Source organism: Bidens hawaiensis, unplaced genomic scaffold (assembly GCF_021521415.1).
Source record: "Bidens hawaiensis isolate Kalapana, Puna unplaced genomic scaffold, B.hawaiensis_p1.1 tig00006258_1, whole genome shotgun sequence".
In the NCBI taxonomy this organism is placed as follows: Eukaryota; Viridiplantae; Streptophyta; class Magnoliopsida; order Asterales; family Asteraceae; genus Bidens; species Bidens hawaiensis.
In genome coordinates this window covers 161,842-233,544 of record NW_027491415.1, presented here as the reverse complement: position 1 = coordinate 233,544, position 71,703 = coordinate 161,842, and the positions used below count along the sequence as shown (strand labels likewise).

The following is a 71,703-nucleotide window of genomic DNA, read 5'->3' as shown; positions in this document are numbered from 1 at the left end:
TAACGCATCCGCAGATTTGTTTTCACTTCGCTTGACGTGTGACTTTGCAGTCATTGAAATCGCGCATAAGGGATTTTGCTTGTGCGAGGTACAGGGCCATTGTGTCGTTCACGGCCGTGTACGTCCCGTTGATTTGATTGGCTACTAACATGGAATCCACGTGGGCTTCCAAGTTTTTCACTTCCATCTTACGCGCAATTCTCAGCCCAGCCAAGAATGCCTCATACTCGGCTTCGTTATTCGTACTTGGAAAATCCAGTCGAATAGCGTAAGTGTATTCTTGGCCCGCTGGGTTGGTTAGTTTCAGCCCTGCGCCTGAACCCTCGTTATTGGCTGCCCCATCAGTGTAGAGTCGCCAGACATCATTGATGTCTTGTGCTGGAGAGGGTTGAGCCTCTTCCTGGCACTCTTTTTCCCGCGATGCAGGCACTTCTGCAATAAAGTCGGCCAGAACCTGGCCTTTTATGGCTGGTCTTGGCTTATACTTTATCGCGTATTCTCCCAACTCAATTGCCCATTTGGCTAGGCGTCCCGATAACTCGGGTTTGCCTAGAACGTTTGCAAGTTTGAAGTTGGAGAGAATGGTGATTGGGTGACCCTGGAAATATCGTCTTAACCTGCGTGAAGCGTGTATAAGTGCTAAGACTAATTTTTCGAAGGTAGAGTACCGGGTTTCTACGTCTGTTAGGATACGGCTGACATAATAGATTGGCATCTGGATGCCTTTTCGCTCTACTAGCAGGACTGCCCCGGTTGCTCTATCTGTTGCGGAAAGGTATAGGATTAACTCCTCTCCCGCTTCTGGTGCTGTGAGCGTTGGGAGTTCGATCAAGCGTGACCGAATCTCCTGAAAAGCTGCTTCCGCTTCTGGTGTCCAGCGGAAGTGCGTTTTCTTTAAACAGTTTCTCAACGTTGACACGAAGGGAAACGACTTATCCGCGTGGTTTGCCAAAAAGCGATTAAGTGTCACTAGTCGTCCATTCAGTGTCTGAGCCTGTTTGATGGTAGTAGGTGATTCCATTTTGATAATGGCTTCGACCTTTTCAGGGTTCGCTCTGAAGCCATCTTTAGTGACGATGACCCCCAAGAACTTCCCTTCTTCCATTCCAAAGGCACATTTGCTCGGGTTGAGCTTCATGTTTATCTTCCTGAGCGTGTTGAAAGTCTCTTCGATGTCTTTCAACATCGCTTCTGGGTCACGGCTTTTGATGACCAAGTCATCCATGTAGACTTCCAAGTTCCTCCCAATTTGGGCATGAAACTGGTTGTCCATCAGGCGTTGGTATGTGGACCCGGCATTCTTAAGTCCGAATGGCATCATTTGGTAACAAAATGTGCCATCGGGCGTCCGAAAAGCGGTTTTGTCCTGATCATCAACGGCCATGTCCCACGGATGGCGCCAATGAAGAAACACTAAGTGAACCCTGGGCAGATTATAGATAATCTGGGGTTTAAGTAATGTTTCCCACGAGGATGAGGTCCAGCAGAGAAGGTTGTTCTTCAAGGGACCTGCAAAACAGACACCGTAAGCTCGTCACTGAGAAGGGGGGGTTCCTCCTTGTGACCACCCTCCGGCGTGAGAATCAGACTAGATTGCTCTGAATATAAGTGTATATTAAGAGATTGCTAGATAAGATTGAGATATCAGATAATGTCCTTACCATTCCAAGGTGTTGGAGTATTTATAGCCGAATGTAGGTTTCCTGGAAGGTACAGCCGGCTGAATAGTATTCCTGTTCTACCAACAGTGGACTACGCACAGGCCATGCTGGTTGGTGGATAGGCTACGGCCAACAGTAACAAGGTCGGCTGTATACTGTTCCTTTACTGCCGGCTACGCACTGTTCCACCAACTGTAGGCTGCGCACGTCCCATCGTAAGGGTTGGTGAGTAGGCAGCGGCTAATAGTGACAAACAGTACTAGAGGGTGCTCCTCATCGTATTGTTGTCGGTGAGCTGTCACCCTTTAATTGGTTCATGGGCTGCTCTGGTCAAATTGTCTGTTCCGCCCATACCTTAGTAGGTATAGTACGAAAGATCTTCCAGAAGCATACGGACTGGCTCATTTAGGCGGGAGTATTCCCGCTTTGCTCATTCCTTCATGTGACTACTGAAGTAGCGAATGCCTTGTGCGTGTAGCCTTGCTGTTAGTGCGGGTAGCCTTCCCTGATGGCTTGTATCCGCAGCTGCGGGAACAGGCGGGGTACTTCACCATTGGGAGGCTTTCCCTGCGGGTACAGCTGGCGTACTGCGCGTAAGGTTCTCTGAGCATGGTGGGTCCTGATGGAGCAGTTGGTCATTGCGCAGACGTCCCTATTCAAGGTGAGTCTTGCGGGTCCAACTGGACTCTGCTGGGACCTACCTCTTCAACCCATGTGAACAGAATGGAGAAAAATGAAAAGTGGTCCTCATAAAATGGGAAGAATAAGGAAAATGGGGAAAATGAGGTTGATGGTGGCGTGTTGGTGATGTAGAAATATTTAAAAATATTTAAGTTCATTTATAAAATGATACGAAAATAATATTTATGGTAAATATGTTTTAAACAAAAAAATTAAAAATAAAAAGATTTTGAATACGCCAATTTTTTATTTTTTGTTTTAGTTACGTGTCGTAACGATTGTGACGGAAACTGATCGAATTCGCGTAAACTTAACACGTTTTGTTTTAGCTCAAATTCCGTAACGAGCGTAACGAAAACCGACCGAATGCTAATTTTGTTTCAGTTCTGGTATCATAACAAACATGACGAAAACCGACCGAATTCGCATAGACCAACCACCTAAACGCCAGGATTGACAACAGTTGAGTTTTCCCGATGATCGAGTTTTATCGACTGACGCCACCCCATTGGTCCACCTCACTTTTATAGTATTTTTTGATTTACTTCCAGTATAATAATGCACGTAACCAAAACCAACTGCCTCAACACTGTGGATCGATAGCGCTTGAATTTACCGCCGACTAGGTTTTACCGAACTTTCCCAATGCAATAGTATTTGTTTGAAAAGAAAAAAAATAGATATTTAGCTTTAAATGTTATACAACTCGGATTTGAAAGCGAATAACATTGACAACCAATCAACGGATCCGTATTTACCACAATTATTCAAACCCAAACCCTAACTTGCTTTCGTCAATCACCGATCCCGAAAGCCCTAATTGTTCTCTCGATTACGTTACAATCAAATCATTACAGGTTTAAAATCGAGAGGACAATTAATTAATTAGGGCAAAATGACGATTGTGTACACGCTGGTGGCCAGAGGATCCGTGGTGCTATCGGAATTCAGCTGCACGCAGACGAATGCGAGTCAAATTGCAAGGCAAATTATCGAGAAAGTTAATGGAGGTAACGATGTGAACGTTTCGTACTCGCATGATCGGTATATCTTTCATGTTAAGCGGATGGATGGGCTCACGGTTCTCTGTATGGCAGATGATGTATCCGGAAGTAAGCGAAACGCCTTTCCTGTTATTATTACTGTTAATTGAACTAGTGAAGTTACTTGCAACGCGTTGGAGACGTAGATAAAAAAAAGCACGTGGTGTGCTTAGATTACTTGTACATTACTATTTACAACTCGGTTTTGAATAAAATATGTATTGGCATGTTGCAAGGGTATACTTGGAATCTTATAGTAGATGTTGTTTTAAAAGGTACATGAGAAAATAAAATATGTTAAAAAATAAAATATGTTAAAAATTAATTATATTTAAAATACTTAAAAATAATTGAAAAAATCTTTCTTACAAAGTTTGTAATGTATGGTTTCATGAGTTGTAAAACACAAAATTAATAAAATAAAAATAAAAGAAAAGAAAAGAGAACTCTTGCTTTCAAAGTTTGTAGTAGGCCTGTAAACGAGCAGAAAGTTCAGTGAAGCGTTGTGTTTGGCGGGAAGTTTGTATATGTTCGTTTATTTAATAAGCAGACGAACATAAACAAAAATCTTTTGTTCATTTTGTTAAATGAACAAACATGAAGACATGGTTCGATCGGTTATATATTAATAGAAAAGAATTAAATATTATATGTATTTTATATATTATATAAGGTATTTGATGTTTTGTATTTGTTTCTTTGAGCTCATTTATGTTTGTTTGTGTTCGTTCACGTTCGTTCATGTATTGATAGTTCATTATTGTATGTTTGTGAACTGTTGCGTTCGCTTACTTGTCTGTGTTCTTGTTCCTTTATAGTTAAATGAACGAACCGTGTTCGTCCGTTGGTTCATTTACAGGTGTAGTTTGTAGTTTGTACCATATGCTTTAATGAGTAATAATGTGATTTGAATATTTGCAAAACTTGGGGAAAGTAGATAACAGTTAAATATTATTCAGGAAGGATTCCATTTGCTTTTCTTGAAGACATACATCAAAGATTTGTGAGGACTTATGGTCGAGCAATATTATCAGCTCAAGCTTATGGCATGAATGATGAATTTTCAAGGGTTTTGAGCCAACAAATGCAGTATTACTCAAATGACCCTAATGCAGATAGAATTAACCGTTTAAAAGGCGAAATGAACCAGGTCAGCATATTAATCTTTAATGAATAAACCGGATAGATGTTTTTCATATCATGTAAAATTTGTGAAATATTTTTGTTTTAGGTGCAAAACGTCATGATACAAAATATTGACAAAGTTTTAGAACGGGGTGACCGATTAGAGATACTTGTAGATAAAACTTCGACTATGCAAAGCAATACGTTTCGGTTTAGAAAACAGTCACGCAGATACAGGAATTTAATCTGGTGGAGAAATGTTAAGCTCATGTATTGCTCTAATCTCTTCTTTTACTTTGTGATTTTATTTCTTTAAACTGGTTTTACCATTATACCCTTTTCTGATGTTTGGTTTTGAATGCAGGTTTGCTTTTATATTTCTTTTGCTGGTGCTAGTGTATGTCGTTGTATCGTTTGCTTGCAATGGGTTTACTCTTACAACTTGTCTAGCTTAACGAGCGGATAGATTTCTTGCTTTTGTGTCATTATTTGTAACTTCAATTGTTTTAAGTTCAAAACAATCTTGTTGCCGGTTAGCCATTTTGGGATTGGTTAAATGATAAAAAAAAATCTTAATATTTTTGAGTAAAGATTTGTTTAATATTATTAGTATTATTATTACTACTACTTTTAGTCCGAGGCCCCCCTCTTGCCCCCTTCCGCTTCCATCTCATCGCCCCAAACTGGTCACTAACGCGTCAAACAGGGCAGGTGCCAGGTCAAAACGGGCTAAGGTCAAAACAGGTTCACGGTTAATTTTAGTAAAGGAATGCTAGAAGGAAATCAACCAATGGGATCAAATTCATGCTAGCTCTAAGGACGGGAATGCTAGAAATAACTTTGGTGTTCGTGGTAATTTAAGGATTCGGATACTGAGAGAAACATGAATGCTTTGTATTATGGTGTGAGGAAACTCTTTCTATCTGTCATATTTGTTAGTCTAAGTTTATAATACTAAGTACATCAGTTGGCGATAATTTTAAAAGGATTTTGGACTTAACCTGATTATTGGATTCGTGGAGTTGGATTTGTAATCTGACCGCGAATTTGTTTCTGAATGGAAGCAACAGTTTTTAAGTGATTTAAAAAAATGTGATTTTTATGTATTACAGGTAACGCTATATCTCTAATCGGTGACAGTTATGTTAATCTCTAATGGGTCCAACGGGTAAAACAGGTAAAAGTTTTAAAATCAGATTAAAAGGACAATTATGAATGTGTTTGGTATGTATAACAGTACACCTCACTAAAGTGAAATGAACGATAATTATGATACAAAATAACAATATAAGTTACAATTATGTTTTATGTACATGCAGGAACACGAATGGTGGGTATATGGACGAATACAATGGAGAAAGGAGCAACCATTATTGGGCTCGAGAAGTTGCATCTGATTGGTTCTAACGAAGGTATGACACCCCAAGAATTAACAAGTAATTCGTTTCCGTTTAGTAATACTATCTGGCTATGCAAGTCCCCGTCTTTAGCGGTTAGGTGATATTCATCTCTTGACGCCTCATAAATTTTAGGATCTCTCAGCATCTTAGAGAAATTTGTTCTTTGCTTTTGTTTTTGTTTCGGGTTTTGTTGTGTTGATGTGATTATTGTGGTTGCGTTTTCAATATAAATGCCAACATTAGTTTTGTTAAAACCGTCTAGGTTGATTAGTAGCAACGTGATCCCTCCCTGTAAAGTTGAAGAATTTTTTTAAAAGTTAGTTATATGAACAAGCGATAAAAGTTTGGATTTTTGTGTGTTTACTTACTGATGTTTTTGAACAATGAGCGTAGGAACGTATTTTGTTTGTGCTCGTGAAATTCGTTGATAAAACTTGTCTTCCCATTAGCCGGTGCCAAAGAAGTGCACTGCATTGTAAAGTATGCAAATTCAAAATTCGTCGCTATGCTCATATATACCAGGCTAAACAGTGTATTCTATGGCCTTATACAGTGTGACCATTGAAGGGGTACATTCAGTAAAACTCATGTAAACAGGTGTCTCCATAACATCACCTCAAGAAAAGTTCATTTTCTAAAATAAATTTGAAACTTAAATGTAACATCGATAAGATTGATTTGGCTTAGTGACGGAGAACACTGTCGAAAATCTATCACTATACTTAATTATCCAGCAATAAGCTGATAGAATTACCTGTAGTAATCAGGATTTGGAACAAAAGTGGCAGTGTTAAGAAGTCCATAGTTTCCTCCTATTAACGTCTGTCTACAATACGTTTTCGTGTCATACATAGATGCCATCCCGAGTTGATCCAAGTACCTATTCGATCCATACCGAATGCCTATAAAGAAAACACACACTATATATATATATATAGTGACCATAAACTAATATGACTAGAAAGTTTTTAGACAGTAGTCATATTGTATAACATTTAAGGCAAAGACATCTTATGAAAAATGACCTACCAAAAGCCAAACACGAAGGCGTTGGAGACAAGATTGCGACCGCTGTTATAAGCACCGCCAGCTTCACCCACCCAAGCCACCGTACAATTCCCAGACTTCTTCAAAATGTTTTGAAGGTCTCTAAACGGTTGTGCCCCTCCATCAAGATACGACGGATCAAGTATCTTTTCAACCAGATGATCGTCGACACCTAATCATATCATATTTCAAATGTTCAAACATAAATATTTGATGATTTTTCATTAGAATGTTATAGTTTTACCTGGACCGAGGTTATAAATGTGTTGAGTTATCACTTGAAGTGCATTCGATGATTCGTTTACATACTCGGTGAACCAATCTGCATCATAAAATCCTCCTGGTCCAAGAACAATAGGCTTTTCTTGGAATCCAGTGTATATCTTTTGTACTAGATTTTGGAGGGAAATTGTATCCGATGCGTATTGTTTTGCCGTGACACTTGTTCCGATCCCGTTTGCACTCAGTTCATTTCCTGATCATCAATATATGTGACATTATCAGATCTTATATAAAGGTTTAGATGATCAAATTAATTACACCTTATTCAGTTATTCATTAAATATTTAAAATATAGGAAGAAAATTTACCAAGTTCCCAACCGCTAATAATGTACCCCTTGTTGACGGTGTACCTTATCAGAGCTTCTGCTTTGCTCGAGTCCCATGATCCTATCGCAGTACCATCAAGTCCGATTGTTCGGCCACTTAGTGCATTCAGTCCGAACACAACCTTTGCACTGCAAAAATTTAGAAAAAATATTTAATGTATAAAAATTAATCAAAAATCGGAAGTCATAGTTTAAACATGCCAAGATTATACAAATAAAGTTATAGATAATATAAATAAAGTTACCCAGAATTTCTAAAGAAAATATTGAGTTGATCCCATCTTGACATGGTCAAACAACCATTGGTGAACCCAAACATCAAACTAGTGTTTTTGGTGAAATCAGGACATGTTTCTTGATTATTAATCTTTTGGTATATCACTTTGTCTTGTAAAGTGCCACCCAATCTAATTTTCAAGGGAGAAAAGGCTGCATTTCACACTCAAATCGTTAAAACTTTGTTTGATTCGTTATAAACTAGTCCGTTTTTACATGTAACACAGTCTGCTTAATTAAGATATTGTCGTTGATAGAAACAAAAGGAGTTTTTCGGTATGTACCTTTGATTGCATTAAATAAGATTTTGTTATCGAGATCCTGTCAAATAATAAAACGAACATATATTTATAAGACAAAATGTTACCGAGAAAAATATATAGGTTGGATGCACGAGAAACAAATTGAGACATAGAAATAAAGATTAAAAAGAAGAATGACATATGAATGCAACTTATTAAGATACAAGTGACTACTAGAGAGGGTTAATTACCAATGTTACCATCGAAAATCAACCGTAAGAATGTGTTACTAACAGTTGGTACCGACAAGTTACTGACTATTTATAAATAATTTTTAAAAATATATATTTAAACGAACGTATAAACTCACCAGATTGAGAAGAGAAGCATTTCCCCAGCTACAACTTCCATAATCACACTTTTCTGGTGGCCACCAATCTAAAGTGGCACATATGAAATCTTCATCTATAAAACTAATAGAAGCCGAACCGTTCACGTATAAGCTACCCTCCATAACATTAACGCTTAACGAATCAATCGTTTTTGAGCTAAAAGAAAGCACGAGTAGCAAATATAACGAAACCGATATACCAAAGAATAAACCCATCTGAAAATGCTAATTTCTCTTTTGTAACATTTAACTGAAACAAACAGTTATTTAAAAAGAATAGTAAAATTGTAAAATGTGAAGCTGTTGGTTTGATATCATTGTTGAAATGATTGTAATCCTATATTTATATAACAAGGTTGAGAGTTGGTGGTGTGTTAAGTCAAAAATCATTTACAATGTATAAGTCAATGGTTGTATATCGGGTACATTTTTTCATTGATAATCTTGAGAATATTTTATACTATATATATATAATGATCATATAAAACTATGATATAAATGAGTAATTACAATAGAAACAATATTTAATTATATCTTTGTATAGTGTTATCTAATATAATAAATCAATACAAGAATCTTTTCAATATTTTCAGTTTTTATCTAATATAGAGTTTAGTATATTATATGTTAAACATGTATATTAGTAGGGGCAATTTTTATCTGTATTTCACTTAAAAGTTGTATTGCTTTAAATTGGTTTCTGTTTTCTGTTCATTTTGGAATAAATTGACTTTTTGAAAGTATTAAAACATTTATTTACAATAGTGACACTTCATGTATCGGACTCATCAAAGTCCCGTTTTATACTTTTTAGAAAATTAAAATAAATAATTAATAGAAAAATTACTTTATGAAGTGAAAGTCATATGCGAGTATATAAACTAAATGAACACAACATTTACAAATACATAAGTATATAATATATTCTTTTTAACCACGGTGTTATATTGAAAACCAAAACAAAACATTTAAGCACTAGTAAGTAACTAGAAGCCCAAAGCAAGTTAATATTTGCAATATAATATATGATTGCAAATTTTCTTTTCTAAATAAGAACAATGATTGGTAATGTATTAAGAAGTGAGAAAGGATTAAGGTGCCCTAGAATGGTAGGTTACCAAATTAATATATTAATCGTTCAGTTAGCAAATAATACACGACTACTAGTATATTGTACATATTATTAAAACCTATGTATGCGAATAAAATATACATGCATCAAACGCTAAATATAGAGTATCATATAAAACTAAAACAATGTAACTATCGGGTATTTTAGAGACCATGCATAGTACTACACAAATTTTCATAGTTTAACTTATAAGAGACTTTCATTAATGAAAGTGTAACAAATATGCGTGTTAATTAGTAATTATTCATTTATTTTATTTCAATAAACTCCGTCACATTTGTTTTCATAAGGGAATGTTTTTATGATAAGTTGTGGTTTATTTTAAATTTAGATGCTAATGTAAACAAAGTGTTAATAAATGTTCCGTTGCTTTACTTTATTTGATTTAAAAATTGGGATGAACATAACATTAAAAAAAAAAGATATGTAAAATACATAACTTAAAAAGTCACTAAAAGTTAATTTGATTTGTTATGATTAAAGTACAATGCAAATTAATATTAATTGATTTAAAGTTTACTAGGGGTGGTTTAAAGGTTTGCATTGCCTTCACTAGATAAACTTAAGACTCTCGTGACAATGATAACAAATAACTAATGGATATTATTTTTAATGGTTTTTATCAATAAACCTTTTTTTTAATGTATTATGAATAAATATAAAATGTGGTAGTTTGCTGATCAGTTTCAAATGTTATGTTGAGAGAGCCCCAAGTTTATTTAAATAATAATAATAAAGATTCTAGACAAAAATTCAATAACATTATGAATTTATGATAGTCATTGAATTTGATAGATATATTTTTGAAGCCCAAAGTACCTCGGGATACTAAGTCTCACAAAGCCCAATCATTTTTGCTATAACCGACCCGGGCTTGACAAGCAAGTGGCCTTTTCAGGTGGTAGTTGTTGTTTGTTCTGTTTTTTTTTTCTTTTGTGTGTGTGTGTGGTTTTGTTTTGTTTCTTTTGTTTTTGTATTATTTTTTTCTTTCATATCGGTTACTATTTGGTTTAACAAAAGTGTAAACTGGTTTTGCCCAAAACGCTTTCCAAATGAAAAAGATTGGGTTCTTTTTTAAACCGATTTATGTTTTTAATTTGTTTATGCTTCACCTTTAACAAGTTTTAATGGAGTGGTTCCAAAACCATTTTTGGGTACCCTTTTATGTTCTAAGCTAAGTGTTCCTCCAATTTAGCATATATAATATTTACCCGGTCGAATGCTAAAGTGAGTTTTAATGACAAAATTCCCATCAACCATTGTTTTTGGGACTGAATTACATGAAATACATTATACATCGAGTTCAAATAATTTATTGGCGTGTTAAGATGTGTTTTGCGAGATACACTATATCTTGTTTAAATTTTGCATCTGCTAATTGTTAAGTTGTTTAACTAAAGTTACATACAAAAATACTCTTTTTATTGATTAAAAAAAACCTTACAATTCAACACATGGTTGCTAGTCAACAGAAGTGACCGGACACACACAACAAATTTACAATTGCATCGACTTAATTAGCACACTCATAATGTAATGCAAACTTACACTCCAAGCACTTAAAAATCATATTACACCACAACTGCTTGTGACACTTGATGCAGTCGCCATCTCTCTCTATCCCTTGAACAAAGGCCAACTGGTGTGCGTGGCCTTCGATTTTAAGTGTCCCTCCAAATTTGACATTGAGAAACTTGTACACACCGCCGTGATACCTAGCTTGCTCATATTGAAGTTTTATGGGCACACAAGAGGTATGCAAAGACTGAGCACATGCAGTGCAATGATAGAACCACCACCACGGATTTAATATATCCTCACATATTTCACAGAAGTATTCGCTAATATGGTTCTCCACTGGTTCGTATCTTAGGCTCAAAGGATGTTTATCACACTTGTGCTTAATCACTCTAGGCAATAACAAAGCACGCACTATATGGATGTAGAAATCACAGGAGAGACACTCAAATCCCCACCTATCATGCATCCAATATCTACATGCTTTGCACTCCCAAATTGATTTCTTATATGAAGGTCTTAGTTTCGATAAGAGATGACCCGGATGAGCCTCGTGTGTGATTTCTTCGGGTATGAATGCACAATTGATATCAACATAATCTTCACACATTGTACATCCATACGCGAAACCGTTGGATGGTAACCGGCAAATATTACATGTAAACACACCAAAAAACTTTCCAAGGACTTTTGGTAGGAGAATAGGAGTATGCTTACGGTGGCACACATAGTCTTGCATTTCAGGTGGTAGCTTCGCGCACCACAAGTGAAGAACAAAACAACATTGTTCATCAACATATTGACAACACATGTAAAATGGTACTGTCATGATTGGTTTCACACACCCGTCACATAACAGTTGAACTATTTTCATGGGGTCGTGCAGTTTTATACCAACTGGTGTTTGTTTGTCGAATAAAATGAGTTGGTGTTCATGAATAGAATGGTTGAGCATTTCACCAACATGTTGTTTACCACAAAACTCTTTTTGATTAGACATATGACGCTTCAAAAGGCTGTCACCTTCGTCTTGAAATGGACAGTGGAGAAGGTTCGGATGTTCATCTTCATTAAAGTTTTTATAAGTTTTGCCAATGCCTGATGAATGATATACTTGAAATTAGACTTCGATAATCAAATTTCAGTTGGTTGGTTTCTAAATTTTAAGTCGTAATGAACGGTTTGGCTTGCAGTTTATACCAAAACTCGGCCGTAGAAAACTGTTCCGGACCATAACTTGTCAACTGGGCTTTGTTTAATTTACATTTTCTGAGCCTGTTGTTAGTATTTTAGAATTAAGTGTGTAATTGGGCATTGCCATTTCCCAGCCCGAATTCGTGAGCCTAAAAAATTCAGGTTGTCGTGGAATCTTTTTTTCGGTGATTAGATAGCATTTAAAGTTTGGTTGGACTGGTTGTTGACTTGTTGTGGACTATTTGGAAGAGCATGCATGTTTCCATACAGTTTGGAATAACAGACTCTTTGTTTTAGAAAAATTATTTAGGACTACATAATAGACACATTGTTACAACAGTCAACTTGTTTTTACAACTTATTTTAAAACTCTTGACAGATTTTTGCAGCAATTTGTTGGTACTTTAACAGGTGTTACAGCTTATTTTACCACAGCCTTTTATCCTTTATAATTGATTTATTTTAAAGTTTGAACAACTTATAAAAGGAATAAAGCCGAAACCGTGAAACCACACCGGATGAAACCTTTAGTAACAGTTTGGTTTGGTTTTTAAACTTCAATGGTGAACACCCTTAAACAGAATGAATAAAGAATAATAGATTTTCTTACTTGCAGGTTGGAAGATGGACATAAATGGCTCTCTCTTTGAAGTTGCACAATCGACGTGCACGTAATATTGGCATTTATCACATTTGTAAATCCATAAATGACTATGGAAAAAGCCACCACAGACTCTACAATTGGGATAGAATTTTGCTCTTCTTTCAGAATCCGGAAAGGAAAAGGCAAGGGTAAGTGGAAGTGAATGAGTGAAAGACTGATTAGTATGAATTTGGATTAGTAACTTGGCAGGCACCAACGCGCATTCCAGGTTGATCCAAAACCAAGGACAAGCGACACACTGAAAGAAAATCCCTTCGTGTTTTTTACCACAAGCTACACAACTGGACACTATTGGCCTTAACATGCGTTCTAGTTGGTGAGAGTGACTAGGGTGGCTTTGTTGGAGTTAATTCCCGAACCGAGTTATGGGTCGGGAAGGTGGGGCCGGTTCGAGCCAATGGATCGATCTCATTAATTATTTAATTATTGCAATTAGAGATAATTATCTATTTTATTTATTAGATAGAGATGAAATTTTATTTAATAGATAAATAGGAGTTTGTGTTTTACTCTAATTGTAATCGAGCCTCTATATAACCCCAAAGAATTCATGTAAGGGTTAAGAGAGAATTGATCAAGTTTTGAGTTATTTTCTTAATTAATAAAATTGGTAAGTTGTGCCAAATATATTCGCGTGTTTAATTCGATTTGGGCCTTTAGGCTTATCTTTTTCTCCGCCATAGTGGCACAGATTATGTCGATGATGTAATAGTCGCATTCATCACAACGATAATAATATGAATTAGCCTGCTCAAGATTGCAGACGCTACACTCAACCTCCTGCTCCTGATCAGGATACTGAAGCAAAAGCTTATGGCCAGGATGTAATGGGTTATTCGATTGGGACTCGGGTAGTTCTGCACAGAATTTGTGCAATGAGTAGTCTCAAGACTTACAGTAGTAGTAACACAAATGAAACGACCAGATCTGTTCCTTACACATGTGGCATTGACCACCATGATGGACTTCCTCCACAATATCATCTTTATCGTCATCGTCATCACTTTCATCTCTGTGATTCGGTTGCTGAAGAAACACAAGGCTGAGTGAGTAAAGTGATCAAGCTGGTCCGTAGCAACTACATCATTGAAATACAAAGTTTGATAATTAACTAAAAAGCATGCATGCATGCATATATAATGAAAGAAAAAGTGACATACTTACCAACTATAGCGGTGTCCATGAAAGTTGATATGAATACACTACAAATTAATTACAAAGAGACTAATAAAAATAAAATGATAATGTCTGGGAACCCAAATGCTCCAATAAATAGGAATGAAAAGGAATATCTTTGGTTACACGAAATGAATTAACCGTTTCATACATTTCCTTTATTATATTCCTTCCTCTTTCAACACGCGTATATAGACCTTTATTATATTCCATTCTTAGGTTGAATAGAAAGAAAATTATATTCCATTCCATTCTTAGATTAAATGGAAAGAAAACTTAACTTTACAATTAAATGCATTTGCATATTAGTCTTTTCTTCATTCTGTTTTTTAAAGGCCAAATTTATTAAGAAAAACTTACAAAGAGCAAGAAGTCCGAAGATACTAACGGAGGAAAGTAAACTAAAAGAACAAGAAAGAAAAAAAAAAGCAAACTACAAAGGAAAATTCACAAAGTTGAACCTGCACAATTCATCCCAATCAAGGCATGTTCTCTTGCTCCCATTTTTTACCCATAAGAAAGATATATGTGGATTTTATATCGTTCAATCAGAACGGCACGTTATTAAAGATTAGGCTATTTCTAGATTTTTAAATCAAGCAACATGTTACCGCTGAGATAGTGTTGTTAAAGATGAGGTCATTAAAGATTTTTAACCCAAAAGTTCCTCCACCGAACTAATTAGTCTTCCCTTTTTGTTTTACAATAAAAAGTACCCCATTCAATAACAATTTTACTAAATGTACTTCCCCGTAACTTTTCAAATCAATTACTATTTTCGTTTAAACATATTTTTTTATTACATATTAGTTCTTCCAGCATTTTTCACTATATAAAAAAATATTAAATACTTATTTCTTTATTTTTGTCTTTTATTATTAGTAATCATAATATTTATATTTTCAACATTATCAATAATATTAGTACCAATATTAACATTATTATATTAGTATTTACACACACATAATATATTTAACAAATCATTTAGATACATATCCACACACGCACACCCATCTATTGGTTTAGTGGCATGACTTTCTCCCTTACAAGTGTAATGTCGTGGGTTCAAATCCTTTCAATGCGAGGTAAATTTGGAATTTTCCTATTAGGAAAAAAAATCATTTTTTAATACTCGCAAGTTGATAAAGTAATAAAATAATAAAATCAATTACAAAAGAAAATGTATAAAAAGATCGAAAACAAGATAAGAACTTAAAATATATTTTTTGGCATATTGATGAAATTATAAAATAAAAAAATGTTAAAAAGACTAATATGCAATTAATAATGTTAAAGGAAATGGAAGTTTAGGAGATGTTTAACCTAACTCTATAAATATGTAAGGTAAAATTAAAATATAAATGGAGACAAGAATAAGAAGTATAAGAAGGATTTTGACCATAAAAAAAACCCTTTAAAAATAAATTTAAAAAATAATAAAAAATCATAACTCAAAATATAAATAAAAAACGAAAAAATAAAAAAAAAATTGACGAAAAAACACAATGGTGAGATTAAAGGCACAATGACGAAAATGAACAAAAAACACAATTATAACTAAAAAAAGACACAATAGATCGCTAAATATAACACAATGACGAACAAAATAAAGCACAATGTTGAGTAACATAAGACAATATAAACACAATGTCAAGAAAAGAAAGAATCCTTAATTAATGAAGAAAATATAAACGAACACAATGATAAACAAAAAGACACACCGACTTTTTTCATCTACGATTGTGTTTTATTTTTTATTGAGAACGAGAAAGACGATGAAATCATTTTTGTGTTTTTACTTTTTTTGTTCTTTTATTATATTTTGAGTTATGATTTATTTATTTTACGTGTTTTTTTATGTAGCTACAAATTCTTCTAATCATTCTCATTTTTGAATTCTTTTGTATAATAACTTGACACTAAATATGTATATATCTCATAATCTCTTCTATTAATATGGTTAAAGTATTTATATTAAATAGTTATAGAGATATCATATTCAAGTGGCTAGAATTTGATTTTTCTTTTTTTTTTTTACATTTCAAATCAAGATAAATATATAAGTTGTCGATTGGTTGAATGGAGGTAGTTGATTGGTTTTCTCACGTTGAGTATTTTTAATTGGAAAGGGTAAAAGCGTAATTAAATATTAGATGCTCATGCTAACTTTGGGTGTTTTTAATTGAAAAGGGTAAAAGAGTAATTAAATATTAGATGTAAATAGAAGGCTTAAAAAAGAATATATATAAAAGTCTCTTATTTTTATTATTAAAAGTGATATAACAACGTGTTTTATACTTTTATTATGTTATTGTATTAATAAATGATTTTCTTTATGTATAATACAAAGCATGTATATTTGTAAGGTCAAATACTTGCGATATTAAATTACGAAACTCGTTAAATATATTATGGTCAAGTTCATAAGTGAAGTGGCGCGAAATCCGGATACGAGACGAGAGTTTCGGTGCATGAGTTTAGCTTCAATGGGAGATCTTCTAGTCTATTTGTATTGTGTTAGACTATAAATATAGACTTGTTGTCATGTTTATGGTGTGTGTTTGTAAGATGTAAATCAACCATCCAAGTGGAGCTCACATTGGGTGGGATCGTATTATCAATCTTTTAACCGATTACGGAGTCATTCACTATACTTATTATCTCTATGTTTTTGCGTTCGATCGTTTGATTTACCGCACCCGTCTCGACATGTTTATCAAGTGCAAAATCCGTTCGATGGTCGTTTTGGGACCTACAATATCTTCGTATCTAAATAACAAACAAGAATACGGTAAAAAATATCTAAATTGTCTAAGCCCGGGTTCGAACCGGGGGCCTATAGTGTGTGAGATCGACTAGCGTGATAATAACGTATTTTATACTCGGATCTAAATAACAAAAAAGAATATGGTAAAAAATATCTAAATTGTCTGAGCTTGGGTTCGAAGCGGGGACCTCTAGTGGTTCGAACCGGGGACCTCTAGTGTGTGAGACTAGCGTATTACTGAACGTGTTTAAATTTATAAGATCAAATTATTAATACGATCATAAAAATAATGGTCCACAAAAGTGAACTTCAACATTTTGAACGTCTTATTTCGTCAAAATAATCAAAACATTATCTGTGTGTTATTTTCTAGATAAAAATTGATTTTGTTATATTTTCTTTTAAAAAGATGGCATTTTATTAAAAACCATACTAGTTAGACGCTAAGACTATAAAAACAACATTACAAAAGATTGAATTTGTTATATAATTAGTAAATTATGTATGTATGTATGTATGTATTGTTTGTTTTTTAATCGTTTTTGGAGTCAACTTCCATTGTTTAAAGCAAAATTTACTATGATCATACACGAATTTTGATTTCGAGTAATTCATGATTGGATAACGCCCGAGGATTGGATGCATCAGTTTTTTTTTTCTTCTAATTAATATTGTGACACTTTGGAAATTTCAAACATTAAAGAGCATCGTTTACATACATTGAGATTGAAAGCAAACAAGCAACAAGATGCATCTTAATATCTTATACATTCTTTTTTGTTCTTAATCATATCTTACACGCCACATATTGTAGAAAGAATATGCTTGCTGTAAACAATAAAATCAGACATCCATGTTCTTTTGTCTATACACATCATTGTTCATTTCATAGCATGATCTATAAGGCAATTTCGGGTGATTACAGGAACTTCAAATAACTTTACGGCCCTAAACAATCAATCAACATGCTTCAAAGTTCTAAAGTAACAAAACTGTAATTCTTTAATTTTACCACCCTAACTTTTCTTGATCGCCGAAGCTTAAAGGATTATCCAACTTGATTATTTGTACAGATCCTCTATACCTAGAACTTTTAGGTACAGAAGTTCCTGTAAAGTTCCTCTATACCTAAAGTACTTCCGGATACTTTTCTTGATCGCCGAAGCTTAAAGTTCCTCTATACCTAAAGTACTTCCGGATACTAGGCCTCACAAAGCCCAGTCATTTTGATATAACCGACCCGGGCTTGACAAGAAAGTGGCCTTTTCAGGTGGTGGTTGTTTTTTTTTTGTTTGTTTCTTTTGTTTTTTTTTTGTTTTTATGTTTTTTTGCATTTTTTTCTTCATATCGGTTACTATTTGGGTTAACAAAAGTCTGAACTGGTTTAGTCCAAAACGCTTTCCAAATGAAAAAGATTGGTTTCATTTTTAAACCGATTTATTTTTTTAATCTGTTTATGTTTCGCCTTTAACCAGTTTTAATGGAGTGGTTCCCAAACCATTTTTGGGTACACTTCTATGTTCTAAGCTAAGTCGGGCTGCCTTTCTTTGCTATTTATATTTTGTTCCAATTTAGCTATTTGAAATTATACTCTCTATTAAAGGCATATATAATATTTACCCGGTTGAATGGTTGAATGCTAAGGTGAGTTTTAATGACAAAATTCCCGTTAACCACTGCTTTTGGGACTGAATTACATGCAATACATTATACATCGAGTTCAAATAATTTATCGCCGTGTTAAGATGTGTTTTGCGAGATACACTATATCTTGTATAAATTGTGCATCTGCTAACTGTTAAGTTGTTTAACTAAAGTTGCATACAAAAATAGACTCTTTTTATTGATTTAAAAAAAAAAAAAAAAACTTTACAATTCAACACATGGTTGCTAGTCAACAGAAGTGACTGGACACACACAACAAATTTACAATTGCATCGAGTTAGCACACTTATAATGTAATGCAAACTTACACTCCAAGCACTTAAAGATCATTCGATACCACAACTCCTTGTAACACTTGTTGCAGTCGCCATCTCTCTCCATCCCTTGAAAAAAGGCCAACTGGTGTGCGTGGCCTTCGATTTTAAGTGTTCCTTCAAATTTGACATTGAGAAAACTGTACACAGAGCTGTAGAAATGCCTAGCTTGCTCATATTGAAGTTTTATGGGCACACAAGTAGCATGCATAGACTGAGCACATGTAGTGCAATGATAGAACCACTTCCACGGATTAAGTTCCCCCTCACATATTTCACAAATATATCCGCTAATATGGTTCTCCACCGGTTCGTATCTTAGGCTCAAAGGATGTTTATCACACTTGTGCTTAATCACTCTAGGCAATAACAAAGCACACGTTATATGGATGTAGAAATCACAAGAGAGACATTGAAATCCCCAACTCCGATTCATCGACATGCTACATGCTTTGCAACTATTGTATGTCTTAGGCTTTACCTTTGATAGAAGATGATTTGGATGAGCCTCGTGTGTGATTTCTTCGGGTATGAATGCACAATTGATATCGACATAATCTTCACACATTGTGCAACCATAAGCAAAGCCGTTGGATGGTAACTTGCAAATCTTACACGTGAACACACCAAAAAACTTATGAGGGACTTTTGGTAGGAGAATAGGAGTATGCTGACAGTCGCACACATAGTCTTGCATTTCAGGTGGTAACCTGGTGCACCATTCATGAAGAACAAAACAACATTGTTCATCAACGTATTGACAACATATGTAAAATGGTACTACCATGATTGGTTTCACACATGCGTCACATAATAGTTGAATTTTTTTCATTGGGTCGTGTAGTTTTATACCAACTGATGCTTGTTTGTCGAATAGGATGAGTTGGTGTTCATGAATAGAACGGTTGACCATTTCACCAACATGTTGTTTACCACAAAACTCCTTTTCATTAGACATATGACGCTTCAGAAGGTTGTCACCTTCGTCTTGAAATGGACAGTGGAGAAGATTCGGATGTACATCGTCTTTAAAGTTTTTATAAGTTTTTCCAATGCCTGATGAATGATATACTTGAAATTAGACGTCGATAATCTTTGCACAAACTAACAAAATTAAAGGTGTTCGCGGTTTAGTGTAAAACCGTGAAATTGTCCAACTAGTCATCGATTTGCTTCGCAGTCGCTTTTTTCTTGTTTTCAGTTGGTCGGTTTCAAAATATTTAAGTCGTAATGAACGGTTAGGCTTGCAGTCTATACCAAAAGTGGGCAGTACAAAACCGTTCCAGACCATAACTTGTCAACTGGGCTTTGTTTAATTTACATTTTCTGAGCCTATTGTTAGTATTTTAGTAATTAAGTGTGTAATTGGGCGTTGCCATTTCCCAGCCCGAATTCGTGAGCCTAAAAAATTCAGGTTGTTGTGAAATGTTTCTTTAAGGTTGGACATGTTGTTGACTTCTTGTGGACTATTTGGAACAGAAGGCGCGCTATTATGTTTACATACAGTTTGGAATAACGGACGGTTTGTTTTAAAGAGATTATTTTGGACTATATAATGGACACATTATTAGTACAACAGTCACCTTGTTTTTACAGCTTATTATGAATCTTGACAGATTATTACAGCAATTTGTTGGTGATTTAATAGTTTTTACAGCTTGTTTTACAACAGTCTTTTTTCTATTGTAATTCTTTTGTAATTGATTTATTTTAAAGTTTGAACAAGTTCTAAAACAAGCCCAATAAAGCTCAAACCGTGAAACCAAACCGGGCCAAATCGTTAGCAACGGTTCGCTTCGGTTTGGTTTTTAAACTTCAATGTTGAACGACCTTAAACAGAATAAATAAAGAAGAAGATATTTTCTTACTTGCAAGTTGGATGATGGACATAAATGGTTCTCTTTTTGATGTTGCATAGTCAACATGGACGTATTATATGCATTTTTCACATTTGTAAATCCACAAATGAGGATATAAGTATCCACCACAGACTCTGCAACCGGGATGGAATTTAGCCTTTTGTTCAGAAGCTGGAAAGGAATAGGCAAGAGTAAGTGGATGTGAATGAGAGTAAGACTCATTGGTATGAATCTGTATTAGTAACTTGGCAGGCAACAAAGCACAGTCCAGGTTGATCAAAAACCAAGGACAGGTGATACAGTGAAAGAAGACCCCTTCATGTTTGTTACCACAAGCTACACAAGTGGACACTATGGGTGTGAACATTCGTTCCAGTTGGTGTGGATGACAAGGGTGGTTTATCTTATGTTGAGACATAGTGGCACAAATTATGTCCAATTCATAGGTGCAGTCACAACAGTAATAATAGAAATTAGTCTGCTTAATATTGCAGACTCTACACTTAGTTTTTCTATTAGGAGATTGAAGTGTGAGCCTGTGGCCAGGATGAAATGGGTGATTCGATTGAGTCTTGGGTAGCTCTGCACAAAATTTGTGCAATGAGTAGTCACAATACTTACAGTAGTAGTAACACAAATGAACTTCCTCCACAATATCATCTTTATCTTCATCATCATCGTCATCGCCATCACTTTCATCTCTGTGATTCAGCTGCTGAAGATACACAAGGCTGAGCGGATGCTCGTGAGTAAAGTGATGAAGCTGGTCCGTATTAGCAACTACATCAATAAAACACAATTGTTGATAAACTGAAAAGCATGCATGTGTATATTTTATTATTTGTAATGAAAGAAAGAAGTGGCATACTTACCAACTATGGCGGTGTCCACGAAAGTTGTTTCTTAGATTGATATGAATACACTTCAAATTAATTACAAAGAGGCTAATAAAATAATAATGTTTTGGGTGCCCAAATGCGCCAATAAATAGGAATGAAAAGGAATATCTTTGGTTACAAGAAATGAATTATTAACCCTTTAATAAGAAAGCTCAAACATTCTTTCCAAACTCCCAACTTGATTCCTCCCTCCTTCAACACGCTGCATATATAGACCTTTATTATATTTCATTCTTAGATTGAATGAAAAGAAAACTATATTCCATTATTAATTGTATTTGCTATGTTTTCTTCTAAAACGATGGCATTGTATGTATGTATGTATGTATGTGTGTTTTGTTTTTTTAACCGTTTTTGGAGTCAACTTCTATTGCTTAAAGTAAAATCTACTACGATCAAACACGAATTCAAATTTCTAGGTACATATATAAAAGAGATTTTTTGAATGCATACGAACAAACGAGCTTAGGTGCGACATGTCAATTTTATAGGGGGTATTTGTGTCAATTTAATTACCCAGTTTTAATCATGTATACATAAAATTGGATGCACCAGATTTTTTTTTCTTCTAATTATAACACTTGGAAATTTCAAACATTAAAGAGTGTTGTTTACAGTGAAATGGAAAGCAAACGAGCAATTCGGGTGAGCATTTTGGGTGTTGCCTTAACAAGGGTTTGACATAAAGGTAGAATTGTAGTCATTACTCGTATTTCTGTTTTGAACATATTAGAAATATTGCTCCATCTCCAACTGAACTAATCAAATTAACTAGAATATTTACTAAGAAATGCTTATTCCACTGAAATAAGTAGTTTAAAGAAGTAATCTCGTAGTCAACTTGCAAATGAAAAAACACTGATTAACAAATTTGACCAACAAATCTAAAACACCCCATAGATATGTAACAGATGGTCATGCTAGACAATACATGCTTATGCTTCAGAAGAATCAAATCTACTAAACAGATTTGGCAAGCGTGAGTGACAAATTAGATAAATGTGATAGAAGTCAAATTAAGTGAAGTGCTTAAATGTTAAAATCGTAGATTAAGCTTAACTACATTAGATCATGAAACGTAACAGTTTGAACTACTTCATATCCCATGTTTGTTTTTATGGTGCCAAGTTCGTACATTACAAAAACAATGCATCAATTTGATTGGTGTAAGTAGCGTGGAGTTAAATTTCACATTGAGTAACAAAGATGACAAAAATAGTATCAACCCCAGCCAAAATCAAATAACATAACGACCAAACGACAATACAATAGAAATAAAATATCCAAAAAAAACTTGAGAACTCGACAAAGGAGTCCTATAAAATGTTCAAAATTTGATTAAAACAGCAAGATAGATCGACTCACTACCTAATTATCACCCTCTTCAATCTTCGCCTTGTCGCTCACATAAATACCATCAAGAAACTTTCTGATATCTTTGTTTTTCACATGACATTTCTGCGAATACAAGCATCTCAATCAGCTATTCGACTCGATATGGGTAAAAACTTGGCTTAAATCAATTAAACATGAAGTAACTTAAAAAAAATTTATACCTGGTTAATCAAAGCACAAGATCTTGAAACAAGCTCAATGTCATTTCCATCCAAAACAAGTTCATCCTTAACCTTTTCGGATCTAACCACGGTGACACCTTCAAGCATATCAACTTTCCTCACCTATTTAACAGATAGAACAGTACAAAAATCCATAATAGTTACAATGTGTTGGATAAATATACAGCCCCAAGAGTAATCAACAAAAAACATAAAATAAAGTCCTTTAAACAAATATTGCCATATGAACACTGACTTATAATCCTAAACTTAATCAACCAAAATATTTTTTTGATGTTTAAAACTAAATTTGCTTAAGAAGTTACAAGTCATGATAACATTTGAAGTCAACATCTAAAATTATATCTCTAGACATACAGAAAAAGCATCATTTATACAGCTTCAGAGAGTGTTTGGCGTATATTTTAATATTTTGCTTATGCGTTTATTTTAAAGTAGCTTATAGCCTACTTTCTATAATTTGTAAAGCTACTTTAAGTGTTTGAATTAGCTTATATACTACAAATTTATTATGTGTCTTAATAAGTCGTTAAATCAACCATTCTTTAATTTGTTAAGAGTAATAAGTTGCTTCAATAATTACTAATCCACCACCATTTGATGGCAAACGAGTAACTTACACCCTTACACTAATAGGCTTCTTCAAACTAGCTTACATAAGCCAATATGTATAAAATGGTGAATCAAACTAAATTGATGTGACACAAACAAAATCAAAACTAAACCTAATTAACTAACATATCTAAAAATCTTATCAAAATGTTCATAGCTTAATTAGATCATTTTACAATACCCTAACTAAACTAACTTACACAGCTTAAACTAAACTCAAATCAATTACTGCAAATATTATAAAAAACCTAAAATCATATCAAAAGATTATATATTGCAACAATAAACAACAAATTATTAAACATATACCTTCTTTTCACCGAGAAAGTTACGGATCTCAATAGCAGTATTACTATTAGTAATACTCGCATTAATCGGAAAATGCGCATACACAAACCGCATCTTGTACCTAAACCCTTGAGTCACACCAATAATCAGATTGCTGACGTGGCTAAGCGCCGTACGGATAGCCGCAGTGGTTTTACGAGATCCGAACCACGCGTCGACTTTGAGCTTGCGTTTGCCGGTCTCGGCGTCGGTGATGAGCATGAAATCGAGGTTCAAGTGCTTGAAGTTGCGAGTGAGTGTGCCACGTGGACCGGTGACTTGGATGATTTTGGCGTTTACTTTGATTTCGATGCCGTCTGGGATGTCCATTGTTTCGGATGATAGGATGGTCTTCATGGTTGTGGTTACGGCGGCCGGAAGTTAGGATATTAGGGTTTGGAGGTTGCAGTGGTGGATAATTAGGGGTTGGGAGTATTTATATGGGTGTGTTGTGAGTGGAAATGAAGATGGGCTTGTAGTTGTGTGTGTGTCTTAATGGGCCGAGATTTTTCTTTACAAAAATAATAAGCCCATTTTACGGCTTATTTTATTTTTATTATTATTATTATTATTATTATTATTATTATTATTATTATTATTATTATTATTATTATATAATAAAAGAAACTTTGGTGCCGCAAGTGACTGACGACACCTTCTTGGTCGACGACATTTTTTGTTGTTTTCTAGTTTCGGCATCGTTAAGAACATAACGTAAATCGATCAAATGTCAATTTTTTTTTGTTTTAGTTCCGGTACCATAACAAACGTAACAAAAACCTATCGAATGTCAAATTTATTTTTGTTTTTTTTTGTTTTAGTTTGATACCATAACGAATGTAACTGAGACCGACCGAATTTACGTAGACTCACCACTTCAACACCCAGGATTGACAACGTTCAGGTTTCACCGGAGCTCGAGTTTTAGTTCCGATACCATAACGCACGTAACCGAAACCGACTGAATTCGTGTCGACTTACCACCTCAATGTCCGGGGACCGACAACTCTTGGGTTTTACCACCGCCCGTGTTTTATCGATTTGTCTCGGCGCAACGCACCGGGTGTAACACTAGTTTTAGCTTATTTATTTTTTTTATTGATCCGACACACCAAAAGGGCACATTGTGTGGTCTAATGAACACATTTTTACAACGTTTTTTTCGAGTCTATTCGTGACGCGATTTCAACAGTCTCCACTTATTTACACTTCAGGTCCGACTCGAAAGTTGAAACCCCCGACCCTACAAAATCAATTTTTATTTGTAATGTTGTCATTGATAGAGCATGACATCCTATAAAACCACATGCTTATGTCTACTAAACAAGACTGGTTTTGGCTAATAAACTTAGTAACAATGATGATACTCCACCAGCTAAATGTCCATATAACTATTTTCGACAATTGGACACTCTAGCATCGCATCCTATTGTTGTTGGGCCGCTGAAAACGGTTTCTTGAATGTTAAGGTAAATGAATAATTAAATTTACGTAGACATATTCAAAATCAACAAACAGATTTATAAGGTTGAGTCAACCATACAAGTCAAACTATTCGTACCACAACATTTGGGTATGCGCTACAAACATGTCTAGTGGCATTACGCGTTAGTTATAGAGGACGTTACCACAGGTACAAATGTTGTCACAAAAGAGGTTCCAAACATAGAAATTAACTTACAAGTGCAGCAAAAGAAGAGAGACGAACTAAATTCATGGAGGAACGCCGACATCAACATGTCCTGTTTCCAGTTGTTCCAAAAACGTATCCACATCAGAGACAAGATTCACAAAGTTAGGAAACTTGTCGCTAGCTGTGGTTTCAGATTTATTCTTCATAAGCATATTAGTCTTCAGACCACGAATAACACGAAGAGGCTGATCCACCATACTAGAAAGTTTTTCCACATATGGAAACGTAAGATCATCCAACCGCTTAACTGCCAAATCAAACTTATCTTTAATTCCAGGGCGATAAAATTCCAACTTTTCGATTGGAATACCTTGATTAGAGCACTGATAACCCGCCCTAAGCCCGTCTTGAACCCCGACAAAATAGCAAACCAGATGAAATCTGCTAAAGGGTCCAAGAACTCGAGACTTTTATGAACATTGTCAACAACGTGCTGAAAACCTTCACTGATGAGCCATTTTCGGTCATACTCCAACCTCCAGTTATCTGTCAACAACTCTTCCACACGGGATTGCAAAGAGTGAATCGTGTGATTCAAAGTCTGCTTCTCTTTAACCCCTTCGGCTAGAAGTCGATCCTTATACTCCAACTGCGCTTTGACGTCTTGCAAACACATTTTCAAAAAAGTCACTTCCCTTAGATCCTCATCATCCTTTTTGGGTTTCTTCTTCAAGTTGTTAACTTCATCTTTAAACGACGAATCTCCTCGTCCTTATCAGCTATCGTCTGTTTGAACCGTTCAACCTGGTCTGACTCTCTCTGAGCCGCTTGCAAGCTACACTCGACACGGTTCAACAGTTCTGGAGTTAAACACGAGAGTTTAACCAACAACAGACTAACCCGAGAGCATAAATCCTCATCCGACATCCCTCGGTTAGCTGACACCTCAGCTGGGGTCGGACAATGATCCAACATGTTACGACACAATTCCGCATCATCTAAAAGATCCTTATTCCGTACCACCCATCGAGGGGAATACCTAAAGTCGGCTGTAACCGGCTTCAACTCCTCCAACTGATTCAAAATCAAGTTTAAATTAAATATTTTCTTTTACCAAACTTTCATTTTACCTCGAAAATTTACAATTTTTGTCATTTTGAATATCCCAAATTATAAAATAACCTTTTATAGAAAAATAAAAATAATGATTACCATTATTATTATAGAAAAAGAAAAATAACCTTTCTTTTTCTTGATATAGAAGTGGTGGAACCGGACCCTAGAAGCTGCAAAATTTATTGTAACAACCGATCAAATACAGTGGCGGATCCAGGAAATTTTCTCATAGGGGTCGGAAATTTTTTTTTACACGATTAACCATCGCTATGTAAAAATTTTTTTGGTTCGGTTCGACCATCGGGTCAGGTCGAATTGCGTCGGTCACATATATAGAAAAAAATGATAATCAAACAAAGCATTATATAACCAAAAAAAAGTACGAGAAACTTTATTATAAATGCATAATTATTGAACAATATATTTAGCTTTGTTATATACGGGCTTTCATTTTCTGAAATCTAACCAAAACATCATCTAGTTTGACATATATAAGCTGGTTGTTTCTTAATGAAATAAATAAAATCATTGTCTAAACTCTCATCACCCATATGATTACACAAATTGGACTTCACGTACTCCATCGCCAAAAAGCAAATTTCAACGCATACGGTTGCAATGAGTAATATGATATGAGAGGTAACTTCAATTAACGAATAAACAACACACCAATGCAAATGAATTAAGTAACAAAAATAACGTATAGCCGAAACACTTTATTAGATTAAAACACTTAATCCATTAAATTTACCTGATCTATTACTTCCACCATCATACTCCTTTTTTTTAATTAGCTTAAATGTAGATTAATTTGGGAGTTTGAGACTTGTTCTTAAAAATTGAGCATAGATTAATTGAACATTTGAAATTAAACTTGTATTTAAATTGTTTCATATTAAACCCAAATTTAGTTGTTATATTATTTATATGCATTTATATAATTAAAGTTGTAAATATGTAAAAAAAAATAAAAATTTAGGGCCGGTCTCAAATTTCATGAGGTTGTTCTCGACATCCCAACAAGGTCGTTGTGCCGTCCTCGAAATCACACAGGGGTCGTGGTCCAAATTATACAGGGGTCGGTCGAGATTTTAACACATACATACTAGAAAAAAAAATTCATAGGGGACGGGGGACCCCCACCTCAAAGGGTGGCTACGCCACTGATCAAATACATATATACTTGTTGATTACACATTTAATAACTAAGTGAGCCAATGTAGCAAGTACCTTGATGGGAAGTTGTGTGGTAGTTGATGGTTTGGAGCGAGACTTAGTGGTTGTGGCCATTGAAGCTTGTTGTTTCAGATGTAATAAAAGATGAGAAAATTCCCAAAATAGCCCATTTATAGAATGTGATTCCAAGTTTGTCCCCCTAAATTCAAGTTTCTAATTTTGTCCCTTTGGTATCTCGTCGCCGACGCCATGTTAGAGAACACCGACGATGTGTTAACATAACATAGGGTTGACGATGCGTTATGTTACTAACATAGGGTAGCAGCGATGCGTTAGTGGCTAACGCATCGCTGCTACCCTATGTTAGCAATATAACGCATCGTCAACCCTATGTTATGTTAACACATCGTCGGTGTTCTCTAACATGTCGCCGGCGACAAGATACGTTTATGTTGCTAACATAGGGTAGCAGCGATGCGTTATCAGCTAACGCATCGTGGAACCCCTACTTTAAACATTAACGCATCGCTGTCACCCTATGTTAACAACATAACGCATCGCTGCCACCCTATGTTAACAACATAACGCATCGTCAACCCTATGTTATGTCAACACATCGTCGGTGTTCGCTAACATGTCGCCAGCGATGAAAAGTTGGAAACTTAAATTTAAAGGGACAAAATTGGACCACATTATATAAATGGGCTATTTTAGGAATTTTCCTATAAAAGATCCTCCACTCGAGCATTCATCAGGTCAATCTGTTTAGTTCTTCTACTTCACAAGTGATAAGGAGGGTGGCATTGGAAAAGGTTCTTCAAAGGCCTTCCAGAAACCCGTAATGGATTAGCTGGACTGAGAAACCACAGCCTAGCGTTTAATTGGAATCGTTAACTTCATTGTTGCCTTCGACCAAGGGATAGTTTTGGATTTGGCAGAAATATGTAAAATTGTCCCTCCTAAAAAGATTATTCCAGAATAAATGGGAAGCCAAAAAACGTGAGCGCCTAGCGCGAGCCTTATTGAAAAGGCCCTTTACTAAAAACATAGAAGGTATGGCCGGCTTTCGAGCTGTAGCTTTACAACCATAGGGCTTAAGCGCTAGCGCCCAACCGGGCTTTGAAGGGATAGGGAAAGGGAAGAAAAGAAAGAGGGTCACTCCTTTTAGGAACATGGCTCGTTCATTCACTTGCTCATGAACTCGCAGCTTCGCCAGAAGCTACTAAGGGGGGCCTCGGCCCGGGAAGGGGAGAGTGGCCGAGTCGCGGATCGAAGGGAGAAGACCTATTCAATAAAAAAGTGCAAGCAAAAAGCATTCTATGAACGAATTCCTTCATAGCCTTCATAGATAGAGTAGAGAGAAAAGGGAGTAAGCCTTTGGTATTTTTGAATTAGATCGTGCTACTTTAAAATCTGATGGTGTTTTTCGTAGCAGTCCAAGGGGTTGGTTTACTTTTGGACATGCTTTATTTGCTTTGCTCTTCTTCTTCGGTCGTCGAGCCTGATCGACTCGACTCTTTTCCCTGCCCCCCGGCCTCTCACTTCGTTTCGTTCTTTTTCTGTACCGTCGCTTGAATGAAGACACCCGATCGGCCCGACTTTACCAAATGCCCCATAACCAACTAAGAGTTCCTTTGCCTTGTAAGTCATAAACCTGACTAAGGTACTGAAATATTATCCATTTACTGCCCGAACAAGGTCCGGCATGGACCATTCGGTAGGTAATTGCCTTTCTTTTGATTCCCGTGTTTGATCTCTTCCATCGCGGCCTCGCTCCTTGTCACCTATGTTGAAGAAAGGTTTGGGACCCTGTAGAGAATGAAGAGGGGCCAAAGATCTTCCTCTCAACCCTCAGCAGTGAGCGCTACTAGATCTTATTCAACTGAATAGGGGACTTGGATATGCTCTTGCTCCCGGCAGATATGCTGGGCGAGATAGTGAAAAAGGGGGAAAGATGACTCTATGGCCGGAGATTGATTGAAAAGGCGCAGCCCTGCCGCCCCCCCTAGCCGCCTACCTACTCGTGTTCGTAGCTCGATCGGAGGTCAAGTCTGTCATTGTCTGATTTTTGGTTGTCTGATCACACTCGAAATTATGTATCTACTTATCATATTTTTGCCCCTGCTCGGTAGTTCCGTAGCAAGATCTTGAGGTTATTAACATTCTCCTCCTCAATAACTTGGACTGTTAATTCGTGGATGTTCCAATTAGGGCCTAGTAGGCAATTCTGCCGATTTAATAAAGCCAGCGTCAAAGTGTCGATAGCTTTTTTGGCATCAACAAGGGCTCTTGTCTTAGTGACTCTTCCTCTTTTCTAGGTTTTTCTGAGGGTAGATTTTTCATTTGCCAATGAATTGGATCCGACCAACGGGAGAGACCCGATTCAGCCCAATAGTGGCAGGTAATTATGGGTTCTGCGATTCCCGATAAACGAGAAAACATTACATCAATGAAGGAATGCAAGTGTAGTTTTCACCAGATCGTCTGTCCCTTGATTTGAAACCTACGTAAAATAAAAAGAAAGACTGTCTGGCTGCTTAATTCCCCATTCATCCGAAATAGTATTTTAGTATAGAACAGAGGCATTGTGGGCCGACTACTATGACTACATGCGCATCTAGTGCAGTGACTTAGAAGCCAGCTACCTTGACCATCTTCCGAAGTTCTAAATAATCTTCAGGTATTAGTTGGTTCTCGCCTTCTTGAATCGAGTCGAGTGGGATGATGACTCTATTTCTTCTCCTCTTTGCCAATAAATCAGAATTTCCCTCGAGAATGCCCGGATATTTGAGATTACAACGACCAGTACATGTCATTCGATTCAGTTCTGAATAATAAGGAATCCTATCTCCTTTTTTATTTTTACCATATGTAAATTCAGGGGCATGGTACACATCGGTATTCCAGTGCATTTCGCCCTCTAAGTCAGAATAAATATGTTTTCGAACCTTCTCTTTCAAATTCAAAGTGGATGTTCTCGTGCGAATCTCAGTAAAGAAATGAATCACCTTCAGACTAAGAGTGAGATTCATAGTGAAAAACTCTCTCAAAGGGATAGAGAGATGATCAGCATCATTTCAGAGAAGGATAGAGAGATCTCCGAGATGCGAATTGGGGGAAGGCCTTCCCACCACGCGAAGTTCAAACCTCGCCGGAGAGGAATTGAAAACCGGGAAAAAAGCCCTTCGCAATCGAAGGTGAAAGCGGGAAAAAGACAAGGTGCTGAAGTTCCAGTTCCGCAAAACTAGACTTTCCAGGTTTGCTGGAGAGGGTGAGATTCACCTTTTCTCATCTCAAAGTATACAACACTTCCCGCAAGGTTAAGAAAGGTGCTTGCTGAGTAAGGCCGGCTTTCTTCGAAAGCTTGAGCGCTTCTTTCTCATATCGTTCATTCAATATCCTTGACTTTTCAATAAGGGCAGGTTCCATAATCAAAATTCCCTTTTTAGTTAATTGTGTAAGATTTAAACGTCTCCTCATTCTTCTTGTTCCGCTGTGAATGTATCGTTATCGTATTCAGTAGTTTTCCCTGCTCGCTAAAACCCTTCTTCTAGTCTTTATCTTGAATATTTCTTATTGTCTTTCCCTTTCATCTTGATATCAACTCTGACATTAACCGTCCAAAACAGGCCGTATGGAGTATAGCCAAGTGGTAAGGCATCGGTTTTTGGTACCGGCATGCAAAGTTTCGAATCCTTTTACTCCAGATTATGAACACCCGATCGGATATGTCAAAAACGAGCTGACAACTACAGGGGAAGCGGCTGACTGCAGTCCCTGAGCCCAGCTTGTAGCAAGCCAAAAGTTTGACTCGGGGAAGTGAAAGGTGGCATGAAAGTAGAATCAGATCTCCGAAGCAGACTGGCTTGAATTCATGTCATGCTTGAAGACTGCTTGAAAGCTAATCCTTCCAATCAGAATAAACAGAATAAAAAAATGATTAAATCAAACCATAAATCTACGTAATCTACGAAAAAATTTCCCGAAAAAAGAAATAAATCAAAAGTAAAGAAATGTAAAAAATGCTGGACTATCCCCTATTTCTAGGTTATCCGCTTTTTCAACCAAAAATCCGAGTAGCAAAGCTAATCCAACGAACCCACCTGATGGGCAAGTATAAATAGAAGAAGCAGCTCCTCTCACTGCCCTGTATAAGGTTCTGGGCCTCGTATTTCAAAAAAGTACTATTACCCAACTATTACCCTTTCTGAAAAGAAAGAAGGTCCATTTTCCCACGTAGTTCGTCGGTCAAACCAACAATTCTCTTCTCAAAGTAATAGGGAGATCCTTTTCTAGTTAGACTTCTTGCAATGAAAGAACCATCCCTTCCTTTTTGTTTGTCCTGTCAGATAGAAAGAGGGACCCCAAAGAGCCTTCTTTACCACTTTAAGAGAGCTGATTGAATTGATTGATTCTTTTGAACAGCTACCGAAAGGCTTCGCTCCTCGCTCACAGAACTCCCCCAAGTCTCAGGTCAAGAGAGAAGAGCGATGGCCTTTTATCGCTTGAGCGTAGACAGTGGAGGCCATACGTATAAGGTCATCGTCACCTCCGAGATTGAGCACCGAGTACCAATGACTCTTCAGGTTAGGTTCTCTTTCAACATAGACATCCCGATGACCATGGATCAACTTCGTTCCACGAAACAGAAAGCAAATGAAATCTTCCTCTTAGGGCGTTCGATTCCGCGAAATGGCGGCCCGTTTTGCCGGAGTTCGCCGCGGTTCATTGCTGTGCTTACACACTAGGCTACCCTTTTCCGAAAGCTCCGCGGGACCACCTACCACTAGTCTTCGGCCGGAGGGGTTTATTGCGCAAAAACGCCGGGACGCAGGCTCTCGAAGAGGGAAGCCCAACGAATGTCAGATGCAAAGCCCCGCACCTCATTAAGATCATATTGGCATACTCTCCCAAAAAAGAAAGAGCAGACCCCATTGAAGACGAGAGTGAGGTACAACAAGGCCATTTCTTTCCTCCGTGAGAAGTGCAAGAAGGAAGTTTGAGCTTGATGCAAATGGCTAAAATCTCTTCTGCTTTATATGATTATCAATCCAATAAAAAGTTATTCTATGTACCAAACCGATCGATCTAGCCATGAGCAGGTTGAAGAGAGCTCTAACAGGCCTTGGAGGACCGAACCCACGTATGTGGCAATATACGGGGATGACTTGTGGCTAGGGGTGAAAGGCCAACCAAGATCGGATATAGCTGGTTTTCCGCGAAATCTATTTCAGTAGAGCGTATGATGTCGATGGCCCGAGGTAGAGCACTCAATGGGCTAGACGCGCTCATTTGGGGGAAATTTTTGAATTAGATCGTGCTACTTTGAAATCTGATGGTGTTTTTCGTAGCAGTCCAAGGGGTTGGTTTACTTTTGGACATGCTTCATTTGCTTTGCTCTTCTTCTTCGGACACATTTGGCCCTTCTCCGTCTTTAAGGCTTTAAGGCGAACCGTTTGGCGGCTGGAAATAAAGACGACCTCACCTTCTCGTAGATGGTGTCAGTGAGAGCCATTTAGTAACCCCCCCCCCTCGACCTTTTTTTGTCGGAGTTTCCTTGGGGTTGGTAAGGCGAAATGGGGCCACCCTAGCCCATTGAGTGCTCTACCTCGGGCCATCGACATCATACGCTCTACTGAAATAGATTTCGCGGAAACTTCCATCGAAGAGAAGCAAATGAAAGGCTTTTATATAAATTCTCGTAGAATCGAGAATGAAGTTTTCATTCTGTACATGCCAGATCATGAATTAGTAACTGCATCCAAGTTCTTCAGAAGGGGTAGAAAGCCTGTTCTTTTGGTACAAATCCTCTTTATTGAATGAAACTAGCTAGCTGTCTTTGAAGTCAAGTACTAAGCCGGAAAGGCAGGTCTATCGCGGGCACTACCCGACTTATTTCGGTATTGCATATAAGTACAAGTTTAGATGTGGCCATCTAGACAAGTGAAACGGTCCTTGCTGCCGAAGTTTACTACTGGAAATTGGGAAGGGCTATAAGTAGGCCGTTTGCTATTGCTATAAGGGGGGAGAGATTCCTGCTTGCCTACTTCGCGGATCGAAGGGAGAAGACCTATTCAATAAAAAAGTGCAAGCAAAAAGCATTCTATGAACGAATTCCTTCATAGCCTTCATAGATAGAGTAGAGAGAAAAGGGAGTGAGCCAAAAATCTTGATCAATTTCCCTTCCATAGGGATCGTTGTGGCATGAACTCATTTCTGCCTTTCCTCACCCCCGCCCTACCTTGTAACGGAGACTAATGGGTTGAAGGCGGTGAGGCATGGTCAGAGTGTAGGTTCGAATCCTGCCACCTTTCTTGTGGATCATCCTGAAACCACAGGTGGTTCCTCGAGTGCCAGCCGCAGAGAGGAATGCCATCAACTAGGGCGCTATTGGCCACTAACCACTCGCTCGTCGGACGCTCGGGCTCCGCGTTTCAAGTTCGTTATCCTAACCGTATCCTCTGCTCCACCGGGAGCCTGACCCCTTCTTCTATCTTATCTACTGCCTTGCTCCTCGGCTCCATACTGCTCCAGCCGCTCGCTGTAATAGCTTGCTTCTCGGGTGGTCGCTCGGGCCGTTGTACCTTTTGATTATGGTATGGTATTGTCAGATCCGAACATAGGGCTACTTTATTTGTTTGCCATATCTTCGCTAGGTGTTTATGGAATTATTATAGCAGGTCGGTCTAGTAATTAGGGGGCGGCCGTTCGGTCGTGAAGATCTAGGATTGTGAGCAATACGAGCTGAAAGGCTCCCATACTGTTTGGAGGGTAGGAGTTCCAGGCAGGCGATAGGGGCTTCGGGGGGATAACATGAATCGTATAAGCCTGGACCCTATTAGTTATGTGCTTCCCCCTTCAAGAGCTGGGCTACTACCCTAATAAAGTTCTTCCTAGCGTATAGTATTGGGCAGATTGAGTCTTTCTCTAATATAGTACCTAATAGTTAGATTAAGCATTAGGCGCAACTTCGACTATAAAGCATGTTTTACTCTCTTTCAAACAGTAGACTTTTCCACCATTTTTGCTTGTGCTAGTGTCCCCAGAAATTCTTGGATTTCTCGCAATATGAGATTGAATGCCATAACTCTTATTTGTATTTTACTTCTTATTGGTGCTGCTGGGAAATCTGCACAGATAAGATCGCATACTTGGTCACCTCATCTGCTAGCGCTTCTTCGTTGCTTGGTCGGGACACATTCATCGATTTCTTTTCATTCTTCCTGGGCTTGCAAGTGACTTACTTCTTTTGGCCGTTCTTGTTGTTCAAAAGTTCGAATGAAGAGAAAAAAGTGGAGGCTGTACACCTCCTTTTCCTGGGATTGTAGTTCAATCGGTTAGAGCACCGCCCTGTCAAGGCGGAAGCTGCGGGTTTGAGCCCCGTCAGTCCCGACGCTGGATTCAAAAAATACATCAAATCATCTCTCCATTTTCTGTGAAAAAAGAGGGGAGATTTGCTCCTCATCCGGGGGTTCATTTCATTCATTATGCACTCAAAAGTGAAGGTCTTAAAAACTTCATAGAATTCATGATCGGCCATTCCATTTTCCTTTCTTATCTATTTTCATATATAATATAAAGAGAATAGAAAGCGTACTGACTCTGACTGCTATCTACGATGCGATCAGGGGGGAATAGCGCAAGGGCTTAAGTGAAATCATTGACCTTGCGCCTGGTTTGATTAGGACATTGCCGCATTTCATCTCAAAGAGGATCTAACTCTTTCTTTCCGGCTTAGCCAAACTACTTCGGATCAATTCACTCTTTCTTTATCGCAAGCAAATAGCCAAAGAGCTGATGAAAGAGCACCGTCTTCTCTTATTCCTGAAAACACGTAATTATCTTGAATAGATTAACCATTTCTTTATTTTCCGATCGCCTGAGAAAAGAAAGATCTTGTTGTTTCTTCAACAATTTCTGATCTCTAGTGGACCTCTCAGTAGGATTCGAACCCAGATGAAATTCTGACCATCTGTCAGAGAGAAAAAAGAACGAACGAGGGATTTCCGGGCCTTCCCCAACCACTAACTTCCCAAGCCCCACCCACTATGTTCTAAAAAGCGGATGGTGCTAATGAAGAATTCACTAGTCACCCCATATGTAGCAAGATCATTTACAGTATCCAGCAAGATCGTGAGGTTATTAACATTCTCCTCCTCAATACTCAAAGTCTTTGATAGATATCAGGAACTGCTCTCATTTTATCAGATTGAATTGGGTGAGATCGAAGCAATCCTTCTTTCCTTGCTGTTTTCGTGCGCTCTTTCTTTATTCAAGTGTCGTTCTTATTTATGGGTTTACTCTGGCTCTCGTTTCCTGCTTTGTTTATTTTTGTTGATATTGATAATAGCGGGAGGCGTTTTAATTCCTGTCATAGCCTGGTGTGACGCGGGGAACCCCTCCCCCCCCCCCCCACTTAGTCCACCAGGGCAGCCTCTTCCTCTTCCTCAACCCGAGATGGGAGGGGGTAAGGTAAAGTTGAGATAGAATCGTAAGAAAGGTATAGGCTCTCCCTTTTTGGTTAGGGATAGCTCGCGCGTAAGGAAGACTACCCTTTGGAGCTAAATATTCCTTAATTCTTATAGAAGTCTTCTCAATTGACCATGGGGGCTCCACTTTTCCTTACTGAATTCATTCTATGCGAAAGAGTCTCGCGGCAAGAGCGCTGCTGTAGCCAGTTCTGATCTCAAGCACCTAACCTTTACTTTGGCACATGAGGTGGCGGGTTTGGCTAGGTAACATAATGGAAATGTATCGGACTGCAAATCCTGGAATGACGGTTCGACCCCGTCCTTGGCCTCGAGGAGTGGTGAGCAGCGCGGAACTTGGATTTATTTCGTACCCTTCGCTCAATGAGAAAATGAGTCCAATTCTAAGGGATCAAACCTATGGGACTTAAGGAATAATATAAAAAAAGAGACAGGAAAATATTCATATTAAATAAATCAAAATCAATCAAATAAGTAAATAAAAATGAGATTATTCAGGAATACACATTAAATGCTGAGATTACGCATTGAATTTCTGGTAGTAGATCCATAATAAAAGAAGTTTTTGTGATTATTGCAGAAGAAATGAAACATAAAGCAAGCACCTCTTTCCAGCCTTAGTCAAATAGCCACCGGAGGCAAGGGGCGCAGTTCTTAAACAGAAGAATGGCGAGAAAGAGGAAATGATTCAAATTTTCGTACTGGCTCTAAGAAGGCAATTGCGCCTTAGCCCATGGACTGATACGGAGACTACTCTACAGGGGAAATCTCTTACTCGACTAGAGCGGATCCCGAGACTTCACCCATTCCAACATAGCACCCATAGGTACATAAGAAATGTATTGAATCGATTCTTTTTAATGAATAGATCCGTTCGCAACTTCGAATATGGAATTCAAAGGGATCAAATAAGAAAGGATACTCTGAATCATAGAACTCTAATGAAATATACGATCAACCAACATTTATCGATTTTGAAAAAGAGTCAGAAGAGATGGTTCGAAGTCGCGGTATTTATTTCACCTAAGATTGGGTCTCTCTACCAGGTGTTCTGCCTGTAGCTTCGGGAGGTATTCACGTTTGGCATATGCCTGCTTTGACCGAGATATTTGGGGATGATTCCGTACTACAGTTCGGTGGAGGAACTTTAGGGCACCCTTGGGGAAATGCACCTGGTGCTGTAGCTAATCGAGTAGCTCTAGAAGCATAGTTACGATTCTACCATATATGTCTTTTTCATTCCGTCGAAAATCTATTTTACGGTATAGACGCTTATGACCTCCCCCTCTATGCCCTGCGGTAATGATTCCTCTGGCACCCTCATTTCCAGAGAGAGAATCAGGCTGCATAGAAGGGGGAAAGCCCTCCTACTGAGCAAGATCATTCATTAATATTAATAAGGAAGCACTTAACTTAGGGCAGCCAGTCTCACTTCACACAGCAAAAATATGATAAGTAGATACATAATTTCGAGTGTGATCAGACAACCAAAAATCAGACAATGACAGAGCGGCATGTGATTCAGGATTGATCGACGCCCGAGGAACGCTCTGCCAAATGAATGAGTCACAAGGTGTAAGCCCCAACGACAAAAGAACCTAGGCGCGGAGCATCTTAGTAGGAGCTTTCCAATGAAATAGCTTAGTAGCCACATTAGCGGCGCTTGGGATGATTTTAGGCGCGGCGTATTCCCTTTGGCTATATGATCGTGTGGTTTCTGGGAATTTAAAACCGGATTTCCTCCATAAATTCTCCGATCTAAATGGTAGAGAAGTTTTCATCTTTTTACCTTTTCAAAAAAAAGAATTCATTAAACTTATCCAATTAACTTCTCATTGATGGATTGTTTCATCGAGATCCAATCCAAATCACGATGTCATTTTCTTGTTCTTAAATGGGCCTCTTTAATCTTTTTAGGTTTATGCTCTACTCCGGGTAAAGATCCGCCCGATTTTGATTTGCACATATAGTACAAATGCTCTTTTGACTGGACCCCCTTACTTTTCTTTGTATTTCCTGCTGAAACCAACCTAAGAGAAAGAGACCCTAGTGATATGGATTCGCTAGGACGGAGTTGCTGTCGATTGAGATCTTTTTTTGGGTGGTAAAAGTTGTGTTGCCAGCTAGCTAATGTTCGGATGGTGAACTGTTCAGTATCAAGTCTGTAACGAAGCTAGTACGGTTGCTTGTAGAATAATAGTTCAAATTCCGGGTAACTGGATCGCCCCGGTGGGGTTGCTCTGACTCAGACGGCCCTTTTCTTAATACTCTTATTCCCTTTTCATCCGGAGCTGCCGTAACTTGGGCTCATCATGCTATATTCGCGGGGAAGGAAAAACGAGCAGTTTACGCTTTAGTAGCTACTGTTTCACTGGCTCTAGTATTCATCAATTTATCGTAACAGAAAATCAACTCGTATAAATCAATCAAATTTATTGAATAAGTAATATTATAATATAAATTATCACATTATCATTTTCATAAATTAATTTAAATTAGCATGTCTGCCATGTAAGATATGATCATGTTATCACAAAGATAAGAGATATTCTTTCTATCCATAAACAGAAAGGGGGAGAGATTCCTGCTTGCCTACTTCGCGGATCGAAGGGAGAAGACCTATTCAATAAAAAAGTGCAAGCAAAAAGCATTCTATGAACGAATTCCTTCATAGCCTTCATAGATAGAGTAGAGAGAAAAGGGAGTAAGCCTTAGAGGAATTCGCTTTTTCTTTTCAGCAATAACATGAGAAGAGCATCCCTTTCACAAAAACCTACAGACCCCCCTATCTTGTTCAGCACCTTGTGATCTTCTCAAAGATCAAAGCGGGCCGAACTTCTAACAGCCCGCCTGCTTCCATAGAACAATATCGTGGCAACGTAGACCTAAGTGAAGTGGTCATATTGGATCCTTGGGAACCATCACAAGTATGGCCGACATCTATTTATTTAAACGAGAATGTCGTGTCGTCCAGCGGAGCCTAGAAGAAGATGACTCGCGCAGACAGCTGACTCCAACCTTCTTTCTTTGATTCTTTGATCGGAATACGGATGAGATCAGAAAGGCCATCATTGGGGCAAACGATGCAATAGCTTCGGTTAGAGGCTTACTCCCTTTTCTCTCTACTCTATCTATGAAGGCTATGAAGGAATTCGTTCATAGAATGCTTTTTGCTTGCACTTTTTTATTGAATAGGTCTTCTCCCTTCGATCCGCGAAGTAACTTAGTGCAACATGGAAAATTTCATTGAGAGGAATCAGCAAAGAAAAGAAAAGAAGGGTGTCAAGACATCTATATGACCAAGATGGCCATCTCTCGAAGTGGATTCGAACCAGCGGTAATGGGCGGAAAGAGCTATGAAAGGAGTCGATGCCTTTCTGTCCCATCTGAAAGAAAAGCTGAAAGCAAAAGGAGATCGCTTTGATTAAGGATCAAGCCCAGGAGGAAGCACATGCTCAAATTGAACACTGTCTTCTTGCTTATCGAGATAATCTGAACAATTTCAAGTTCAAAATGGATAATGACAGTCTCACTAATTATAGCTTACATTATCCCCAATTTGACTCCCTAATTCTTTATTGTATCCTTTTTCTACTTTTTGCGTTAGAGGTTTCAATAGTACTTATCTTTCTCATTCACGACTCTCATTTAGAAAGCCTTCTCTATCTTTCAGCAACTGAACGGGAAGTGGTTTAGGAAAGGACTTTAGAATCGGATGTGCTCGCCCAGCGAGAAAGGCCCTGACCCTGCCAACCAAGTAAAAAGAAAAAAGAAAGAAGAGTAGCCTCGGAATAAGGAGCCCGAAGGGAAATCAAAGCGGGATATGGATCAAACCCCCCCCCCCCCCCCAAAAAAAATGTACCAAACTCAACATAGATGGGTCCTACCAAGTGTCCTACTAGGAATATAGGAAGAAAAACTATTATTCTTAGCAGTTGAAGAAGGGCCCCTCCATCAGAAATCCTTGCTTACGCTCTGGAGAGAAGGATCTTTTCCAAGAAAGACCTATTGCCCTTATTACTCCAAGAGATTCAAAGCGGCTTTAGATTAGTAGATTAGACAACATGCGTGGACCTGGAATGACTATGCATAGATCACCCCTATTTGTGTGGTCCATTCTAGTGACAGCATTCCCACTTTTATTATCACTTCCGGTACTGGCAGGGGCAATTACCATGTTATTAACCGATCGAAACTTTAATACAACCTTTTCTGATCCCGCTGGAGGGGGAGACCCCATATTATACCAGCATCTCTTTCGGTTCTTCGGTCATCCAGAGCGAGAGGTCAAACCAATCCCATTCATCCTGGTCTGATCCGAACGGATCTTGTTGAATGAATTGATCCATTGTTCTATGCTCTAATTCTTAGTTCATTTTTTCCTACTCGGACCCGCCGTACTTCCTTTGACTACTCCTGAGATGGGGATAGAATGCCTTCTTCTCTTAAGATATTTCTTAAAAAGAGGTGGTATTAGTTTTGAAAAGAAAAGAAGGCCACCGCTTATCCAATTGATTGCCAATTGCAGCAGCAGACTCGAACCGATCGTTCATTAGGTCGTTTGCCTTCGGCCATTTAAGAATGATCCATTTATATAGATGAAACTAATCATCTTTTTTTTAGATGGAAGCCGGTTCCACGACTTTAGTGGAAATGATGATCCTGCTCCCCCTGAAAGTATCAACTACCTGAGGCTAAGGCGGATTCTATGAAAGGGCTTTCCATTCTCTCATAGAGGTAGCCAGAGAGTGGGAGCACAGTGTAACCAAGGTCTCTTGCAAACTTCAATTCCTCGCTATAGTAGACACCTACAAACTCACATGTTGGAAAGATGAGAGTACCACTGTAGGGCCAAATCATAGTCAAAAGAAGAGTTTGATCCTGGCTCAGAAGGAATGCTAGCTATATGCTTAACACATGCAAGTCGAACGTTGTTTTCGGGGAGCTGGCCAGAAGGAAAAGAGGCTCCTAGCTAAAGGTAGCTTGTAGCAAAAATCATAAGAGAAGAAAAGTTCACAGAAGGTTGAGAAGTTGTACGCCCGGTTCACCAGGTTCTACCACTGTAGGGCCAAATCATAGTCAAAAGAAGAGTTTGATCCTGGCTCAGAAGGAACGACAACTTTATTAGAAAAGCATACTACGGAGGACATACTGATACATACAAACCTTATGGTGAGGACCTATACTACTACAATGTTAACTCACTCTATCCATTTGTCATGAAGAACCATCCAATGCCTGGTGGTAAAAGTCATTTATTATTCAACTTGCGGACTTGAAATCTAATGTTTCTTTAACTAGTTACTTGTAGAGCCCAACTACATTTAGGCTATAACTATTTTCATTTTAATTTTGAGTTAATAATGTAACATTTGGATAGCCGTTAAGTTTATTAGTTAAAATTACTATTATACCCTTTAATGAAATATAATTAAATTAAAACATTGAAAAGAATGAAAAATAAACAATAAAATAATAATAATTCACGTGGGCCCGTCATCTATGTCTTCATCATCTTCATTCTCAACGCCCACCAACATCATGTTCGAAACCTTACTCAATAGGGTTTCCTACAATGATGAATTTCTTCCTTGATGACGTTCGTAAGCGAGTCAAAGCTGAAGCGTAAACATCAGTATATATGCCATAAAAACAAACCAAATAATGCAAATCTCAAATTTCATCCAAAACAATCCACGGACAAATGCCTCACCTTGAGAATCAATGTTTATAAAACAAACTCAACATAACACCAATACATTGGTGTGTATTAGATGAAATATAGTTGTAGTTCTAGTTGTAGTTCCTATGATCAAAAGCAAAGCCCACTTTCAAATTAACATTGGTGTGTACTTAACTTACACAAACTTTAGCACCTAATTAGTTCTCACATTCCTTAATTAGTAATAAAGATCCAACCCCACTTTAGTATAACTAAAAGTCAAACAGTTGATCTTCACAACTTTCAAAAGTCCACAACAAGCAACATGTTTCATGTTTGAAGTCTCTACTCCAAAACAATGACACCCGGCCCTGGTTTTTCTTCACTAGACTTGTCTTGATGACCATCCGCGTCTTCCATTTTCACATCCCCATTGACGGGACCCGATTCATGCTGATGTGGACTTGAACTAGCAACGTCACCGTTACTCTTCTCGGTTTCAGTCACTGGAGAGATGATTTTAGTGATTTTTTCATGTATGGTTTCTAGTGGTTGAAGATTCTTTTTAAGCTCCAAACTTGCATTTTCCTCTACAAGTGTGCACATCTACAAATCACATGTTTAATGTTATAACTAATATATTAAAATATACTGATACTAATACGACAATATTAATTAGTTACCTCGTTATATAGATGGGGCATTGCTAAACGATCCGGTTTATCATCACAAGCAGCTGCTGTTATTTCTTCTGCAGCTGTTGAGAATAAAAAATAGGTCATGTTCATTGGAAGACTTAAATTTAAAAGCAAACTTTGACTTTGACTAGACACATGGTTTCGATAAACTGTTGACTATTATAAAATACCTAGATTTCTTTCAATAAAGACAAAATAAAGAATAAAGTTAGGCCTTGTAAATGAACCGAATGAACACAAACGGAGCATGTTCGTGGCCGTTAGTTTAACCTTAACCGAACAAACGATCGAACACGGACGAGGTTTTCTAGTTCATGTTCATTCGTTAGGAAATGAACATGTTCGTGTTCGTTTATGTTCGTGAACAATATTAATAAATGGTTCACAAACAAACATAACCAAGACAAAACCAGTTAGAAGTACATACAAACAATATACTAACGAGCGCAAATATGCGAACTTAAACAAACGTAAACTAACATAAATGAATGTAAACAAATGAACTTAAACAAACGCCCATGAACATAAATGAACAAACGAGACATGTGTCCATTTTCGTTCGTTTAATTAAATGAACAAAAACAAACTTCCCGCCGAACAATACACAAACGGTTCACTTAGCGTTTGGTTAATTATAGGCCTAAATAACATGTAACTAATTGCCATCAAATAATTTAGACACTTACAGATAACTTCAATTTGAGGCAGTTGACCGGACACCTGAGTCACACTTCCATTTTGACTTGCGGTTGGTTTGTCTACAACCTTTTGTTCGGTCTCCATATTGTCACTTTGTATCTCGTTAGGCTTTTCATCACCCTGTAAATAAACATATAATATTGCATAAACGAGAGAATCATATAAATTAATAAAACGTGTAATAAAACCGACTTACAAAGTACTCTTTTTGGTATTCGGCATTAAGTCCTTTTTCAAGAAGTAGGACCCGTTTTTTAACAAACTCAACGACTCTTCTTTGCATTTCTCTAAACTGATACAATGCATTATTTGAGGCAGCAGTGTCTTGTGGTTGACCACCAGAGGCCACAGTTTGACCGTCAAGACTGCTGCCAGCAGGGGCAGTATAAGAAGGCTGAGCCGCTCCAGGAGCGCTCAGATTTGCACTTGGAAGACGCAGTTCTTGACAGATAACTTCTACAATCCGCAAGTCCTTGTCATCAACAATAGCTTGCCATCTTCCATAACCGTGCCTAAATTAAAAAACAAAGAGTAAATAAGAAATAATATCTATCATAACAAGGAAAATATGATATAACAACAAAAATTATAAAAAGGGTTACTTTAACACAGCACGGAGTAGGGTTCGATCATGCTCGTCCTTCCAGAATTTCAGACCTCGTAATCCAGGATAACGATATATGATGTCATCTGTAAATAGTGGAGCTGGTGGATTCTCTGGAGAAGATTTCACCTGAACAATTTAAGATGGTAAATGATTAGATAAAATAATCACATTAAAAAATAATTATTATACGAAGGATGGAACTCACCTTATCTCTTACAAGAAGCAAAACTGCAATTCTGACAAGTACGTCTTCAATTCTTAGCCCCTCTTTCGGTACACCATCTGCAATTATATAATTACACATTAAAAAAAAGAACTAATTACACACATAAATAGAAGATATTAGAGACAAGAAAGTCACCTGAGAAAGTGACAGCGTCTGTCATATCTTCTGAAATGTGTGCCAAGAAGAGCTTTCCATAACTGCAGGTCGATAATAAACCAAAAAATAAAAAGTAGACATTTTTAATATCACAGTAATAATTTTGAGATAATAAAAGAGAATAAAATAACTGAGACACTTACGCTTTAATTTCTTCATAACTCTTTTGCTTTAATCGTGAAGTAAATTCTGCCCAATCAAAGTCTCCAACCCCAAATCTGCAATATACTTATACACATTTTAATGTCCATTACAACTATTAAAATTATAATAACTTATAGTAACAATACCTCATTAAGGTTTGCACAAATTGGGCCCTTTGACTTTGATTAAACCCAAGTACTCTAAAGGCTCTCCCTTCACCTTCCATAAGGGGAGGTTGTTCAGCATTGTCAACTGGAAAACAGAAAAGAAAATTTTTCAAAATCAAACTATGATACTTATACAACCTATAAAATTTTAAAAAAATAAAACATAAAAAAATTACTGAAACATTTACCACGTGTTTTCTTTCGGTAAGGCTTTCTTGCGGGTGCGATTCCGGTTGAATTATCGCCATCAGATAATTCTGCCTCATAATTATCATCAGCGTCAGAGCTTACATCTTCCAATCCCGCAAGATCATCATCTTCAACGGACACCATCTGATAATTGCCAAAATAACAAACAGATGTGTGATTTATGAAAACACAATTAAATTGAAATTAATAAATGTCCTCTTAAATATCATAAATACCTGCTTACGGCTTCTTTTTCCCTTTCCCATAGAATTAAATTCTTCAATTTTGTGCACTTCATATCTATCTTTTAACAATTCCTCCCAATAACTCGACCTTTCTACATTATTTGCTGCACTTTTGTTCTCTGCCAATGGCTCTTCTATTTCCTCTTCCATTCTTGACTCAGTCTCATCAATATACTCAAAATTTGCCACCTAATTATATTAAGTTATAAAAAAAACCTAACTTTAATTCAATTTCCAAACATAAAATCCCATCTAGAAGCAGTACCAAACACAACCAGTCCCCACAAACCTTAAATGCTTTCAAAAAGCCGTCTTCTTCTGCATCATCTGTTGCAGCATTTTCTTCCTCGGTGTAGTCACGGTTAAGTAATCTATCAAAGTTTAAGAAACGAAGAAACCATAGTGCGTATTTGGTCAAATATACCAAAGAAAAAAAAATAATATGAACTTTTATCAAGGCAGCTTATATACAATATCAACATACTTTTTCAACTTGTCCCATTTAGAAATCAATTTTTTGTACTGTTTGGATCAATTAGTAATAGGTAAACATAACATATTTTATACATAATTTAAATACAATTGTTGAAAATACCAATAGACTTTCTGAGCGCACACATGTTCATTATACTACCCAAAACTTAACATTCTTATATGAATATTATCACTTTTGACAGCCGGTTTTTTTATACTACGAATAATTCGTGTATATAATCATTTACCTATCTATTGCAGCATCATCATAATGAATTTGCCTTGATTTTGTTGCCTCGTCATTTTCATCAGCAAACAATTCCTTTGAACCATATCTTATAATGTCATCGAGCTCTTCCTACATTGTAAATTGTAATAAATAAACACAGAAAATAAATCAACTTGTTTCAAATCATTTCCGGCAGTAAAATGTACCTGGTTGATGTTTTGATTTTTAAGCTTGCCAACAACCAAATGCTCTAAAACCATCTTCTTTTTGGTCATCTCCATCATTCTTTCTTCAATCGTTCCTCTCGTTATGAGTCTAAATATCATCACCTGCAAAATGACAAATAACCACATTACTAAAGAGAGTCAACTAAAGTAAACAAAAAAGGCTACCTCAAAGGGGGTTGAAACTTGAAAGTCAACTAAAGTCTTGTTTTTATGCAATTAACAAGGATTTTGAATTATTATTGTAGACATTTTTTGTTTTGTTTTTATAAGCATCAATGCATCATTAACACGTTGATTATATATAAAGAATTTCAAAATGAACAATCTGGTCAACCTCCTAAATCATATTATGAATGATTTAGATTATTACAATTAAATATAGCTTTTTTAAGCATTTAATACATTAATTATTATAACAAATTAACCGACCAGTAACCGAAATAATTAAAACAACTAAACCCAACCCAAAACCGACGGCTTGGTTTTATGTTTTTTTTCAAAATCCAAATTTTCGTATCAATTTCGGTTTTGCATGTACCGAAACCAAAAAAAGCGGACCGAACCAACCATTACCGAACCAAAAACGTACAAACCGAAAAACCGACTTTTGTCATTGAACTAATGGAATATAAATTTTTTTTTGAATGTTACGTAAATTATAAATAATAAATGGTGTACCCAAGAAATTATAGTCCCAGATGTGTAATAAACAATTAATTATTAATTAACAAAAGAACAAATTTAGGCCTAAAGTTTCAGACCGATGTTTCATTATTTTTGGTCAAAAAAAAAATCGGTCCAAAAATGTAAACCCAAATTTGCAAAACCAAAACTGAATTAAACCCATTATGAAAACCGAATTAAAAAAATTATAAAACCCAAAAACCGATCTATGCACACCCACTAATTACTGAAGCACAAAAAAAAACGTTTTCACTCGACCTGACTTGACCAGGTTCAGCACATACTAAAAACATCCCACTTGAACCTAAACCTGTTTTGACAGATTACCAATCTAACCAACTTCTAACCTTGTTTTTCTGTCCAAGACGATGAGCACGGGCCATAGCTTGTAAATCAGCATGTGGGTTCCAATCACTGTCATATATAATAACCGTGTCTGCAGTGGCAAGGTTTATTCCAAGACCACCGGCTCTGGTAGACAACAAAAAGCAAAATCTAGAAGAACCGGCCGCATTGAACCTATCAATCCGAACTTGTCTTTCACCGCCATTAACTTTCCCATCAATCCGTTCATATAGCCATTTCTGAATAGCATTTAAAGAACACATATTCACATCAAAGTCAACAACAAAAGTCAAATTTGTTAACCGTTCCTACCTTGTAATTGCAATAATCTTCCAACAAATCCAGCATGTGCTGAAATTGTGTGTATATTAAAACTCTATGTCCTTGCTCTTTTAGCTTCACCATCATTTTGTCCAAAAGCTGCAATTTTCCGGAAGCTTCCAATAGTTGTCTGACAAACAGAATATGAAATAAATTAGTTCAATTTATGAACAAAAATGATTATTTGCATACTTGTAAACAAACTGAACATTCAGTGAACAGTTTGTGAACCATTCGCTGGGAAGTTAGTTTATGTTGTACGAACATGAAGATATTTTTTTGTTCATTTAGTTAAATGAGCAAACATGAACACCTGTCTCGTTCGTTCATTTAGTTTACATTTGTTTAAGTTCGTTCGTTTACATTCATTATATATTCATTTAGAACTTTATTGCCCATTACAACTTGGTATAGTTTTAATAACTTTTTAGGCCCAACACATTGTTCTTTACATTAACCATTCATTATACTGTTAACAAACATAAATGAACATGAACTGATGAACATGAACATTTCCATTCTCTTAACGAACGAAGTCACGAATACGAACAAGAAAACTCCTTTTGCTAAATTGTTCGTGTTCGATCGTTTATGCAGCTAAAGTTAAATGAACGAACATGAACATGCACCGTTCGTGTTCATTCGGTTCGTTTACAAACTTGAAGGAAAAAAAGATAAATTATATTACTTGTAGAACTCATCAGTGTCTTCTGGTTCAACTCCCTCAAGCATGAATGGGTGACAACAAAGCTTACGCAGTTCCATAACCACATTAATAAGCGAAATCTGATTAATACAGCAATAACCATCACATGTCAGATTTTAACTTTTAAAAAATAATACCTGAAGTAGCACATCCATAAAGTTAAAAGTTCACCTGAGCTCCACCTCGACGAGTTAATAACTGATAATTACGCGTTAGAATTGCTTTATAATACTCTTTCTGTTTGCTACTTAACTCCACACGTATCATGAGTTCTTTTTTAGGTGGTAGTTTCTTCATTACATCTTTCTTAAGTCCTGCCATTTATGTACACAAAAAGATCATCAATGTTATTATAAAATTGATAAAAATAACTGAAACACAACAAGTACAAATTTGAGATGTTTACTTCTTAGAAGATGTGGGGCCAACATCTTATGTAGCCTTGAAACCTGCTCTTCTTGATTAATATCCTTGAACTCTTCCTGAAACTCCTCCAAACTTGCAAACTGCAAACATTTTAAGTTAAATAAACCATATTTTTCAGATATTTATATTTCATTATGTCAAATTACAAACAGTTATAGAGGTGCTAATTGTGTTTGGGGGTTGACCCGAAATCGTGTTAGACATATGTATGTGCCCAAACACGACATGAGATTTTTCAAGTTGACATGAACACGGCCTGTTTAACCGAATTTATTTTCTATTTTTTCACTCAATAATATTAAAAATTTAAATCATTACAACAAAATAAACATATGTATATGAAACAGTTACATTTTAATAATTAAATCTTACGCTAATTTCTCTTTTAAGTTTTAATATTTCGGCAGAAGACACCCAACCACTATAACTTATGACATAACTCACAATTTAAAAAAAAAACAAATGGGTTAAACGGGGCAACCCGCAAAGCCGCCGGGTTAAAACGAACATGGCCCATTTAGCTATAAGGGTTCGCAGGTTTCACCCGAACCCATTTATACTAAACAGTACACAGGAACCCGTGAATATCGTGTTAGGTTCATGTCATAAATTCACACCCGTAAAAAGTTATAGCTAACAGTTGCAGTAAAACTGTACAGCTGTAAAACTAACCTTTCCAGCATCAAGAAAGTGCATAAGCATGAAAAGCTCATCCAAGTTGTTCTGAAAGACATTTATAATAACAAAGAAAGTGAAAAACTACAACACAACATATATACTAAAATATTTTATCCAAAAAATGTTAGAAAACCTGAAGAGGAGTTCCAGTCAATAATGTACGGTGTCGAGTGTTAAACTGCTTTAACATAGAAAACAACTTTGAATCTTTATTTTTAAGGCGATGACCTTCGTCCACTATCTACACAATAAAAAATTCATTAAATAATAAATGTAAATTATCAAAAAATTGTATTAAACGGTCAAAAAAGCGTACCATGGTCTCCCAATCTATCGCCTTCAATGACCCGTTATCTATATTAATCATTTCATAAGATGTCAATAGCACATCAAATTTTATCCTTGCTTGCTTACTTTCACCAATCCCATGTTTCTTTTTCTTGTCTTTTTTATGAGATCTCGGGTAATAAAACTCGTGTTCTCTTATGACAGCACGCGCAGCAGCCGTTCCAACATACATTACCTGCAGTTGTTGGTTACCTTATTATTCTGGAAACTAAACCTCAAGCCTAAATCAAACATATGTTTTAAACTGTCAAGAGAATTTGCAACTTACAACATTCATATGAGGTGCCCATGTGGCAAACTCGCGTTCCCAGTTTCTCAATGTGGAAAGCGGTGCTACTACTAAATGTGGGGACACGTTCTCTTCGTATAAAGATGCCAAAAAAGCTATACTTTGTATCGTTTTTCCTAAAATTTTAAAAAGATTAATTAAAATTGTAACTTTATGTATCAAAGCAAGAATAAGAGACTCGAGAAAGCATACCAAGTCCCATTTCGTCTGCAAGTATCACGTGTGTTTGTTTAGACCATGAAAACCGCAAGAAATTCAATCCTTCAAGCTGATATGGGTGGAGCTCACCTACAATTACACCAATTTGAAATATCTAACAGAACTGTATACAATAATCAATAATAAAAATTTGCATACCTCCAGGAAGAAATTCGGGGCTTTTTTCAAATTGCAGAAATTCTTTTGACTTCATTTTGGAGTCAACTGCGTCACGAATATTGCCTTTTTGCTTCCTTAACTTTCTATATCTAGACCGCAACCTATTAAAATTCTCAATTTGTTGCTGAAATGACGCGATATCTGATTCTGATTCCCAATAGCATTCATCATAACTAAGTCCCACCCATTTTACTAAATATTCCTTTTCCTCATCCTCTTCTTGCCTAATTCATTCACCAGATATCACTTAAAAGGCATATTAACAACTTTATCTAAAAATCATAGGTTGAGATTTCAAATTATTTCACCTGCAAGCAAGAATCCGATCAACCATTGTATATTCGGGCCTAATTGCGACAAAATCATCTTCTGAGGTGTTGCCCACCGGCATTTGCTTGCAAAAATTGTTTACTTTTGTCCTTAAACGAGGCAATTCCTTGTAGGCTTTTATAAACTCCTTTTCTGGTACCCTAAATACACCAAAAAAAGAGAGTCCGGGTTAACTAAAAAAATTAAAAGTAACTTCGTGTTTTAAGATTAACTATGAAAAGATATTATACCATGTGCAATGGAGATAAGATAAACCTTTCCACTTAACAAGATACTGTTTCACAAATATCTGCTTTGAACCAAGTTTAGAAGCATCACTATCATCAGCAACCGTAGGCCTCATTTCACAGTCCAAAATCTTTTCTATATCATTCAACGGATTAACCTGCAAGTACAGCACATCACAATAATCAAAACGTAATCCTTAAGCGTGAAACACAACAATATCAAATCATTTCATTTCATAACATACACATTTTGGACACCACCAGGTGGCAGGAAGCGGAGCTTTCAAAGGCGGCATTAAACACTTGGGATGGTACTCATACGTGCACGTCTCACAAACAAGTAGATTCCCAGATTCACCACACGCGTGACACAAATCCTCCACCTGTAAACATTCAACTAAATATTATTTTGCAATAGATACGTCATACGTGTCGTGCAGAATCTATATAAAAAAGGAAATTACCGCGTCATCTCTGACTAACTTCTGAAACTTCTCTGATTTTTTGGATTTACCGAGCGGAAGATCCGATTCATCATCGGAATCATCCATACTGTATCGAGGCCTCGAATCCGATCTAACACGAAGCCTCTCAGCTAAACTACTCATCTCTGCAACATAACAAGCCGTTACTAAACCTAATTTAACATATATTCTGTATATACAACATTAATTAAGATAACAAGTAGTTACTAAAACCTAATTTAACATTAAATTGAATCGATCGATAGTGTATAAACATTATTAAGATAGCAAGTAGTTACTAAATCCTAATTTAGCACAGATTTAACAGGTATTAAGTATATACAACAATTAATTAAGTGCTAAATATAAGTTTATAATAAGTGAAATGTAGCTAGCTCGATTTCACAATTACAAACCCTAAGTAACTCAAATTAGTACGCAAATTGACGCTAATTTGAATCGACTGATCGTGTATATACATATAACGGTTAACGAAGCTTGCCTGAATCAATAGAGGTTAAGTTCTGATGAAATTGGAATGAAGGTGACGGAGAATTAGGGTTTGATGAAACGTGAAATTGGGGGTCAGGGTTTGATGAAATGTGAAACTGATTACATGAAATGATGATAAGTGAAATTGAAATTAAGATAGTTAATATAATGATGTAACGAACCTGATGATGCCTACTGGTTAATTATTGTGTCTGAATTTTGGTTATGCAGTTAGGAAGTGGATGATGAATTTGGGAAACTCAGGTTGTTTTCTCAAAACCTTTTTTTCTATTTTGTTTTGTTTTGATTTTTACTAAGGTTGTTTATATAATGAGAAAATGAGACGGCTTTTTTTTTTTAGGCATAAAAAACCCGATGAGACTCTGAAAATTTAGTAATCTGATTTGGAAAAAAAATGTATGAGTGGCATAATTAAAATATTTTTGAAATTTGATTACTATTATGTGACAATTTTCTTTCTATTTTTTAAAGATATTATTATGGTGTGTTTTTGTTGAAATAATTAATGTAAAAAAATTGTTATTAAATGATTGTTCTAAATATAGGATTTAATTTATTACTTACAATAAATGATTACATTTATGTATTATTTAATTTAAGTTCTATAGTCACCTAGTCGGTGATGAGATATGACTATGGGAAGGATCCGGAAGAGACATTGGACTATGTCCACAAAGGATATCCGCCATACAGATGGCACGACTGGAACTAGCCATCATAAAAGGGGTTTGGACATAAGACTTGATGTTGAAGAATTGTTTGATTGAGCCAAATCATGTGAAAAGAGGACATAGATCTCCTCAACAATGACGGATATAGTAGGAGAGCGTCCCTTTAACCATATGAATTATAGAAACCACGGTTGGGATAAATGAGGTTAAGACGGGAAATGGAAGAACGAATCATAACTCGTGTCCTGATCTAGGAATGTCCAATAGTGGATCGTTGTTAGAGGAAAGATCTAAGGGAAATTACATAAATGCAGGTGGCTTGTGCAATTAATCCAACAAAAATGGTTGACATAACAACAATAGCTGCCGAAATTCATCTATTTCTGGACCCCATGATGGCTCTCTATACCAGCCCCATTGACCAGAAATTACCAGGGAATACATCAACAACCTGTTCGCCACTTTACATGACTTTTCTAGTCTCGTGAGCAGAAAGGAGTAAGTCGGTTACATAAGGGTTCACCCGAGTCCAACACTTTAGCTTGAACATAAAACCTCTATCATCTCTTACTTATTGTTTTATCACACTACTAAGATTTATCCCCTTTTTCACTAAGTCATGACCATATTGAATGTATGTTTACAAGAGCCTAAAACTGAGATCTTGTCCTGGATGAATTGCCCGGACTTAGAAGAACGATGAAAAGACCGGATAACCTTTCGCCAAATTATGTCTTACTCCTCCTTAAACCTCACCACCACTTAGCTAACAGCCTAACATAGCCAAGTTGGCATCCCGTGTAGTTGGGTGATACACATAATCAAAGTTACTAACTACCAACAAACATTTAATTAATTCATGAGTTCAAAAGTTTAGATGGCGGTGTATGTAGGTGTAAAAATTGATGTTTAAAAAAAACCTAAGCAGCATTTAAGTTTTATATACAATATTCCACCAAACGATTGTTTCAGATTTCAAGTCTTAATAATCAAATGCATACTAAATATAAGTATACTAAGAGCTATCCATTAAAACAATTAACATTTCATGACACATGCAGGTGGCTTGCGCAATGAATGTTGACATCCCACTGCAAGTTGCCTAATTTTATAGTCAATAATCAGTTACATACTATGATATTAAGTTCTTCTTCGATCGGCCACATATAATAATGAATTATGATACTAAGTCTTAGAAGCATTGTTTATATACGTGCTCGCATATTTAGGAACTTTTGCACCTTTCTCACATTCTTCCACAACCCTTCTTACACTTGAAGCACATGAAATAAAACCAAGTGTTTTGATTTACTGAAAATCAAAAAGGAACGATAGTTTTCGGAGAAACCTACAAAATATATTGTTTCGTTCTTTGATCACCACAGACATCATGTCTTCATCTTCCAAAGACGAAGCCGTCATGACCTGGGATGAATATATGGATTTATTATATATCCCATATGCCGAGATAGAATCCGCCACCAACAACTTTGCTGATGAAAATCTCCTTACACAAGGTACCTATTGTAAGGTTTACAAAGGACAACTCTTACAATCTGAGGAACTGATCAATATTGTTGTACGCAAATCTCGACAACAATTCCTTACTTTCAACGAGCTGATGTTTTACAAAGGGCTTAAGCATAAAAATATCGACTCGGTTTTAAAGATTGCTAGCACCGAAAACGAGACTTTAATCATACAAAAGTATGAGGTTAATGAAAGTCTTAACAAACATCTAAGTGGCCTAACCCTCACTTGGATGCGAAGATTGCACATATGTGTCGGTGTTGCACGTGCATTAAAATCCCTTCATTATGATTATAACATCATACATGGTAACATCAAGAGCTCCAAAATTTTACTAGATCATAACTGGGAACCCAAGTTACATGGTTTTGCATTTGCTGTTGCGGATGAGCATGATGGTCCTAAGAGTACTAGTAAATATCTTCGTGCGTTACAATATTTGGACCCAGCACATGAAAACACGCATAATTATGTGACTAACAAATCAGACATCTTCTCCTTTGGTGTCTTGTTGTTTGAAGTCTTGTTTGGTAAAGAAGCATCCATCCAAAACAATGATAATTGGTATTTTGCTCGACTGGCAAGATCACATTATGAAGAGGGAAAACTAGATGATTTGATCGATCCGGATCTTCGAAGACAAATGAACTCGCAATCACTAAATATCTTCGCTGAAACGGCATATTGTTGCTTAAAGGTGCGTCCGTCAGAACGTCCAGATGCGAATCAACTTCTCGCTAAACTTGAGAAAACATTGGAACTTCAACACAAACATGTAATCATTTTAACTTCTCTTCTCTACCTTTCATCTATTAGTTAATTCTCATTATTGTGATTATTCATAATAAAGGATCAATCAATAGTTGCTGCTGCAATTGAAGGTGCATCATCATCCATCCACTTGGTAAGACCATCAATCCTTTGACTACTCTTTTCTACCTTTCATCCTTTTTAGCATATATAATGGGCTATAAATTTGTTAACTTGATTCCTATTATTACGATTATTATTACATTAAAGGACATTCTGTTGGACCGGGACTCTAGAAGTCGGTTTGGGTTGGGTAGGGCCGATTTCATTTATATCATCGGTTTATTAATTAACCTAATCTATAAGTTGATGGATTAGAAATTTAGCATAGACGTACAATTAAAAGCAAGTTTGATTACCATTTATAGCTAGAATTAGAGTCGTACGTAGACGGCTTATGATTTGTAGCCGAGTTATGGCATATATATAGTCCTGATCGAGTCATGGTCGGTTTGGACGAGTTGATGTATTGAGTTTTGAGTTCATTTTCTCAATAAAACTGGAGAGTCATTCCACATCGTTTTTGTTTTGTTTAATCGATGATCGATCCTTGACTTGACATTCAGCCCTTGCACATAAAGGTATTTTCATAATAATTAAAGTGGTTGTGGTGCATCATCAAAGAGGAATATTTATTAAAAATAAAATTTGATGTATCAAAATGACGTTTAACCTCATTTATATTTCTAATATAATGAACATAGAAAATGTGGTATTGTGTATGTGTATGTATTTATATTTTCAGCTAAGATATGCTTTTATTTTTATAAAATATTATCAACCACTCTTCATGACCAGAAGAGAAAGTTGGATAAAGTCTAAAGTCAATGGTCAAAATCAAAATGTAAGAAGTCAGAGGGTAGAAAGGGCAAAAATACATAATTGTTTGTTATGTTAGTTAATCTGTTGCTTAAAGTGAGCAAGTTAGTTTTGTATTGTAGTTAAGTTATTTGGAGAATCAATATTACAAAGAGTGTTTTCTCTATACACAATTGTTTGTTATGTTAGTTAATCTCGTGTTTTCCCCGTCCGGTGACTCCATCGGTGATCCACCGACTATCCATGGATGAATTATGCTCGTAAATTCTTTTCCCACACTTTGTTTTTTGATTTATTAACAAGGGTTCCCACTTTCATCCAGAGACATTAGCCAGGCGTGTCTGTTATTGCAAGGCATCTGTTTTCGCAGTCTCTAGCTCACTTCCAAACTCGTTAACCTTCCAAATTTCCTTGAGATGGGAAATGGAATGCTAAATAAGGATTTTTTTTAGCTTAAATAATTAGAAACCTTTTGTTTTTCTCTTTGTTTTACTTAGGCATACCGATTTCAAGAGATATCATTAGCCACCAACAATTTTTCTGAGGAAAATCTCATAGGTGGATTAGGAAAGGTGTACAAAGGACGACTCATGGTGCATGGGAAATCGAAAATGATGGATATTGTTGTACGGAGGTTTGATTCTAAGTATGGGCAAGGAGATGCATTAAAGACGGAGATTTCAATGCTTTCTAGTCTCGAGCATAAAAATATCATCTCTTTTGTTGGGTTTTGTGACGAGAACGATGAAAAGATCATCATTTATGAGCATGTAGTTAATGGGATTCTAGATCAGCATCTAAACGATCCAAATCTCACATGGTATAGAAGACTGAAGATATGTTTAGGTGTTGCGCGTGCGTTGAATTACCTCCATTATGATATCATACATTGTGACATCAATAGCTCTAAAATATTTTTGGATAAAGATTGGGAACCAAAAATATTTGGTTTTGAACTTTCCACAAAATATCCTCAAAGTTTGAGGCATCGCCTTCTCTTCTCTCGCTACTTTGACAACACAAATATGACACCCAAATACGATGTTTACTCGTTTGGTGTGTTGCTGTTTGAAGTCGTTTGTGGGAGGAAACCAACGAGCGGGGAGCATGGCGTTAAGAAAGAACTTGATGACATCATTGATCCAAATTTAAGGAAACAAATGGACACACAGTCATGGAGTGACTTGATAAAAATGACTTATAGCTGCTTAAATGAACAACTTGTGAAACGTCCAACTATGGATCACATTGTCAAAGAACTCGAAGACATGTTGGAACTTCAATGGTCATATGAATATCTTGTAAGATCACCATTCACCTTTTTTTTTAATAAATTTTGGTCATGTTTTCTTACATCCTTTAGATATTATCATTATTATATATATATGTTTGCTAGTTGACTTTTCTTTGTGATAATTGGTTTTAAAGGAGCAGTCAAGATTTGCAGATGAAGGTACACCATCAAATCTGTTGAAGGTAATATTTTATTTTAGAGTTATTCAATAATACCCAACCATACATATTAATATTAAATTAATCAAATAGCAAACATAATACACATCTTCTTCATCTATTCTAACCTCCATCACAAGTTTTCCAGGGAGAGCATAAAGCCGAATCACAAACAACTAACAGCTTAACAAGTACTCCTTAAACACACAACTAACATTAATAAACAATATTAATTGACCCAATTTTCAAAGACATTATTGTTATTTCGTAAGCAAAAAAAAAGTAATCATTCAATCTACCTTGAACTTTGTGTTTTTCAAACGATGACACTTTTAATGCGACGGAGGGAGTATAAATAAGTCAAACTTCAAACAGTTGTAACTTTATTTATTTAGATTCCCTAATACACTCCCCTTTGCTAACACATGATTTTGTAGATGGAATTGTTGAAGATTCCTTTAAGCGAAATAAAGTCAGCTACAAGTGGTTTTGATGAAGCATACTATGTAGGGGCTGGCGGGTACGGTAGAGTATACAAAGCAGAACTAGATGTTTTAGATGTCGAAAATTTTTCATCGATGGAAGGTAAAAGTAAAGATAAACTGCCTATGAGAAGAACTGTAGCCATAAAATGCATCATTGATAGGGAAGACGAGAATAGTAAACGAGGGTTTTTAACGGAAATTGAGCTGCTTTCAAGTTGTAAGCATCCAAACATAGTCTCTCTTCTAGGCTTTTGTACAGAAGCTCGTGACATGATTCTTGTGTATGAGTATGCTACTAAAGGAAGTCTAAGTGATTATTTGGGAAACACTTCTAAAACTATTGATCTTCCTTGGGAGAAAAGACTACAAATTTGTCTTGATATTGCACATGGAATTAATTACCTTCACACCAACATGGAAGGCAAACCAAGGATAATACATCGCGATATAAAGAGCGAGAATATTTTACTAGATGCTAATCTAAATGCAAAGGTTGCTGATTTTGGGCTCTCCAAATTTCACCCTACGGGTCAACAAGCAAGCACCATATATACAAAACGTATTGCAGGCACAGAGTTTTATATGGACCCGGAATATTTGACTACATGTAAATATAAAAAAGAATCTGATATATACTCATTTGGAGTGGTTTTATTTGAGATTCTATCCGGAAGGTTAGCGTATGATTCAACTTACGTGTGGGAAAATGACAATGGGCTTGCGCCCATTGCAAGGCGACGTTTCAATGAGGGGACACTAAAGGAATTGATAGATCCTAAAATGATAGAAGAAGATGCCGAACATCTTATCACGGTAAATAAAGGACCCAATCAAGAATCTTTCGAAGCATTTTCAAGAATCGCATATCAATGTTTGGCAGAAACTCAAGCCAAACGCCCGACAATGGAAGTCGTCATCAAGGAACTTCATAATGCATTGAAAGTGCAGGTAAGTCAGATTGTTACAAAGATTGCAATATTTTTCTCATGTTGAATTGATATCAAAACAAAAAATAAAACGAACACCTAATTTTAGAGTAAACTCATTTTTATTATACTACGGAAATACAATTCCATTACCCTAATATAATAACGACACTCTTGATGCAACCTAACTCGGCTAACACATAAATAGTTGCACCTAACTTTATGAACAAAATACATGATTAATTCTCACCCATTAAATGGCTTGTCTAAGAATCAAGCTTTGTCTCATATACTTGAAAGAAGTTTGCAATCTGATGGGTGTTTTTGTTGTTGTGGATGCTCTTTTCTGATTCCCATGCATCTACACACACATACACTTTCATATTTTATTGGTAGTTTCTATTTTTTATGTGAGTTCAAAGAATCTGTCTTTTTTTATTAACCATAAGTCCATGACATCTACAAATTTCATGCAATTCTGATAATTAGGCATAGATAAATGGCAATTTCCTTTTACTTTCATTAGCGCACTAGCATATACATAAGCTACAACTTTCTCCTTTGTATTAACAAATAATGTTGCAGGGGGAGTCCATGGTTCTCTCAAGGTTTCGGCTCAGTGATATAGAATTGGCCACCCAAAAATTCTCTGAAACATGCTGCATTGGATCGTTTCCATATGGTAAGGTGTACAAAGCAGAAATTAACGCTTTTGACAACAAAACTTCATTTGCCTTTGAAGAGAAGAATGATCGTGAATCGCCAAAGACACGCATCACTGCAGCTATAAAACGCATTGTTAGTAAACTAAGCGGACAAGGAAAAGAGGAGTTCTTTTCGGAAATTGAAACATGGACTAGTTATGCGCATCCCAACATTGTCTCTCTTCTTGGCTTTTGTGATGAGGATGATGAAATGATTCTTGTTTATGAGCATTCTTCTAACAAAAGCCTTGACGACTATTTGAAAAATGTTGATAAAATGAATAATCTTACATGGACGGAACGTCTACACATGTGCCTTGCGGTTGCACGTGGGCTTGATCACCTTCACACCAAGATACACAACCAACAAATGGTAAAACTCGGTGAAATAAGGAGTGCCAACATTCTGATAGGCAAGAACTGGGAGCCGAAGATCGCTTACTATGGGATCCCAGCATATTACTTGACAAATCAAGAAGGGAGCATTCCCATTAGCAAAAGAGTTTACTCGGATCCAGAGTTAAACAATCTGCGTGCAATGAGAAAACAACCATATGTTTTTTCTTTTGGAGTTATACTATTTGAGGTCTTATGCTGGAGGTTGGCGTACGATTCAATTTACATAGCTGAAAATGACCAAGGTCTTGCAGCTATTGCATGCCACCACGTTTATGAAGGAACAATAAAGAGTATGATGGATCCTAAACTAAACGAAGTAAGTAATGAAGACATTCTTACCTCAAACAGAGGACCTAATCAAGATTCTTTGGCCACGTATTTGAAAATCGCATATCAATGTTTGGTAGAACCAGAAGTTACAATGAAAGTCGTCATCAAGGAACTTGAGATAGCGTTAAACTTTCAAGTACGTTAATATTTTCACTCTAGTCTATACATTCTTTCTCTCTTCATATTCTTGATCAGTAGTAGGAAGTATTATGCTTGATCAGTTGATCATGATCAATCATATGAAAATGTGAGATTCTTGTTAAATGGAATACTGCTAAGACCCGACTTGACACTTGTATAAAATACAAACAACGTTAGCTTGTAACATAGCTAGATTGATGTTGATCCTTGGGCTTACTTTCGAGAGGTGAACTCCCTCTCCTAATGATATTAAATACTAATCAACATTAACATAATAAGTGATCTTCTCTCTCATTACGGGTTTTTGCGCAGTGTAATTGTTTTGATTATGAAGTTTATTTGATGTCAAATAATCATAACTCACAGGAAAATCTCATGAAAAGCCTCCAACTTTCACTCAAAGACATTGAGGCGGCCACAGAAAAGTTCAGTCAAAAGAATTGGTATGGAAGTGGAAGATGCTGGGAGGCATATACAGGAAAACTACCACACGCGGGCACTAATACTACCATATTGGCAAAGCGGTGGAATAGCAAATTTGATGGTCAGTTCCAGACAGAACTTGATATTCTTTTGAAGCGTAAGCATACGAACATCGTTGGTATTATAGGCTATTGTAACAAGATGAATGAAAAGATCATTGTTCACGAGCACATGTCTAAAGGAAGTCTTGATAGACACTTAAAAGATTCTACTCTTAAATGGATGAAAAGGCTCCAGATATGCATTGATGTTGCAAGTGCATTGGAATTCCTTCATGGAGGTGATGTAACACTGAAGAAGGTGGTACATAGGAACATCAAAAGCCGTAGCATTTTATTAAATGATGATTGGGATGCAAAGATTTCTAATTTTGAGTTGTCATCATTATATCTGTCGAACCAGGACATGGAACATATCATCCATGATGCTTACCTTGACCCACAATATAATCGAGGTTTTTTAACCGAAAAATCAGATATATATTCGTTTGGCGTGGTTTTATTTGAAATCTTGTGCGGACGATTGGCATGGGTGGAGGGGTGTGAAGATAAGAGCCAATTTTTAGGCCCTTTGGCTAAACACTGTTATGCAGATGGAAAACTTGATGAAATTGTGTTTGATGATATAAAGGAACAAATTGTGCCAAAATCATTGGCCATATTTGCAGATATTGCCTTTCAATGCCTGCATGAAGATGACTTTGAAAGGCCACAAGCAAACAAGGTGACAACACAACTTAAGAAAGCATTGGAATTTCAAGTAAGTTTTCATATCTAGTCAACATGTCAGTCTAATCACATGTAATTATTATTATTCATTAAAATGTTTAATTTATACATAGGAGGAGTTTGAAATATGGGAGGCCAAACTACCTAGAGACTACCAAGAAATAATAGGCTTGTCAGAAACCCCTGAAATTTACCAAACTGAAAAGAAAAAGGATCTCTACAAGAAGCTTTCTAATGGGATCTTCCTTCCAAAGGAGAAAGTGGTAAAGCTATTTAGTTTTTTTTATGTCAGTATTCTTAATATCTTTTAATCTTAATGAGTATTCACTTACATAGTATCCTCAAAGTGAATACAAAATTCATACAAGTAATTATACATTATAGAAGTTGTGCTTTAATTTATTTATCAGTGGTACATACTAAGCGATAACGGAGAAGCAAATAAAATGATATCGGCAACAACGTTTTCTTATGAAAATCATAAATCACATAAGTGGCGATCTATTCATAAATCAAGGTCCTTTCTCTCGCACATACAGTTTTCGACTAATGCAAAGAATGTTTTAGACTAATTGCTCAAAACATGTACAGGTTTCGGACAGTGGCAAAGATGTTGGATATTTCAAATTTAATGATCAAAATTACGATAAACACCCGATTTTTATCTCCTGATGTTGTATACGGGATTTATTTGGTCTTCAAATTTTGTGATCCTAGAAAACTTTCATGTAAAAGCATGTACGTTAACCTGAAGTACACAAACGAGACCAAAACTTTACATTCATATTTTGCAACATGGAGAGACGATGAGTGGATGATGATTGAATTGCACCGTTTCTTGAATCACAAGAACGATGTTACTTTCAAGTTTCTACTAGAGAGCTTTTCAAGATACTATTGCAAAAGTGATGCTGTCTATATTGAAGGCATTGAGTTTAGAGCAATTAAAAATGCAAGTTTGAATATTACACTTTGGTTCTCATTTTATGTTATGTTAATATGTTGTATGATACACGTTTATCATATGATGTTACAATTTGAACTCACAGGTAGCACATGAAGATATCAAGAATCATGATGACAGGAGTGAAAAGGTCATTTTTCTAATTTTAATCTAGTAAATTTTATCTTTAAAGAATCTAAATATTCCTTGTGATATTCGTACTAAATTCTTTCGATCATTCGACAAACAGTTCTTACTAAGCGAATTGAATGGAAAGAAACATCTTGTGCTTTCTGCAACGGAGGTTTTGTACAATTCTTCGGAACTGAAGCCTTTTCGTTTTAAGTCCTCGACTGGCTCAAGGTTTGATTTTGGATTAAACTTCATTAATTTGAAAGAACCATAAGTAGGGGTAAAGTTAAAATACAAAGAAAACAAAAATGAGAAGGGTGAGAAGGATTCCAGTCCATTGATCTTATATTTGAATGGCTCAGATTAATTCAATAAATAAAAATTGATGAAAAAAGCATTAAGGTGATAACCCATATTTGTTGAATTTCTTTCTCCACATGCAAGGCACATGCCAATTCCACCATCATTTTAAAATGTTCATAACTTTTTCATACGACATTATTTTTTTAAAAAAAATTCACCATAATAATAAGCGTATTTTATCTTTAATATGAGTATCATATTGTTATATAAAAATAAAAAAAAATAATGGGTTTTTTAATTGTGTTTTTTTGTTGTTCATTGTGTCATTGTGTAATATGTTGTTTCCATTGTGTTTTACATTTCAAGTCATTATGTTATATATATTCACCATTGTGTGTTACATTTTAGGTCATTGTGTTTTACGTTTTAGGTCATTGTTTTATACGTATTCACTATTGTGTTTTACGTTTCAAGTTATTGTGTAACATGTATTAATGGCGAAAAAAGACACAATGGTGTGCGAAAAGACACAATGGCGAAAAAAGACATAATGGTGTGCGAAAAGACACAATGAAGAAAAAAGACAATGACGAAAAAGACACAATGATAAGCGAAAAGACACAATGGTGTGCGAAAAGACACAATGAAGAAAAAAAGACACAATGACGAAAAAAAACACAATGATAAGCGAAAAGACACAATTGTGTGCGAAAAAACACAATGGTGTGTGAAAAGACACAATGACGAAAAAATACACAATTATAAGCGAAACGAAACAATGACGAAGAAAGACACAATTATAAGCGAAAAGACACAATGGTGTGCGAAAAGACACAATGACGAAAAAAGACACAATGATAAGTGAAAAGACACAATGGTGTGTGAAAAGACACAATGACGAAAAAAGACACAATGATAAACGAAAAAACACAATGGTGTGCGAAAAAAGACACAATTATAAGCGAAAAGACACAATGGTGTGCAAAAAGACACAATGACGAAAAAAACACAATGATAAGCGAAAAAGACACGGTGGTGTGCGAAAAGACACAATGACGTGAATTTTGTTTTAAATTTTATTTAACAAAAATCATACTCATATTAAAGATAAAAAAACGCTTGTTATTATGATGAATTTTTTTTTAAAAATATCATACGAAAAAAGTTATAAACGTTCTAAAATGATGGGGGTATTAACATGTGCCTTGCATGTGGAGAGATAAAATGTGTACAATTATCTTTATACTCTTTTTCTTTTGGTCCCCACTTGACACATGTTAATTATTTATGGCTTCTCACACTTCTTATTTTTGTTACCCTTTGTAGAATAACTTGACCCCATAAATAGTTACTCTTAGATTAATAATAATTATTTTAAGTTTCAATTTCAGCCTTATACTTTAAACAACATACGCATTTAATCCATTTAGTTTTCATTTCATTTTATTTGTCTTTAATGTTCGTTAACTTAAGAACAAAACCGAATAAGTAGGCGTGTTAAATTTCTCTCTCATTATTTCAATATAAATACGAGTTATTTTTTTTCTCTTTCGGTTGGAGTTGTATTTAAATTTGGTATCATAAGCTATACCCAAATACATGTATTGTACCTGTGATGTAACCAATCACACCAATACCGACCAAAACCGAATTCTTATTGCATCTCGCGGGGGAATCCCACTAGTTACTATGTAAAATCTATTAAAATGAGGTTGGTGGCTAAAGTTTGACAATGCATTGTAAGCAGGTCTATGCTTTAGGCCTAATTTAAAGTTGCTTCCTAAAATCGAAAAAAATATATATAATTTTTGTTTATTCAGTTGGCATTTAATAAAGCATCAATGTTGCAATCTTTTTGTGATAATTAGAAGTATGTAATCATTTTCATACAGATTTCCAGATGTGGTGGAGCTTCTACCCCAACAAGTATTTAGAATGAAATACGAGATTGAAATTCAAAGGTTGTCACCATCCACTGAATACACATGTTACCTTGTGTTTAAGGTTTCGGAAAGGTGTCGGGGGCTGCATTGTCCTGTGAAAGTACGGGATCTACTCATTAGGAAAAACAAAGAGGACAAAATTATTCATTTTAGATCTCCAGCCCCGTCGAATCAACATGATTCTTTTTGGGTTCCAGCGCTGAGGAAAGATGGGTGGATGGAGGTTATGGTGTGGAAGCTCAACTCAAGGTATAATAAGCTTGGAAACAATTATATTCCCATGAATTTAAAACTGATAACTTATGAAGGAACTATGTCCGGACTTATTATTTGTGGCTTGGAGTTTCGACCAATGTAGGGAAGTATATTAGAGGTTGCATTTTCAGTTTTCAATAATGTAGTTATTTCCAGTTTTTTTTATAATGTTAGCGGGACATATTGAACTTGAAATCAATCTCTATTATCAACCCCTATAAATAGATTTTCACAATATATATTTTTCTAAAATAGTTTGGCATTAAGGGACTGAAGAACTGGAAAAATATGTTCAATCTCTGTTAAGTTAGAGTTCATAACAAAATAAAAGACAAATGGGTAAGAAATTGTGTCGCTAGGCTAGCCCTTTATGAATATAAGTCTTTTAAATATATTTTTTGTTTAGAATTTGCTTAATTAGGTTATCTAATTAGAGTAGACTCAGATTTTCATCCAGCTCTCTTCAAACTATTTTAGTGCTAAAAACATCTATGTTTTGTTTTTTTTTTCCTTTCTTTTTTTTGCAAAGATCTAAAACTTGAAAAACTGAACATCGTTCATGTAAACAGGATCAAATTTTATAACCTCTTAACAATCAAATTAACATCAACCACAAACACAATCAAAATCATATGTTTCTAGTTTCTACCACAGTACCACGACAACGCGGTACTTTATCGCCACTTGATATATCTTTGAAGCCCAACTCTGCAATAAGCTCATCGCTCCTTAGATCCAGAGCCCAACAGTTGTAAGAGCCATTGCTTACACAAAGATGAACTTATTGATCTCCTTAATCATTCGATCATATTATAACATTTTTCAATCTAACAACTCTTTTGTTTATTAAAAAACTAATATAATTGCTTAATTAATCAATTACACTGGCAACTTGTTCATATTAAAATCTTGGTGAACATAGGTTATGTCAAATATATAGTCATGATGCTTAATTGTAGCAATAATTAATTAAAACCATATATTGAAACAAAATATATATTGAATGATGCACCCGCATTCACATCTTCCCGTTTTTGAGCCTTGGAAACCGTCCCACCACCCCGCTCATCTTTCTTTCAGTATCTAGATGGGCGGGCTTTTGTTTCTCCTCTTTCCCGACCAAAAATCCAACTTCCATCCCGGTCTTCCTTCCCGCTACTCCATTTTCTTCTTAGTTCGGCATGGCATCTGACAACTACTCTCTGCGGCGGTTTCATTTCTCTAGGTACCACAGGGGGTGGGGCGGTGTTCCCGCTCTACCTATCGGTACCTGCTTCCATGTTCCCGCCCATTGCCACCACCCTTTTCCCTCACTTTTTGAAAAATATTTATTTGAATATACCCATAGATGATAAAATTATGAAATAAGATGAAAATAAAAGAAATTGTTTAGGCTGTATATTAAACAAAAGATTCATTACTTTAAATAGAGTAAAGTGCCATTTTCGTCCCTAAGACCATGTGTAGTCATAAAGTTTCACATTCAGGGGTTATGCGCCACGTGGCGCCCAGTCAGAGTTATGGTTTTGTACAAAAATAGGTTGTAGTCATAACTCTTCACATCCAGGGGTTATGCACCACGTGGCGCCCAGTCACTTTTACAGTTTTGTTTTTTTTTTAATTTTTAATAAGAATAATCAAATAACAATAATATTTTATTAAATAAATATTACAAGAAAATAAAAAAAAAAACTATTCGTCGTCGTTGTCGTCGTCGTCGTCTTCGCCCTCTTCGTCGTCGTTTTCATCGTCTTCGCCATCGTCGTCGTTGTCTTCATCATTGTCTTCATTGTTACACTCGTTTTGATCATCGTTTTCACTAGGCAGAGCCCGCTACATCCAAAGATGTTTGACCAAATCCTCCTTTAGTGCGTTATGTATCTCTCTTGACCGCACAGAATCCGAGTTTTCGAGTCGTTGCTCAATACTTGCAGGAGTCCGTGGTGGATCCGGGTCCGGTATGAAAGTTGGACATATTGCTCTTCCCTCGTCCTCGATGATCATGTTATGCATTATGATACACGCATACATAGCACATCTCATTCTTTCTAAAGACCACAGACGACAAGGATTTTTAACATAATGCCATCGTTGTTGAAGAACACCAAAACACCTCTCGATATCCTTTCTCGCAGACTCTTGCACTTTCTTAAAATACTGTCTTTTTTCATCCATCGGGTCTCTGAATGTTTTAACAATTATCGCGAACTCTGAATATATTCCATCACCCAGATAGTACCCATGATCGTAGAAGTTATCGTTAGCCCAAAACGAAGCGACGGGAACGGTCCCAGATATGTAACTCTCCATCACAGGAGACTGCTCTAAGACGGTTATGTCATTGTTGGAACCGGGAACACCAAAGAATGCCGACCAAATCCAAAGGTCGTATGAAGCGATCGCTTGAAGGCTGACCGTTGGTCCCTTTTGGTCACCTCGTGTGAATTGACCTCGCCATGCAGTTGGACAATTAGCCCATTCCCAATGCATGCAATCTACACTTCCTATCATGCCGGGGAAACCATGTACCCTTGTATGTGCCTCGTAAAGACGTTGTAGATTGTTAACGTTGGGCTCTCTCAGATAATGTGGTCCATATAGTTTAAATATTCCTATATTTTACAAAATTTTTATAAAATAAATGATCACAGTAAACAAGTGATAAACTATTTAAAAAAAACAAAACGTACCGTAACAAAAATACTCCAAGGTGTCCCGGGTTGTTTTTTGGGCCATCTTTAAATAATCGTCGTTGATGTCGGTCGTGTTTCCGTAGGCGAGCACGCGCACGGCTGACGTAACCTTCTGAATAGCCGTGAATCCTAGCGTCCCTCGAGCGTCAGGCTTTTGCTTAAAGTAATCAAACTCACGCTCCAAATCATTGGTGATGCGCATAAATAAATTTTTAGACATCCGAAAACGGCGCCTAAAGGTCTTCGGGTTCTTGTATCTCGGCGTGTCGCAGAAGTAATCCGCCATCAACCGGTTGTTGGCTTCGGCATGATCTCGTTCGATATATGCTCTTGTTGAAACGGGGGGTGGAGAGCTAATCGCACCCGTAACGGAACTCATATACTGTGTCGCGAGCATAATCGCATTCGTAACCGCCTGTTCCTCCTCCACGTCCTCGGCTTGTTGGTCGGGCCCGAAAAACTGTTTATATATAGATGGAGGATCCATATATAGTGAATTTGGTGTAAAGGAATTTTTATAGAGTTGAAAGAGAATTTTTATAAATTTGATGAGGTTTGATTGGGAATGAAATGGTTTAATATATAGGAAATAATTTTTTTTAATTATCCAACGGTCAAATGGTTTCAAAAAAACGGTCAAATTTTGATTTACGTGCCATTCCTCAGCGTTTTGTATACAACGCACACAAAATGGAAATCAACATAACGCGGGGGGGGGGGGGGGGGGTGTACCCCCCGCGTTTTGCTTCACAACGCTAGGGCCAAAGCCACCACTACGGGTGGTCTAAGGTTTGATCATTTTTGTGACTTTCGTCTAAAAAGTTTATTTTTTGCAATTAGGTCATTAAGGTTTCACAATTGCTGTCAATGTCGTCCAAATCACTAACTTCGTTAGTTTTTTAACATTTATTGAGGGGTATTTTGGTCTTTTAACCGTTTATATTATTATTATTATTATTATTATTATTATTATTAAATAAGGGGTATTTTGGTCCTTCAAAATAACTATTTCATCTTCAATCCATCAGCCAACATATCCCAGCCAACGGCCGTCAACACACCACCTCCGATCACCGTCACAGAGCCTAGCTCCATCTCCCTCTAATTTGCCATCACCCTCATAACCTTGGTTTGTTGTCGGTATCCCTCACCACGAACCAGAACCACCATCCCACTACATAACCCAGCTTCATCATCTCTGGCTTCTCGTGTTACCGTCGGCCACCACACCACCAACTCGACTTTCCGTCTTTCCGACCAACAAAAATCACCGTGGTCCATGTAATATATGTGTGGTTGCTCATACATCTTAGATCTTACCTTCTCATTCATTTGATATCCATTGTGGTTGTTCTTCAACTCCTTAATTTGTACTACTTGATAATGGCATCAACAGTCGATGAAGTTGAGAAAGCACCGAAATCTCGGCCCGGACTTGAAAATCTTGTAAGAACCCCTTTTTGTTTTTATCATTATTTTTCTTCTATTTCTTTATTTTCCATTGTTTTAACTGAGATGGGAACCTGATGCATAAGAGAAAATAGATATGCTTTGTGATTTCTCTCAAATTATGGGGATAAGGATAGCAATGGGAATCCTGTTGTGAATGCTCTCATACATCTTTTATTTGCATTCATTTGTAACATCTCATTGTTTTGAACTTCTTTTTCTTTGAGAAATCGTCTTTCACAAACATCGCTTTGGCCATCCTCATTTCAGAGTAGTAGCTAAGACATAACATCATGATACCTTACAAAATTAGATAGTCCTAGGGGTGGCAAATGGGTTGGGTTGGGTCGAAACAGGTCATGGGTCGGAACGGGTTAAGGTTGAAACGGGTCACTTAAAAAACGGGGTTGTTTTGGTTTGGGTCGGAACGGGTTAGGGTCAACAGGTTCGGGTTAGAAACGAGTCACTTAAAAAAAGCGATTTTTCCAGTTCGTTTCAGCACCTAACAGCTCGTTTAAGTGATTTTCAGTTCGTTTCAGCACCTAAAAGCTTGTTTAAGCGATTTTTCTGTTCGTTTCAGCACGTAACAGCTCGTTTAAGCGATTTTTCAGTTTGTTTCAGCACTTAGCAGCTTGTTTCGGCACGTTTTTATTTCGTTTTCGTCGACTTTTCAGTTTCGGTTAATTTGTCGGGTTTTTCTTAACGAGGACAACGGACGAAACGTTTTGGTTTTTTGGAATATTGGATTTTAATAATCCATATTAAATGGTATTGGCCGATAATAATCCCTATTCGTTTTATCGCCACTGGCGGTCCCAAATTCAAAAAAGTTGGCCCCCAATGGTCCCACGTTAAAAATGACTTAACGACGTTATAATTTTTTCTGAATTTCAAATCAATGTTTTAGGGCTTTTGATCGTTAGGAGGATACGAGTTGATTGGTGTAAAACTTAGCTCGAAACAATGATCAAATTATATTTTTGTAAAACATATAAAACAGACCAAAAAAAAATAATAAAGTTGAGTAATTTTTAAAATATACATGAGGGTCAAAGTTGTACATTAAATAGTATAATATGTTGATAAGTGAAAAAATTTTAGTTGTAACAAGTTTATTTATGTTTTTTTATCAAATAGAAAAAGGGTTAAATATGTAACTAATGGGATAACATGTAAACATTTATATTTAAAAGGCTTGTACATTTTAAACCATTAATCTAATTTGGAAAAAAATTATATTGTAACGTCAACAAAAATAAGCCCGTTTAAATGGGTACGCTCGAATTTTTTTAATCATATTTTTATAAAACATATAAGACTAAAATAAAAAGAAGGATAAAGTTGAGTTAAAAAATGGGTAAACATGAGGGGTTAAGGTTGCAGGTATTTCTTAAATTACAAAATTTGAGTAAAGTTGAGATACCATAGTTGTAATTATATTTGTTGAAATCAAATAAATGCGGGTTGATTGTGTTTAAAAGACCACCTTACCCTTTTGTTCACATGTATCTTATGCTTTAAAAGTTGTAAATCCTTTAAAAAAGTGTCTTAATTTGCCCTTTACTTATGTATTACATATAGTATAGATATAGATATGCAATACTTCACGACCTAATATGCAACGCCAGCTTTTCTATACATTAATATTTTTAAATTTTACCTCAATTCCTTGAAACTTTTTTGTCCTACTCATTTTGATTATCTTTGTAATAAATTAAAAAAAAAAACTTTTAAGTATATACTAAACAACAAAATTAGTAAATTTTGACATTTTTTTGTTATTTGGCACACTATGTTTTATAAGGGTCCAGTTATTTCACAAAGAGGGAAAAAATGAGAAGGATTTGTAGCAAAAATAAAAAATAAATAAAATAAATAAAATCTTAAAAATAAATAAAATCATAACTCAATTAAAAAAACGAAAAAAGTAAAAAAAATAAAATGTTTTATCCGTCTTTCTTGTACCCAGAAAAAAAAAACAATATTGAGGAATAAAGATCATTATGTTCTTTTATTTATTTTCACTATTGGTTGTGTCTTTTTTTTTTCATAACATAATGTCTTTTTTTCTTAATATCGTGTTATATTTTCTCAACATTGTGTCCTTTTTTTTATCATTATGTGACATTGTGTTTTTTTTTTCTCAACATTATTTCTCTCTCTCTTTATTTTTTTTAACAATAATTATATGGGTAACATTTAGTTTTTTTTACTTTTTTCATTTATTATTTATATTTTGATTTATGAATTTTTTTATATCTTTTGAATTTTTTTATGAGTTTTTTTTGTGACCACAAATCATTCTCACACTTTTTATTTTATATCCCTTTATAGTATAGCCTTTACCTGTTTTATAATACATTTTTTTTCAATTTGTTATTTTAAGATATCCTTGTGATTTTAGATAGGCATGGGTTTGAACATATGTAGCATGAAGGTCCAGTTTTCACTTCTAATAATTGTTATGAAAATTGTGAGTAA

The 71,703-nt window shown here is 36.2% G+C and overlaps 5 protein-coding genes and 1 non-coding gene across 6 annotated transcripts; 3 read left to right on the top strand and 3 right to left on the bottom strand.

The window, feature by feature from the left end:
• The first annotated feature begins 3,111 nt into the window (after nt 1–3,111).
• LOC143631772 (vesicle-associated membrane protein 711-like) lies at nt 3,112–5,074 on the top strand. The gene is made up of 4 exons (XM_077100421.1): nt 3,112–3,454; nt 4,345–4,535; nt 4,617–4,780; nt 4,875–5,074. The coding sequence occupies exons 1-4, from the start codon at nt 3,238–3,240 to the stop codon at nt 4,963–4,965; spliced, it is 663 nt and encodes a 220-aa protein (XP_076956536.1). The 5' UTR covers nt 3,112–3,237; the 3' UTR covers nt 4,966–5,074.
• A 668-nt stretch (nt 5,075–5,742) lies between these two features.
• LOC143631771 (heparanase-like protein 3) lies at nt 5,743–8,708 on the bottom strand. Its single transcript, XM_077100420.1, has 9 exons — nt 8,456–8,708; nt 8,128–8,164; nt 7,813–7,996; nt 7,548–7,696; nt 7,202–7,432; nt 6,940–7,129; nt 6,665–6,790; nt 6,279–6,378; nt 5,743–6,199 (listed from the first exon to the last, which is right to left on the bottom strand). The coding sequence occupies exons 1-9, from the start codon at nt 8,690–8,692 to the stop codon at nt 5,816–5,818; spliced, it is 1,638 nt and encodes a 545-aa protein (XP_076956535.1). The 5' UTR covers nt 8,693–8,708; the 3' UTR covers nt 5,743–5,815.
• Nucleotides 8,709–22,833: 14,125 nt separating this feature from the next.
• Nucleotides 22,834–24,540, bottom strand: LOC143631872 (large ribosomal subunit protein uL6-like). The gene is made up of 3 exons (XM_077100496.1): nt 24,163–24,540; nt 23,221–23,343; nt 22,834–23,122 (listed from the first exon to the last, which is right to left on the bottom strand). Exons 1-3 carry the CDS (start codon nt 24,535–24,537, stop codon nt 23,033–23,035), a joined length of 588 nt encoding a protein of 195 aa, XP_076956611.1. The 5' UTR covers nt 24,538–24,540; the 3' UTR covers nt 22,834–23,032.
• Nucleotides 24,541–35,423: 10,883 nt separating this feature from the next.
• TRNAD-GUC (transfer RNA aspartic acid (anticodon GUC)) lies at nt 35,424–35,497 on the top strand. Its single transcript has one exon. It is a non-coding gene; the product is annotated as a tRNA-Asp (tRNA).
• Nucleotides 35,498–42,487: 6,990 nt separating this feature from the next.
• Nucleotides 42,488–52,305, bottom strand: LOC143631870 (CHD3-type chromatin-remodeling factor PICKLE-like). The gene is made up of 30 exons (XM_077100494.1): nt 52,188–52,305; nt 51,514–51,659; nt 51,295–51,432; nt 51,053–51,207; nt 50,801–50,962; nt 50,472–50,716; nt 50,307–50,402; nt 50,094–50,230; nt 49,794–50,000; nt 49,611–49,718; nt 49,472–49,522; nt 48,780–48,879; nt 48,545–48,687; nt 48,356–48,453; nt 47,659–47,797; nt 47,349–47,585; nt 46,297–46,419; nt 46,110–46,219; nt 45,677–45,758; nt 45,379–45,576; nt 45,142–45,286; nt 44,933–45,038; nt 44,786–44,860; nt 44,622–44,683; nt 44,466–44,542; nt 44,256–44,386; nt 43,850–44,165; nt 43,641–43,773; nt 42,940–43,013; nt 42,488–42,862 (listed from the first exon to the last, which is right to left on the bottom strand). Exons 2-30 carry the CDS (start codon nt 51,655–51,657, stop codon nt 42,602–42,604), a joined length of 4,053 nt encoding a protein of 1,350 aa, XP_076956609.1. The 5' UTR covers nt 51,658–51,659; nt 52,188–52,305; the 3' UTR covers nt 42,488–42,601.
• A 1,782-nt stretch (nt 52,306–54,087) lies between these two features.
• LOC143631833 (receptor-like protein kinase HERK 1) lies at nt 54,088–56,766 on the top strand. Its single transcript, XM_077100458.1, has 4 exons — nt 54,088–55,002; nt 55,078–55,131; nt 56,354–56,626; nt 56,761–56,766. Exons 1-4 carry the CDS (start codon nt 54,088–54,090, stop codon nt 56,764–56,766), a joined length of 1,248 nt encoding a protein of 415 aa, XP_076956573.1.
• The last annotated feature ends 14,937 nt before the right edge of the window (nt 56,767–71,703 follow it).

What these genes read in the sequence shown, in the direction of transcription:
- LOC143631772 (XM_077100421.1), top strand. Translation starts at nt 3,238, where the DNA reads ATGACGATTGTGTACACGCTGGTGGCCAGAGGATCCGTGGTGCTATCG. An exon ending in GGCAGATGATGTATCCGGAA is followed by an intron (nt 3,455 to 4,344) that starts GTAAGCGAAACG and finishes AATATTATTCAG; the next exon opens with GAAGGATTCCATTTGCTTTT. An exon ending in TAAAAGGCGAAATGAACCAG is followed by an intron (nt 4,536 to 4,616) that starts GTCAGCATATTA and finishes TTTTTGTTTTAG; the next exon opens with GTGCAAAACGTCATGATACA.
- LOC143631870 (XM_077100494.1), bottom strand. Translation starts at nt 51,657, where the DNA reads ATGAGTAGTTTAGCTGAGAGGCTTCGTGTTAGATCGGATTCGAGGCCT. An exon ending in TGACTGGAACTCCTCTTCAG is followed by an intron (nt 49,523 to 49,610) that starts GTTTTCTAACAT and finishes AATGTCTTTCAG; the next exon opens with AACAACTTGGATGAGCTTTT. An exon ending in AGACGCTGTCACTTTCTCAG is followed by an intron (nt 44,543 to 44,621) that starts GTGACTTTCTTG and finishes ATATAATTGCAG; the next exon opens with ATGGTGTACCGAAAGAGGGG.
- LOC143631872 (XM_077100496.1), bottom strand. Translation starts at nt 24,537, where the DNA reads ATGAAGACCATCCTATCATCCGAAACAATGGACATCCCAGACGGCATC. An exon ending in ACTTTCTCGGTGAAAAGAAG is followed by an intron (nt 23,344 to 24,162) that starts GTATATGTTTAA and finishes TCTGTTAAATAG; the next exon opens with GTGAGGAAAGTTGATATGCT. An exon ending in CTTGTGCTTTGATTAACCAG is followed by an intron (nt 23,123 to 23,220) that starts GTATAAATTTTT and finishes TTGTATTCGCAG; the next exon opens with AAATGTCATGTGAAAAACAA.
- LOC143631833 (XM_077100458.1), top strand. Translation starts at nt 54,088, where the DNA reads ATGTCTTCATCTTCCAAAGACGAAGCCGTCATGACCTGGGATGAATAT. An exon ending in TGGAACTTCAACACAAACAT is followed by an intron (nt 55,003 to 55,077) that starts GTAATCATTTTA and finishes TTCATAATAAAG; the next exon opens with GATCAATCAATAGTTGCTGC. An exon ending in CATCATCATCCATCCACTTG is followed by an intron (nt 55,132 to 56,353) that starts GTAAGACCATCA and finishes TGTTTTACTTAG; the next exon opens with GCATACCGATTTCAAGAGAT.
- LOC143631771 (XM_077100420.1), bottom strand. Translation starts at nt 8,692, where the DNA reads ATGGGTTTATTCTTTGGTATATCGGTTTCGTTATATTTGCTACTCGTG. An exon ending in TATTAGCGGTTGGGAACTTG is followed by an intron (nt 7,433 to 7,547) that starts GTAAATTTTCTT and finishes ATTGATGATCAG; the next exon opens with GAAATGAACTGAGTGCAAAC. An exon ending in CTCATTGTTCAAAAACATCA is followed by an intron (nt 6,200 to 6,278) that starts GTAAGTAAACAC and finishes TCAACTTTACAG; the next exon opens with GGAGGGATCACGTTGCTACT.